The sequence below is a fragment of the Plectropomus leopardus genome, chromosome 3 (assembly GCF_008729295.1).
Source record: "Plectropomus leopardus isolate mb chromosome 3, YSFRI_Pleo_2.0, whole genome shotgun sequence".
Classification (NCBI taxonomy): domain Eukaryota; kingdom Metazoa; phylum Chordata; class Actinopteri; order Perciformes; family Serranidae; genus Plectropomus; species Plectropomus leopardus.
Genome location: NC_056465.1, coordinates 21,377,672 through 21,438,619, shown reverse-complemented (window position 1 = coordinate 21,438,619; position 60,948 = coordinate 21,377,672). Strand labels below are relative to the sequence as shown.

Sequence of the window (60,948 nt, the reverse complement as noted above, 5' to 3'; positions counted from 1 at the left end):
TTTTGTATTTGTGGTGACTGGAAATAAAAGTTCTGTTATAACTACTACTTTGACGTGGAATTGTGATGATATTACTTGTATAGTGTTCTTTATACTTAGATTTTTTAAAATTGGATTTCAGAGCAATTTCTGAAGACACATTTTAGTTTGCTTACTTTTGAACTAAACTTATTTCGTTAAAAAAAAACAAATGCTGCACTAAGTGGAATTTAAAGCAATTTATTCCCTTTCCCATTAAGACATTTGAGTTTGTTTACTTGGCTATTTTAAGATAAAATTTTAAAAACCCTTAAGGAAGTGTGTGTGAGATAGGGGGCTAAGATCAGTGGTTGGGCAGTGTGAAGGATGTGGAGTGTGATAAATGACTTGTGGGTGGGCATTTTGATGGGGCAGGGTGACCTGATACGCAGGGTGCCCAGCTCTTTATGGAGAAGAGCAATTGTAATATCATACCAACAATGATGGATTCTCAATTCAGAGGTTGGTAGAATATTTAACTTCTTTAAAACTTCTTTTTTTAAATTGCATGTCAGGTTTTATGCTTTTTATTGTTACTTATCATAATTATTCTCTGAGAATTATGTCAAGAATTGAATTTCAGGTATTCATTAAAAAACTGACATGATGATATTTGAGTTGAGTAAGATTAATGGCAAAACAGTTAAAAACTTTTACTATACACTGCCATGAAGGGTGACGTTAATGAGACGTACTTAATATCAGATTAGGGATGTTGCGATATATGGGCTGTGATGATAGCCATGACAATTAAAGTGAAATATTGATATTATGTTAATAATAAAGATCTGATAATACCCTAATAACTTAGCAGCGTTTAATTCCTTTCACTTTCTTTTTGTTCTCACTTTGTCTCCTTCCCCAACACCATCTGGCTTTCCATCAAGTGTAATTTCTCTTTTTCTACAATTTCGTGCAGTTATGGTTACAGACTTTTTCTTCACCACCCTATGCCCATATATTTAGTTTAATTCATTTTCCATTTATTTGCACGTTTTAGTATTGATTAATTTTAAGGTTTTAAATGGTCAGACGCCACTTCTCATTGGCGTATGATTTTCCTTTTACCTGCCCTTGTTTTATGACTGTTTTTTATGTGTACGTGTTCAATAGTGATTATATTTTTTTAAGCACTGCTGGGAGGGGCACTTGCAATTTCATTGTATTTTTGATACAATGACAGTAAAGGCTTCTTATCTTATCGGAGCATGAAACCTTGATAGATCCTCCTTTGTGCAGCTCTGTATGTCTATTGTTTTCTTTTGGCCTGTCTCAAAGTTTTGTGCCTGTTCAGCACTTTAGTCAACTGAAGTTGACTAAAGTGCTGAACAGGCACAAAAAGTTGAAGTTTTTAAATGTGCTCTACAAAAAAAGTTTGACTATCCTTGACTTGAGAAAAGGAGAAAAAAATACAAAATCAATAATGCTAAAGATGATAATTGATAGCATTATTATTATTTTTTATTTTAAACTGTCTATAGATATTACAGTGATACTATTATTGTAGAGTCTTTTGGCCAGGATAATCATAAAAAATCTGATATCGTGCCAGCCCTATATCAGATTTAATCTCATGTGTCTTTATTTCAACTTTGCAGGCTCCATTTGGACGATACTCGTCCTCTTCACACTGCCACACGTCACCTGTAACATGCTTTGCCCCAGCAGTTGCAGGTGTAATTTCATAGGTGCAGTCACGTGTACTGGTGACACCATCACAGATCTACCAAAACAGCTGACTGCTGACACGTACCTGCTGCAGCTTGACAGGACAAGCATGAATGTCATAAATGAGCAGAGCTTGGCAAACCAGGACCTCCTGTTGCGTTTCAGTCTGACCCGCAGCCATTTACACACGATCCATCCTAGCGCCTTCCAAGTTGCTCCACAGCTCAAGTCTGTCAAACTGTCATCCAATGATCTCTCTACCCTCCCTGCTCGGGTTTTCAGTCCACTGACCACTCTGGAACAGTTGCATTTAAATGACAATGAGTTAGAAACCATAAGCTCAGATATTTTTGAAGGACTGGGCGGGTTGCTGAATCTGGACCTGAATAAGAACAAACTGAGGAGTCTTGATTCAGAGACTTTTGATGGACTGGTCAACCTCACCTTTCTGAACCTCGGCAGAAACTTAATAAAGAGGCTTCCACCGACCATCTTTCACTCATTAACTAATCTTATTGAGCTCAATGTCTATAAAAACGAGATAGGGGTGCTAGAAGCTGGAATTTTTGATAAACTAATCAATCTTCAGGTGCTGAAAATCCATGAGAACCACATTACAAGCATTCCACCTCAGGTGTTCTGGTCCCTGAGGAACCTGAAGAACCTCACCATGTCCTCCAACCGACTTCAGGCCATCCCGGAAAAAAGCTTCTACCACATGCCACAACTGATCAAGCTTACCATTTACAAAAACCCTTTGTTATTTCTACCAGACCAGCTAATGGGTCACATGCCTTACATAACAGAATTTTTTCTGTATGCCACTAACCTCACCACTGTGCCTGGAAATTTGTTTGCCAACATGTCTGGACTCATGCAGCTTAACTTCAATGTAAACGAAAAGCTTAGAGAATTGCCCTCAGACCTCTTTTGCTGCCTTCCTGTGCTCGAGAAGCTCTCACTGAAAGCCAATGACCTCCATTATCTACATCCTCAGTTGTTTTCTAGACTAACCACACTGGGCATTCTGCATCTTAATGATAACAGGCTGCAGAGCCTACCAGAGAACATCTTTCAGGGCCTTAGAAGGGTATATTCAGTTGTTTTGAAGAATAACCACTTTAAGACTCTTCCAGGAGATATTTTCTTGTCAAATGCAGCTTTGAAGGCTGTAAGTCTGAGTGGCAACCCTTGGAACTGTACATGTAGTATCAGAGGTATTGCGAAATGGATAAGACATAATGAGGAAGTGGTTCTTGACAGACATGATGTGATGTGTCATAGTCCAACATACCAACTGCTCCGTACTGTTGGCTCCCTGCATGATGAGGAGTTCAACTTTTGCGACGCTCCAAAAGTCACGCCAAGTTATTTTTCGACAAATGAGCCCACAGAACAATTCAAAACCATTCCTACCAGTGGTCAAACATCTGTTGTTGGTTCAACAACCACACCGACCCCAAAAATATTACCCACCACTCAAGGAGCTACCCAAAAAGTCACCACCCCAACAACCATTCCAACCGCAAACCCATCTGCCTTACATACCACAATCCTACCAACAACTCTCCAAACTCCCACCGCCACCCTGCCTAACAAGAAGAATCTTCCCATTAATGAGACTCCCTCACCTCTGTTCTACGACGTACTGGTGATTGAACAGGGGCCGGAGTTTGTTCACCACCACCGTCACAGGGGCTGGGTGTCTGTGTGGTTTCTGCCCTCGGATATGACCATGGCCGGACTCCTCATGTTTTGTCACATCGTTCTTGTGGTCATAGGCTTTTTCCTTATTCTTGGTGCCATGTTTTACATGTATCGCCTCAACAAGACCATTAATGAGCTGAAGGCTGAGTGTACAGATAAGCCAGTGGAACAAAACATGTGATATTAGGCTGGTGCACAGCAGATCATAATCAACTATCCCTTTCCACGGGCTGCAGTTCACAAAAGTAATCCCTCTAGGGCAGGGGTGTCAAACATATGGCCTGTGGGCCAGAACCAGCCCACCAAAGGATCCAATACAGCCCTCTGGATGACTTTGCAAAGTGTGAAATTTTAACGAAGTCATTATTACAAAAGCCCGACCAATTTTATCACAGATTATTTGGGTTGCTGGAGGTAAAAATGAAATACATAATTCCTGACACTGAGTGGTACATTTCTGTTTAGGACATCTCTGACAATGTACAGACACAAAAATCAAGCATGTTAACTGTATAAATTTAGAAATATTCTAAATTAAAATGCCCATATTTCTTGAAATGTCCTGAAATCTGAAAATTGAGGCGTCATAAAAAAAAAAAGAAAACAAATTGCTGCATAGTTCCTGACAATAACTGAAATATTAGAGTTCAGGACATCTCAAACTACACCCATACTGAAAATCAAGCATTTTTATTGTACTAAACTTTGTCAAATTGTAAAATATATGATCAGTTTTACTGGTCTGGCCCTCTTGACATTAAATTGAGCTTTATGTGGCGGCTGAACTAAAATTAGTTTGACACCACCAAAAATGTATATAATATTGTATAATACAGAATGTATGCTTCAAAACAGCTGATGGAAGATTTTTGTACCCCTTTTTTGTTCATAATTTTATATAATCCATATAGAAGTAAGGATTGATCGATTAATCAATTAGTCAATCAAAAGAATCAACCTGCAACTATTTTGAGAATTGATCAATGGTTTAAGTGATTTTATGTCAAAAACAATTAATCGGCAAATTAATCAGTGATTGAAATAATAAACATGCCTGTGTTTGATATAATTAAATAAATGACTTATTAATAATTAGTTGCAGCTCTATATGAAATAAAACTTTCTTTTTGTAATGTTTACTTTGCTATCTCCCCGTCTTAAGGCAGTCAGCTAAAAGTGATACTAATGTCTAACAGTGTGTGTAAATTTTACATATTTTATTAATATGTGTTTACCTTTTGAGAACAAAACCTACGTAGTGGGCAGTGTTAAGTCAAGCCCATATTGTCAATGGTGATCGCAAGTTATTTGTTTCCCTGTAATGGTAAAACTTTAAACTGTGTATAGAGACATCACTCACAACTTAAAAATATTGTTTAGTAACTTATGAATAATCCGCCTAAATTAATTGTATTATGTGCAAATGTCCTTGTTTCTTCCATCATTTTGGTGAAAACAAGATGCTTATTTGTCTGTACAGGTTTTGATTTCTTGCTGATAAGAGAGGTAATAATCATTAAGCTGCAACAATAATGCTATTCCTACCTCGCCCAACCAGAATTACATTTACAGTTTGTTTTTTTTTTGGCATCTGATAATGGCCACACATTCCAGTATCAATATCATGATTAGGTGGTTAATGGGTCGCACAGTCAGGCGACTAATCTCTCACATGCACTTTTGCTAATTGGTATCTGGTAAAGGGAGCTCAGTTGTGCAGTCCATTTTGGTTGTATTTCAGAATTCACTAAAATATCAATTTCTGTAGGGAAGTTGTTTTTTTTTTGCCTCCAATTCAAATAATTAAGTTTTGAGTATGAGCCAGCCCCCAGTCCCAGATATGGTACCTCTATTTTCCTAGATAGTACAGCTGTGCAGTACAAACTTTAAACAGGCTTCTGTAAAATTATCAAAGTCAATCCAAGCCTAAGCTTGACAATATAAATGAATGATTAACTATACAATGCATTAACAAAAACCCTGCATCCATGTTGTTCCTTACTGTTTCTTATTAATGAGTCTATTTTTATTATCATTTATATATTTTTTTTTAATAAAGTATAAATACAAACTTACAAACTTCTTTTATCTTTTTGTCCTAGGTGCTGTCTCTAAGGGAATATCTCTCTTTACAAGAGTATTCTCTAGTGTTTGTCACTTCGTTGCAGCCTTGTCTGAGTTATTTTGAGTGTTTATTTTCATCATCTGCACATCTTTTGCAGGGATTTCACTTCTTAAGCCACATGACGCTTTTTGCTCATGCTTTCGATGCACTTGCAGTGACGTGTAGAGTGTGGCTGTTGTAAACTCTAGTATGTGCTATAACTGAAAGCAAAACACTCTAACACTTAGTTGACCCTGCTAGTCTTTGCAAAAATGGTGTCAGCAATAGTACTTGGAAACACTAGGTTGGGATAGAACTGAAAAGTTTCCACTTTGAGAAAGCATGTGTAACATACTCCAGCATTGCATTGTGCATTCTCGCCCATTCCTGTAACCACACAGCTGAATGTATGCACAATAAATCAATGAGTGTATTTTAAGTGTGTTGCTTCATTAACTTACTCTAAATCGCTTCTCTGAGTTTCCTGCACAAAATGACAGTGGATGCTACAAATTTCCTGAGGAGGGATTGGACTTCAAAACAAATACCAAACAAAAGAGGATGAGTTTGTGAAAAGAAACCAAGTTCATTGCTATGGCAACAGCTGATCAGGCCTTTCCTGTATGCTGAGTTCACATAACAGTGTGCATACACAGACCTAAGCAGACACACAGACACAGAAACACACACACACTTATACTGCAGGGGTCACAAGCAGTACATCAGATCTCCTAAGGGTGGGACTTCTTCTTGCTTGCTTGATCCCCTATCACAACATTTCGCAAAAAAGAGAAGAAGTACAGTTCAAGTTCTCTTTTCACTTTATAATCAGCCGTGACTGGAGGTAAGTTCAACAAAATGGCATGCATAACGGTATAACTGTAACGAAACTTGTTGAGGACAGTTAGGCAGGAAGATTGCATGGACAAAGCTAAGGATGATGATCAATAAGGTGCTGTGTTAACAGCTAGACCAAACAAGTCAACTTTTGAATTCATTAGCTTTCTACTTCTAATGATCAAATGTACCAGCCAGTATTCCTCTTCGTGTGTGCTGTAAAAAGAGAACAGACTGAGGCGAAGGTTTAAATATGAGAGAAGAAGTAGTAGTATTCATTTTATGAAATAAAGTATAATTAAAGTAACTATAAGGAGCTTTTGACTCGTTGTAAAACAGTCTCAATAAGTCAGAGGGCCCAGCACTAGGTTTTAAGTCCACACTCCTTCTAGCATGCTCACTAGTCAGCAGTTGTGTCGGTACAGCTGGAGATATGGCTGTCAGAAGAATCCAATACGCCAATACAGAAACATGATGGACGGCACACAACATCATATCCAACATGTTGTAAAAGGGGAAAGTTATTGGCAACTGAAATGCTCTATAACAACCACCACAGCCTGCACTAATGACGAATTTGATGACATGCTTGTTGGGGACCTTCAGGATGCATTAGGGTTTACACCACTAAAGATATATAAGATCTTTGAGTGTTGCCCAGATCACCTCTACACTGTGATCACACTGTGTCTTGGTGGGCATTTACACTTAGCTCTGATCATTTTAGAAAGACAGAAAGAGCCTATGTTTACATTTTCCCAGGCAAAGTGCAGTAAGTATTGCATTAGCCAGTGTGGTTGTTTCTTAAGGAGCAATGATGTGTGGAAGATGAAGAAACCTCCGCGGACACTGACTTGGTTGCATAATAATCAATTTATTACAACAAAGTTCAGCATCCACCAGGCACCATGGTCTGCCTGGGAGAGGATTCAGGACCAATGCGAATCTCTCTATTTTACAGCTCATACAAGTCTCTTATATAGGTACAGGCATCAATACATTTGTCAGTAAAGCAACTTCTCACCTGCTGTGATCAATCACAAGACCCCACAAATATGTCCTTTTATGAAAGTAGCCTCATTCCATGTTACTTTTAGCCTGGTGCCAGCATTCTGTACACTTGGCTTCCAGGCCTAACCATCCCTAGACCTTTGACCTCACGGCCTCCTTGCCTAACCGAAATAAGAACCTTAAGAAACGGAACATAATACACCACACCAGTCAAAAGGAAAAGGAGGAAATTTTTTATTTTTGTTTTTATAATTTGTGGTTATGGCTACATTCTTCTTCTCTTTTCAGATTTGAAAAGAGAAGAAGAAAATAATATACTGAAGAACAAAAAATGAATAAATAAATAAAAAATAAATAAAAAAGACAGCAAAAGAGCATGTGCAGAGAATAGAGAGTCAACCTAGGTCCATTAATTTAAGAGATAGAAAGAATTGTGGGATTCGGCAGATTTTAAGCAGATCCTAAATTGGCTCTCTTCCTCTTTGATAGGTAGCCCATGTAATATTTCAACTCTATTTATGACACCTTGTAAGATGTGGTTTTGCTGACTGGAATTTACTGTAGGTTTGTGGCTAAAAGAGAAAAAATTTAGCTTTATCATCATTATATAAGTTATTAAACTTCCGTAGCAGCAGAGCATGTGAGCGTGAGTGAGCAGGGTGCACAAGTGGGAGGATTTTGGCTTAAGAGCCTTTTATAAAAAAGAGCATCATTATTGTATTTGTTTTCTTTTTACAGTTAATGAACATGTCCAGAGGAGGAATCGTCATTCTTTTTTTGTCTTTATTGTTTGAGTCTTCATCATCTCAACAACAATGCGAAAAGGAGACAGACTGCCCCAAAGAGAACCAGAATGTTTTCAGTTCATCTACGACAGAAATCCCACGCTTCCTGAAACCAGGTGTGACAGAGCTTTTCTTTGTGGATAGCCAGATTCAAACAATCCCCAAAGAAGCCTTTGCTGAAAACCGCCAGCTTGAAAAGGTGGAGTTCATGAACACCGGCACGACATCCATCGAGCTGGGAGCTTTTGAAGGTTTGGTAAACCTCAAGTATATTGAGATCTCCAGCACTCCATTAAAGTCGATCCCAGTCGGAGTCTTTAAGGACCTCAGCAACCTCGAGAAGATTGTACTGAAGCTAAACAAGCTCCAAAGCCTGGAGAAAGGCTTGTTTGACGGCCTTGAAAAATTACAAGAGCTCCAGCTGAATTCGAATGAGATCGAAACGATTGAAGACGGGACCTTTCATGGACTTGAGAACCTTAAATACCTTCATTTGGCTAGAAACAATCTCTCTGCTTTATCTGTCGACTGGTTCTCAAAGCTAAACAAACTGCAGATACTACGGCTTTATGAGAATCAGCTGACCACCATTCCTGAAGAGATTTTTCAAAACTTGCCAAACTTGAAAGAAATTGGCTTGCATGGAAACAAGATAGCAGAATTGTCACCTAATCTATTTCCACATAAAGACAAACTATACAAGCTCTTATTGGATAGCAATCTTCTGACTAGTTTACCTGAAGGATTCTTCGTTGGCTTCACTCAGCTTAAAACACTGACCCTACACAAGAATATACTCACAAGTCTACCGCCTGTACTTTTTGGAGAAATGCCTAAACTTACACAGTTAAGCTTCAGTCAGAACAATCTCAGCACTCTTCCCAGAGGAATATTCAGCCCGCTGAAGAAAGTCAAGAAGTTAGATCTGTCTAAGAATCAGTTTGTCACTTTGAATGCTGAATACTTTGAAGGCCCTGAGAAGCTCACAGACCTGAATCTGCAGAACAACAAGATAAAGTCGCTGGACGCAGATGTGTTTGAAAAGCTACAATCACTGACCACGCTCAAGCTAGCTCACAACGACCTCCAGACACTTCCTGGGGATATTTTTGAGACTTTACCAAAACTAAAAATACTTTACCTCAATGACAACCCTTGGCACTGTGACTGTAATCTGATAGAGCTTCACCTTTGGATGAAGGCAAACTCTGACAAGATTGTGTCTCCTGCTGTCTGTGAGTATCCAGAGAATCTTAAAGGGCAAGAAATCAAATTATTAACAGAGGATCAATTAATCTGCCCCACCCTTCCCCCTACAACCACCATCACCACAACTACTCCCACAACAACCACGACTCTCCCAACTACAGAACCAACAACCACCATTCTTACTACCACAACAACACTTCCAACAACACCAACCACCACTTCACCCCCCACAACTACCACAACTCTCCCAACTACAGAACCAACAACCACCATTCTTACTACCCCGACAACAACACCCACCACTTTGGCAACCACCACTTCACCCCCCACACCCACCACACTTCCAATGGCAGAACCAACAGCCACCATTCTTACTACCACAACACCACTTTCTACAACACCAGTCATCATCAGACTGCCCACAACCACCACAACTCCACTTTCAACAGCAAACCTAACTACCATTAAAAAGGTACCAACAACCACTGGTCTGCCAATACCCACAACAACTCCTGCCACCATGACCACCGCCACAACAACTTCAACAAGTCCACTAACCACCACCACAAGTGCACCCACAACCATTCTGACCACATCTACGCCTTTGTCCATGACGGCCAGCCTCAGCATACCACCAATCACCAGCCAAACAACAACGCCTCCTTCACAAACCACTCCTGTGATTATCTGCATCGCACTGCTCGCGCTTGTGGTCATTTGCATGCTGGCACTGGCTACGCTCACTTTTTACCGACTGCTGCAGAGAAGAAAGAAGATGAACCAGAGGGTCAAACTCATCAGCATCTCTTACACGACAGAGTTCATCCTTAGGCCTCTATGAGCAGCAGATGTATAGCCTAACATAATATTTAAAGAGTTCCAACACATTTTCATGGACAAAATTTCAAAACGTTTCCATGACTTTTCAAGGGCCCACGATACATTTTTTTTTCCCCATTTCCTGGCATTTTTTAAAATATATTGAAGTCAAGCACAATTTCAGCTAGCTGACGTACATGAAGGTAGAGACGGGATGCAGGGAGAAAATGAAGAGATGTATGTGATGGTGAACAAAATGTCACATAAATGCATATCAGAGCTATGTGACATTGACAGCTACACAAAATAGAATTATATATATCTATATATATCTATAACTACAATATAAACTATACCAACTTCATTACGTAAAACAAAATTCCATGACTTTTCCAAAGCTCTCAATGATTTTCTAATCTTTCGAAGCCTCGATCGACATTAATTTTTTTTTGGGCTGCGTTGAAATGCCTTTTGTAGGTGTTTTGAGTGCTGAGCAAATTGGTTTGATTTCTTCTGAAAACATGGAAAAAAGTCAATCAGCAACTTGGAAATAAATGTCCTGAAAATTGTGAAAGAAATTTACACTAGGGGAAATGTTAAGAAAACCACATTAATAGTTAGCATAATAATCTATTTAAATTTGTGCTACAGAATTATTACTTTTTAAGCATTTTTTCAGGTCATTTCCTTGTTTGTTATTGTTTTTCTTAACTTTCTTTTTTGCTTATGGTTAGGTAGTTTTGTCTTACTTTTTTTTTATTTAGTTGCAAATTTTTGGGTAATTTCTTCGTCTAAGTTGCGTGTTTTGCCATGAATACATGAAATAAAAATATATAAAAATGTTAAAGGTAGGCAAGAGTTGTTGGTTACTGCTTGTAAACATTATCCCCAGCAAAAGTGAAAGTGAAAGCTAACCCCAGATTCACTTTCATTCATTGTATTTGTGCTGTTTCTTTAATGCTGTGTCAATAGTTATACATTCCTAGTATTATTATTTTACTAATGACTTGCTTTAGTATGTTGTATATGTACATGGGGGATTATCACATGTGGAAATTATCTTTTTGTTTTTTGATGGTAAAACATTTTGTTATAAGCTTCATGCATCATAAGATGATTAAAATTCTTCTACCTAGAAATCTGTCTTGTTATGATTGGAATCCAGGCACTTGGCCACAACAAACACCATCTTACATCAGGGGGGATCCTCGAGACTACATTCTCTGTGTCATTCAAAGAAAACAAGAAACTTTATCTATACCAGGGAGTCAAACTCGTTTTATTTTATGGGCCACATGAAGCCAAATTGATCTCAAGTGTACTGAACAAGTAAATCCATTGCATATTGACCTCTAAATATTAACACTTCCAAAATGTTCCCTTTCTTTTAGTATAAAAGTACATTCTGAAATCTTTCATCCGTTCACTAAAAAGATGATGAACAGACTATGGTGTTTTCAGAAAACTAAGTACAAACTGCAATAATATGTCAAAGTTTTTCCACATTTAGTCTACTACTCATCATTCATTAGATGCACATTTTTGCTACATTTCCACTCCTGTGTAATAACGCTGGCATCATGACACCAAACTAAAGTGGAAGCTACAACTGCAAGACAAACCGTCTACAAATCAAACGTTTTGGCAGTGCCTTAGCAATAGAGTTTTTTCTAAGAAAGAAGTCGGATACAGAAGCTGCTGATTGACAATATTTCACACAAAGTTCAATATCTTTAAATCTAACATCAAAAAGCATTTTTTAGGGCTCCCACACATTTTCACTGACAACATTTCTCAACTTTTCTGCTACCCATAATATTAATAATAATAATAATAATAATGAAAAATCTGACCCAGAATTCTCAAAACATATCACATTTAACCCCTTTGAAACATGGAGCAACATCACTTTTCTTGTGCTGCATTCAGACACCTTCACAAGCTCCTTTTTCCCATGAAAACATGGGAAAAAAGGGGCAATGAGCAACTTAGCAAGAAATGTTTCCCAAATTGTCAGATAATAGTAGATTTGGAAAATTATTTCTTAAAAAAGCAAGGAAAATGTTTAAAAAGGATTTTATAATTATAATAATAATACATTTTAAATTATTTTAAAGAATTACTATTATTTTTGAGCAGACTTTTCAGGTCTTTCACTTATTTATTTGTTTATTGTTTTTCTTCTATTTTTTTCTAATTTTCAGGTAATTTTCTTGCACTTTTTACATTTTTTGTGCCAATGTTTGTGTCATTTCTTAGCAAGTTTCTCCTTGCCTTATCACGTGTGTTGATTTGTTTCCCTCTAGTGGTGAAATCTCCAAACAGCATGAGGAGACATCAGAACTTCAAAACATTGTTTATTGTACCGTTGAGTGATCAGTCTGAATCAATCTCATAATGTCTATGTGTCTTGCACCATATTGGTGGATAGGAAATGCTTGTTTATTGTAGAGCCTGGGTCTTCAACAGGGGGGTCCACATTCATGTCATTTACATATATGCACAAACACAAATAGTATATATTTGTGAATTAAAAAGGCCTTTGTGGATCTAATTTCTTCATTTGTGGATTTGCATTTTACAAACAAAGTTTTTAGGCATATTACACACAGAGTTTTCAGCTATTTTTGAGTTACAGTTCACATTGACACACAGATTGTCAATCTCTTAACACATTATTGAGACAAATATATCTCCATAGAAATATTCAGGGAGTTATCTCAACTGCAACTCAATATTGTACAATGCAGTAGGGGCTCCCTGGCCCTGCTCTGTCTCTCTTTGAGCTAAAGGGCCCTTGGCTTGACAAATGTTAAAAACTACTACTGAGTTATGGAAAAAGCTGTTATGATAATGTTATTCCTTTCTCTCCCATCAGTAATTCCGATTGTATTTCTTTACATCTGTTATCTGTTTGCATCTAAACCAAGGTTTAGAATTAAATTTTAGCAATGAGAACCTACAGTATAAATATCAGACCCCTTATGTGTCAGAAATTTTGAATTCTGTTGGCCTTATTTCTCCCCACATGCACTTTACACACTGGTATCTGGTAAAAGGACTTCAGTATTTCATTGAAACTTGGTTGTATTTGGTATATCAGTAAAATAATAAGTTATTCAAGTGTTTTCTGAAAGCTTACTGTTATGTAGCCTGGTTGAACACTGCAGTGTGTGGGTTTAGGCCCACTCCTGTGATCTCACAGCTGAAACAATGCACCAATAAATCAATGTCTATGCATGAATCTGTCCTGTTTCGTAAACTTGTACCAGGGCACCAGCTGCTTCTGTAAATATCCCTCTTATCTGAGTTTCTTTATGGGAATGAGGGAGAAATGTACAATCCCAGAATGAATCTTATGGTGGATAACGGGAAGAATAACCACATCATCTTTGAGAAATCCTTCAAACAGGAAGCTCAGATTTAGTCATCTTCCGGATTTCACAGGTTCAGGGAGGAAAATGACTGTTGAGATGACTCCTCTGCAAAACAGTGCCCCTGTAATTTCACAAGCTTCCTCTATCAAACAAAACCGCAACAGTGAGTCCACTGTTATGATTGCCTTTTATGGAGTCTTCACATACAACATTACTTACAATATTGCCTAGAAAAGGATTAAAAAAAAACATAGTTGTCATACAAGTTTTCATAGAAACGTTTTTACTCAAGAATTTTGAAGAGAATTATAAATGATGCTCATACAGCTAAAGTTACGTTTGTTACCAGCTGTGTTGATAATTGCACTTTAAACCAATAATACTGTTTATCATTATTCTTTGAAACAACAGAGAATGGTCTACCGCTGGTCAAAAAAAGCTTTCAGAGCTTTTAAACCTGCACAAAATGACAGCAGATGCCGCAAATTCCATGAGAAGTGATTGGACTTTAAAACAAACAGCAAACAAAGGAGGATGAATTGGTGAACAGCACCCAAGTTCATTGCTATGGCAACGAGTGATTAGGCCTTTCCAGTACACTGAGCTCACACAACAGTGAGCGCGCAAACATGCACACACACACACACACACACACACACACACACACACACACACACAGTAAGAGCAGGAGAGCATGGGGAGAGGAAATCAAACTGCTGGAGTCATGACGGATTTTTCATGGTGGAAAACAAGTGGAGATTCTATTCATTGTTCCAACCTTTATTTGTCTGCAATTAACTTACTTAACCTTTTACTCAGAGGGATTTTTTTCACATTTGTAACACTGGTCTTATCAGACTTTTGGCTGCAGTGTTGAGTGATAACCTTTTACTAACAGGAAGAAGAAAGTATTCTGTCATTAAAAAGGGTATAGTTTGCCATAGAAAGCTACAACAACATCCTTGTAATGTATTTCTCTTTGGTCAGTCTTTTGTTGTTTTACATAAAAAATACATGTTTACATCTATTTACACACAGTGAGTTTTCTAAACTTAAATATTACACTTATAGGAATAATAAAGAACACAAAATGAAACTTAAAGGTCTAGTGTGTAGGATTTATCAAGATATACTGAATGGAATAGAACAAATAAAGTATATTTTCTATAGTGGATAATCATCTGACAATGAGAGTCATTGTGTTTGTCTTCCTTTAGAGTGAGCCGTTTACATCTACATAGGGAGCAGGTCCTCATTTACGGAGATTGCCATGTGTCACCATGTTTCTACTATAGCCCAGAACGGACAAACCAAGCAGTAGCTCGAGACAGGGTCACTAGTGTTTTTGTGTCGACCACTGTAGTTAGAAGCAGATCTGCAACAAGCAGCGCTAGAATTACATTCTTTTGTAACACAAAATGCTTCATACCAAGTTTTTACTGTTTTTATTTTTACTGGTTTAAATCACCAGGTTTGTTTGTTCTGGAGAGCAAGACTTCTCTGTGTATAGTTTGGCTTCTGGTGAAAACCTACTGAATGTCTGGTTATCTCAAAAAAGTGAGCACACATTAGCAAGTGGTAAAAGAGCCGCCCCCACCACCATGCCAAATGGAGTCAGAGAAACACTGATTTGTAACGTGAAACTGATTTATCCAGTGTTTCTAACAGCTTTAATCACCTGTTCCATTTGTGTTAGAGAGAAAGTTTCCTCTGTGGATAATTCAGTTCTCAATAAAAACTAACCTCCTGAACAGTCAGTAGGTTTACATGTACATGAAAAACCCATTTATGAGGCCTATCGTAGTTATGGTTATATTCAGGATATAGTGTTAACATGAGCACAGAGAAATCAGGTTATTCATATTGCATTGTACATGATAAACACTAATGTCACAGTCACTGCCGACCGTATTCTGTTTGTGCAGGCCCAATGATGTTTACAAAACAAACTGTCAGTCTGCAACAGTTTATCTGACTTTCTCACATCCTGTAACTGTTACACTTCAAATAATTTGTGGCTTAAAATGATGTTATTAATATGCATGTACACACACTGAATAAACACTGGAGTAATTGTAGCCAGGAGAAGTCGCTGGTTGCAATTTGCAATTCACTGCTGGACATCACAGAATCCCCCTAAATTTTACACACTTCACCTATAAATATTAAGTCAATGTAACTTAAAATGCTGAAGTTGAATAGGATAAAGAGTAGTTGATTTTAGTTTATTAATTTAAATTGCCACTTCGAAGCTTATTAGCATTTAAGTCAGTTTCACTTAAATAAATTTGTTTTGGTTGATACTTAATTCTTTCCTGGACAATCACTTCCCTCAAAATACTTCAGTCACTTATCCAGGTTTGCAGTGTAAACAGAGTTCTTTTGTTGTAAAACTGAGGTTTAGTCATGCCTTATTTAGCTATCTCATTATTCATCCTTAAATATTTTGTGAAAAATGTACACTTGTTATATTACTATGTACGGATACTGCTGTATCTCTTTCTAAACTCATCAATCTAGTGTCATTACTCACATCAATCTGTGAGTCTTACTCATCTAGTCGCAACACCCCTGGAGCAAATTCAATGATTTTTAACCATTGAAAAGCTCCTCAAATGCCAAGGGATGTACGCGTATGTATATGAGAAGTGTAAAAGCTCAGACATTTAACTCTCTTTCTACTTATCAAACAGGGAGAAATAAAGTATTGTATACTGCCTTATTACAACTTTCCTCAGCTGTCTGCTCACGGCTGCTCTTTTCACCTCACTCAGATGAGGACAGGGAACTTCTGCAACGCTGCAAGATGTTAAGCTGATTTCACCGACAATTTGTGTGACAATATCCAAAGTAAAGTTTGGCAATAACAATATGAACATTATGGGACAGAGGGGGAATGTCCCTCCCTCTTGCTATAGTGAATAACGTGTGCCAGCGTACTGACAAAAGGACTTCACACTGATCTCATTCAAGATCTCTGGTTGGTATAACCAGTTGCGGAAGTTATAACTTTCATACCAGCAAACCAGCATACTTCCAGTGTGTGACCAACTGACTTTCTATACGTTAACTCCACCCTCACTATCTGTTTTCTGTGGTCAGGAGCTTGTTTGTCATGTGACAGAACAGATGGATTCACTTACAGCAACTCAGGAATGTTAAAAGCAGCATAACACTCCCTGCTCGGCCATTTTTTTACCCGACTGATTTACTGAAGAACAGACCAGTTCACATTTAAGCACCAGACCTAAATCTCACTGAATTTACATGAACAGGTTGAGAAAAACCAAATACTTAAACTATTTTTTTAACAAAGAACATTTTCTTAAGCAGTTTTCTGTCATACTGCCTCACCATGTCATTTCATCCAGAATTAGACAATTCTCAATGTTCTTTACACATTTTCCCAAACCTCATTATTAATCAGCACAAGTGAAACTGAACAGATGTTTGCAGGTTGTTTGGTTGCTATTCGGATCATTTTGCAATCTATAATTCCCTAACAGTGGATTTGTGAAAGTCCAAAACTGCCGAGTGCCCAAACTATCGGCTTACAAGCGTACGGTGGACGTCATACCAAAAATATGTGCAGCTGACGTTAAAATTTGCACACCCAAACAGAGAACTATGTACAAACAAAACAATGCTACAAACAAAAAACACAAAAAAACTTCTTTGTCTTCAACCAAACCAAACCTCACCCTCCTTGACCTCTGACCGAAATACCACTTTTTCTTGGAAGGGAAATGTGTATTGACAATGTCAAAAACATAAGCCTGCCCTGAGATGAAGCTCACACATCCCCTTACATGCATTCAAACAACCACAGACACCCATACACTGTAATCACGAGAGGGTGGGGCTTCTGCCTGCTTGCTTAATCCCCCACCACCACGTTAAGCAAAAAATGTGAGCATGAGTGTGTGAGAGGAACAGAGGGGGCAGGGGGTACAGCCGGGACGCTGAGCAGTGCCACCGAAGCCTCAGAAACAGGACCTGCAGATTACATGAGCTCAGGCAAAAACTAAAATCTGGTTGGTAAGGGGAATCGAGTGATGACGAAGAGCAGGAAAATGTGATGGTGTGAGAGTTCAGACGTGCTGGAAACTTTCATCAGAGCATCTGGGAAGCTGAGGAGGAAAGGAGGACGTATATAAAAGATAACCACAGCAGCACTCTGTTCACTCAATCATCAGCTAGCACCAGAGGTAAGTTCAACAAAACGCTGGTTAACAAAGTGCTAATACTGACTTATTTATTGTAACATACTTTTTGAAGATAATGTGGAAGGAAGATAAGGATAACAGCTTGTATAATCTATGGCAATCTATGGTATTGTAAAAAGTACAACTTTTTATAAATAATTCAACCTTGATTTTGTTAAATTACGTTATGTTTTTTCCTGTGTAAAGTATAATACTGACTTTCTGACTCTAGATTGCACTGAATTTAGTTCAAGTTTTTGTTAAAAAATGTTTATTGTGGATAACTTAAGTCTTAACGCTGTTAGATAAAGTGGTGGTCAAAAACCTTTTATATAAAACAAAAACCTACTTGACTGGCTTGACTGCTGCTCTCTGGCAATACAGTGCCCCACTTTGCTAGTTCAGTCTTTTCATGACAGACAAAGTGCTGATCTTTCAACTCTGGCAAGAGAGAAAAAAAAAATCAAAGCAATTAATGGTGAACTGGAAATGCTTTAGCCATTACAGTGTGCAGCAGAACGTTCCAGGTTGTCCCAGTCAAGAGCAGACAGTGGTTTTAGTTGGACTGGGATGTTATAACATATACCACAGAGGAAACATGGTTTAGCTGTCAGGCTTTGTTGATTTTGTGTCTGGAAGCTGTGATGCTACAATGTGTCTGAAAACTACAAAAGCTGTTTAAAATCTATTGTTCCTGATAGTGTTTTCTTTTAACGAGGTAATGTTTTCACTGCAACACAGGCAATAGGAGAAATTTATAAGAAGATAACACTCAAATGATAACTAACTAGTAGTTTTCAGTTGTTTTTTTAAAATCAGAGACATATTCCTGTCTTAAATATACTGAACAAACATATATATGCAACACTTTTGTTTTTGCTCCCATTTTTCATGAGCTGAACTCAAAGATCTAAAACATTTTCTATACACAAAAGACACATTTCTCTCAAATATTGTTCACAAATCTGTCTAAATCTGTGTTAGTGAGCACTTCTCCTTTGCCGAGATAATCCATCCCACCTCACAGGTGTGGCATATCAAGATGCTGATTAGACAGCATGATTATTGCACAGGTGTGCCTTAGGCTGGCCACAATAAAAGGCCACTCTAAAATGTGCAGCGTTGCTTTACTGGGGGGGTCAGAACTGGCATGCCAACTGACATCTACTGTTTGTAAAATCCTGTCTATGGATAAATACCCCACATAACCCCACTTCAAAAAATGTGAACTTTCCCTTAAATGTTGCAGCAGTTAAAGGTGGAGCTTATTATAACTACTTTATATGCAGCTGGTAACTTATGTTATAACAGTATATCATAATTTATTAGTTGATTCATGTTATGTTAATAGTCTAAATTTGTATGTAACTAGCGACTACAGTTATCTAACAAATATGGTGCTGTAAAAGTACAATGTTTGCCTCCAAAATGTAGAGTAATATAAGTATAAAGTAAAGTTAAAGTACTTCGGCAAAGTACAAGTATGACAAACTTGTACTTATGTGCAGTATAAAGAACATGTTTTTAAAAAGCACAGTAATAACATTTTATTAACAATGAAAACATTATTTCTCCTCTCACAGGACTTATCCACCACTTATTGAATGAGAGTAAACATAGGAACAAAACAGCTCTGACGCACCTGGATGAGTTTTATGAGCCTCTATCCTCCTCAAAGAAAGAAAGAAAGAAAGAGAAAAAAAAATAAATCTGGTACCTCTGTGGCTGAGCTCATTTTAGGGACATACTGGTCTCTTTAGAAACTTACTTCCTCGGAAAGACTCTCTCTGCACCCTAATACACCTCAGCCTCTGAGAAACAACTCATGCTTGCCAACCTTAGGTTGCAGAACTTTAAATGGATTTGTACGGAGAAGCAGGTCATTATGTTGGCACAGCTTCGCCTTTGGAGCCTGCTGTGCCATCACAAACACTGAGCACAGCCTTTGCCACAGACTCAAACATGTGCAGGCAGTCCCTCATGTTTGGATGCACTGTAGACACAACAAAGAGATCATTTTTGCATGTGGCAGCAAACCAAAGACCATGCCCATATTCAGAGTATACTCTGTGGTTTTGGGAATTTACTTTTTATAGAACAATATGTGGCAAACTTTATATTTCAGTGCCTACAAATGCTGTTGAACCCAAATACTGAATGCATGGTTTTAATCCCAAAAGGCTACTAAGCATGGTGATTATACCAGCCAACCCTTTTGGCAATGTTGATGGGCAACGCTCCTAGCCACAGGCAGCAAAGTACAGCACTGGATCAATTTATGCAAATGACTCCTTTTCGGTTTAAACAAGAATGCTGAGGCTGCAACATGTAGGCACTGTTACTAATTAGAGTTGCCTTCAGCTTAACTGCCTTATTTTGGTGATTTAAAGTGCAGAGAATCCCGAGTTTGTGGCTGTTCTTTCAGTAAGAGGAGAAAAAAACAAACCAAAGTCTCTCTCTCTTACTGTCTGATCCAATCTCAGAGAGCAGTTCCCTTCATGAGCAAGAGTAGCAAGAATATCCCTAATATTGTAAAACAAGCAATTCTGTGATTTCAAATTTAAATCAGAATCACTTTTCAGAGCTCCAAATATGTTTTTTAGTTAATTTCAGTGCTTTATCTCGAATGTTTTGTGTTACTTTAATTGGACTGCATTTGGAATGCATTTCCTGTTATGCATCAAGATAGCATCTTTTACTACGCACTTCCTGCATGGTAAATGAATGTTTTTCAAACACCACACAACGATTTGTGACACAGACATTCTGTAAAATGTAAAGTAATATCATTTATGTATCTTAGACTTGACTCCAGTCCTCCAGCGCCACCGAGGGCATGAAAAATGTTCACATGCTGAGTGAAAGTACTCCCAGTGACTAGTTAACTGACTTGGACATGTAATATTGATTAAGTATTTAGCATTAAATGAAAATGACATGTTCACAAAGCCGTTTGTCATCTATGTAAATCTGATACAAGATTTATAGCCAACCTTGACTGTAACATAGCCATTTCTTTTGTTCTAGGGTAAATAATGGACCTGACCCCGACCCTTCATGTGCTCCTACTTCTCTGTTTCATCAACGCTGTTGTTCAGGCATGCCCGGATGGATGCAAATGTCATGACACCAAAATACTCTGCAGTGGTCTTTCGGACTTCCCCACAACTGTGCCGTCATCCACCACAGGCCTCTACTTCTCCAATTGCAGTATCTACTTCCTGAAACCAGAGGATCTGGCTGATTTTGCTAATGCCCTTGGCATCTTTGTGATTAAGGACACTGTTTTAAGGGAAGTGCGCACTGGCACATTTGATTCCACTCCAAACATAGGTGCCTTAGCGTTTACCACCACTGAGCTGCAGGATCTCCCCGAGGCCTTGTTCCAACATCTTAAGAGCCTTGAGTCTCTGAATCTGAAGAGCAACAAGCTCCTGGTACTCCGCCCTAACTGGTTTGCCCCATTGACACAGCTGAAACTCCTTGACCTCAGTAAGAACTTTTTCACTTCTGTACCCGTGGAAACATTTCACCCTCTTACTGAGTTGCAGTACCTTATGCTCTCTGGAAACAATATCAGTCAACTACCAAGTGAGACATTCAAAGGTCTTACTAAGGTAAAAACCTTACGGCTTAACAAAAACTCGCTAAAGGAACTTCCCCTGGGCATTTTTGATGACCTTGGAGACCTGGAGGAACTATCTCTACATGATAATCTAATCACTCATCTCCATCATAACATCTTCTCCAAGACTTCAAAACTCCAAAAGCTGTTCCTCTCTAACAACAGGCTCACATCTCTTCCACAAGGGATCTTATTAAACCTGCCCTTGCTTTCCCAGATCTCTCTGTATGAAAACCAGCTGGAGAGTCTGGGACCAGGGGTGTTTGGGCCCATGCCGTTGCACGAGTTGTGGCTGTATGACAACAAACTGAAGCATGTGGAGGATGACACATTCAGGAACCTGACACAGTTGCGTCTCCTTGTGCTCAGTCGCAACCAGATCAGCTCTGTATCCATAAGGGCCTTTGAAGGGTTGGAGCAGCTGGGAGAGGTATCACTTCACACCAATCTGCTCACAACCCTTCAAGCTGGGACTTTCCAAGGTCTGCCCAGGCTGGTCAACATTTCCCTGGAGCACAACTTCATCAGCTCCCTCCCTGTGGGTTTTCTCAAGGGACTGAGCAACCTGGGGCAGATAGACTTGCAAAATAACTCCCTTCCCAACCTGCCACAGGAGAGTCTAGATGCCCTCAGTGCAGCAAGGGAAGTTCTCTTGCAGCAGAACCCCTGGAAGTGTGACAAGGATATTCTGCCACTAAGAGACTGGCTGACAAGGCACCCATCCAAAACCAACCAAACTCTTGTGGTCTGTGAAACACCTCTCAGTCTGACTGGTGAGGTCATTGCTCTGCTGGCAGATGAGAACTTCCTGCCTCTCAGCTCAACAGAGGAGCCCATGTTGACCTCAACAGAGAAAAGGAGGAAACCCCAAACTCCCCCAACAAGACGAAGTACTCCCTCACCGGCTGTCAAGACCACCCCCACTTCAGAGCACGAGGAGGTCACTGGCAGTGGACAAGGGGAGAAGGGAACAGTTTCTAATGATACTTCAATCATCCTAATCGTCATCGCAGTAGTGGCCACTGTTATCATCAGCACTGTCATTATCAGCTGTGTGTGCTGGAAGAGGAACAAGAAAGGCAGGGGAAATATAGGCCGCAGAAATAAGAACTCTGTGCTGTAGATTAGACCACCCAATATTAGCAACCCAAGAACTTTTAAAGCCAAGGGAAAATGCTCACTGATTACTGTGGTTTACTCGGAAAATGTGGAGCCCAGGGTTGATTTTAGAGCCTCAAAGGCAACAGACAGGATCACTTCAGCTCCATTCAGATCAGCTAGAACAAACAAGTTAACCTTTGAATTTGTTAGCTTCTTTAATGATCAAATTTACCAGCCAGTATTTAAATTCATGTATGCTGTAAGAAGAGAACGGACATTGTATGTACTAACGGTAAAAGAAACACCCACGTTGCCATCTTGTGGGCAAAGTGGACATTTTGGTGAATGTAAAATCTGATGCACTGAAACAGTGTTTTTTAATTATAGAATTAAGGCTGCATTCAGTATTGGGGTTTTTTTCCTTCATTTTTCAGTATTAATAATTGCAGCTTGACAATGGCTTTTTGTGCTAACAACAATACATTTAGGAGACAGTTTTACTTTTTGTTGCAAAATGGCTATCATTACATAATCAGACATGGTATTTTGACTCAGCTGTAACACAATTCATTCAATGGTTTTTAACTTGACAATGCAAAATGCTACTGCTATATGTTGAATAAATGCACTACTCTTAGTGGGAGCAATCTTATATTGTGCTAATCATTTACTAATCTAAGTGGAATTACATGCAAGCGTACCCTTATCTACACATTATTCAGGAGGAGGTTATATGAGTTAATCCATAATTATAGATAAGGTTATAACTACAAGTCATCACTGAATGCCTCCACAAACCAGTCAAGCTGCAGTTAACATCCATGTCTGTCCAGACTCTTAAGTAGCCAGTACAGTTGACAATGCTTCAAATGTGGATGTTGCTGCAAAGAGGCTACAAAATCTAAAATGTGGATGCTTCATAGACATCTTCTCCCCAGCAGTTCAGAAGATCTATACAATCACCATCATTTCACCCAAAAGTAGTGCTACCAATTTTGTATCCAGCCACATCACTCCACCTCTGTTTTTGAGTTATGATGCTGAGCAGTGGCCAAAAAGTGTTTTGCAGATCATTATTATGTCACAGTAAAGTTGCCCTATTGGATATGAAATGCCATCACTTCAGAATTTTATTCCATAAAACACTTATGTGAAATTTTGTCAAAATAAGTGTTTCAACTCTTGAGTTATGGCAAATTACATGACACAGTGACCTCTGACTTTTCACCACAAAAATCTAATCCATTCTTGAGTCAAAGTGGATGTTTGTGCCAAATTTGAGGAATTCCCTCAAGGCCTTCTTAAAATATCACATTCATGAGAATGAGATGGATACAGGGTCACAGTGACCTTGACCTTGACCATCAAAATCAAATCAGTCTATTGTTGAGTCATTTGAAGAAATTCCCTCAAGGCAATCTTTAGATATTCCATTCACGAGATGGGACGGACAAACAGACAGGCAGGCAGGCAGACAACCCAAAAAACATAATTTCTCTGGTCATGGCTATTACTATGGTGTGGAGATAGAAAAATGTATATTGACATACTGTATCATACCTTAAAAGAAAAGGGAAAAACGACTTCAACACATCTAAAAGTAATAAGATTATGTTAGTTATACGGCATGTTATGGCCTACTTTTTGCATAATGATGATCATACTGTGATCACTGAGAGGTTATTAGCAGTATTTTAAATCACCAGTATGTTTCTGATTATGCTGATTGTGCCAATTCAACTTGTGGGATGTCCAGGAGAACAAAAGGAAGTTTAGACTAAGTAGGTGTTGGTGTTGAATTCACAGAAATCTGAATTATTGTTTTCATAAACTGAGAGTACTGGAGTGATGGTATAAATCCGAGACACTTTTTACCAGCTAATCATCTAACCAGTGTCTACTTTCCTCTCCACTAAATCCATTATATACAAACGACTGCCATCTAATGGAAGGAAGTCAGAATAATGTTCAAAACATCTGGCAAAAATCCAAATACTCCACCCACTGCTTTGCTTGCAATTACTGATACCAACCAAAACAAAATAGTTTGAAATGCTGTAAAGTATGTCTAATTGTTGCCTGACTATAATAATGTTCTTGGAAGGAAGTGAAAAGAAAACAATCAACAAACTGGAGGTAGACGCATGCAAGATAGAGGTGTCTGAATTTCCTGATATGGGAACAGTTGCAAATTTTCAAAATGATGGTTATCAATATTCCAGCTTTAATCTGTTGTTTATATAGTTTAGGTGAATACACTAATATATATAACACATTAAATGTTAGTTACTTTGAGTCAAAGGTAAAAACATAATCAAATCTAAAATTAACATTCATTTCATTTGTGTGCAGTGATGGCAGAAGGCACTGTTTTGAACACTATTTTAATCTACATATTCATAATATTGAAAATAAAAAGTTTGTAGATGCTGCTGAAATGTCACTGTTTATAGGAATTGAGATTTCTTTTTTTTTTTAAAGCAACAACTTTCCGTCTGCTCTTATCTGAAGTTGCAGAAGTGTGTTACACCACGCCTCACATGGGATGCAATACATTGGAGACCTGCTGGCTGACATTGATACAAACGATAACTAGTGAGACTGGGCTTGTTTGTGTCTCCTCACTGCTACAACAACTTCCTGAAACAGGAAATAATAAGGTAGGTTTCTGGAATTTGACCGTAAACAGAATGTAGATTTAATGGCAACTTGACATAGCAAAGCATTTTATGGTGCTATTGATACTATTTGATATTGATAATACAATTAAGAGAAAGAAAAATCGTACTGCATTCTAAGTTGTATACATTGTCCAAGTAGAATTTACTCAGTTTTATGAATTATCACTTTTTTTTTTAAGTGAATGAACATGTCCAGAGGAGGAATCGTCATTCTTATTTTGTCTTTATTGTTTGAGTCTTCATCATCTCAACAACAATGTGAAAAGGAGACAGACTGCCCCAAAGAGAACCAGAATGTTTTCAGTTCAACTACGACAGAAATCCCACGCTTCCTGAAACCAGGTGTGACAGAGGTTTTCTTTGTGGATAGCCAGATTCAAACAATCCCCAAAGAAGCCTTTGTTGAAAACCGCCAGCTTGAAAAGGTGGAGTTCATGAACACCGGCACGACATCCATCGAGCTGGGAGCTTTTGAAGGTTTGGTAAACCTCAAGTATATTGAGATCTCCAGCACTCCATTAAAGTCGATCCCAGTCGGAGTCTTTAAGGACCTCAGCAACCTCGAGAAGATTGTACTGAAGCTAAACAAGCTCCAAAGCCTGGAGAAAGGCTTGTTTGACGGCCTTGAAAAATTACAAGAGCTCCAGCTGAATTCGAATGAGATCGAAACGATTGAAGACGGGACCTTTCATGGACTTGAGAACCTTAAATACCTTCATTTGGCTAGAAACAATCTCTCTGCTTTATCTGTCGACTGGTTCTCAAAGCTAAACAAACTGCAGATACTACGGCTTTATGAGAATCAGCTGACCACCATTCCTGAAGAGATTTTTCAAAACTTGCCAAACTTGAAAGAAATTGGCTTGCATGGAAACAAGATAGCAGAATTGTCACCTAATCTATTTCCTCATAAAGACAAACTAAACAAGCTCTTATTGGATAGCAATCTTCTGACTAGTTTACCTGAAGGATTCTTCGTTGGCTTCACTCAGCTTAAAACACTGACCCTACACAAGAATACACTCACAAGTCTACCGCCTGTACTTTTTGGAGAAATGCCTAAACTTACACAGTTAAGCTTCAGTCAGAACAATCTCAGCACTCTTCCCAGAGGAATATTCAGCCCGCTGAAGAAAGTCAAGAAGTTAGATCTGTCTAAGAATCAGTTTGTCACTTTGAATGCTGAATACTTTGAAGGCCCTGAGAAGCTCACAGAGCTGAATCTGCAGAACAACAAGATAAAGTCGCTGGACGCAGATGTGTTTGGAAAGCTACAATCACTGACCACGCTCAAGCTAGCTCACAACAACCTCCAGACACTTCCTGGGGATATTTTTGAGACTTTACCAAAACTAAAAATACTTTACCTCAATGACAACCCTTGGCACTGTGACTGTAATCTGATAGAGCTTCACCTTTGGATAAAGGCAAACTCTGACAAGATTGTGTCTCCTGCTGTCTGTGAGTATCCAGAGAATCTTAAAGGGCAAGAAATCAAATTATTAACAGAGGATCAATTAATCTGCCCCACCCTTCCCCCTACAACCACCATCACCACAACTACTCCCACAACAACCACGACTCTCCCAACTACAGAACCAACAACCACCATTCTTACTACCACAACAACACTTCCAACAACACCAACCACCACTTTGCCAATCACCACTACAGTCCCAACAACCACCACACTACCAACCACAGAACCAACAACAACCACTCTTACTACAACCACAACTACTACAACACCAACCACTATTCTGCCAACCACCACACCTGTCACCACACTCCCAACCACAGAGCTAACTACCACCACACCTACAACAACCACAACTACCACAACACAAACAACCACTTTACCAACTACAGCTATAACGACCACCTCTTTGTCCACAACATTGTTAACCACAACCACCACAACAATAACAACAACTACCACAGCACTAACAACCACAATATCGACAACTGCACCCACAACCACACCCACAACCACAATAACAATAACCACACCCACAACCACAATAACAACAACCACACCAACAACCACTATGACAACAACTCCACCAACGACCACCACCACCACAACTACGCCCACAACTACTAAGACCACGACGACACCTTCAACAACTATGCCAACAACAACCACCCTCCCAACTACCCAAACAACTACGCATCCTCTACAAACCACTCCAGTGATCTTCACCTGTCCCATGAAGCCGGTCACTCAGGAGCCATCACCTTCCTTCATGCATAACTACAGAAACAAAATTCAGGGGTGCAAATCTCAGCTGATGATGTACACCGTATTGCTGGTGGTGGAAATCACCTGCACACTGGCTCTGGCTAAGTTTACCCTGTCTCTTTACCGCCTGCTGCAGCACAGGGAGAGGATGAACCAGAGGGTCAAACTCACCAGCTTCTCCTACAGGAGAGAGGTCATCCTCAGACCTCTATGAGAGGCACAGACTGAAGGACAGCACTTTAGAAGAGTTCACTCTTGTTATGCCAATGATGATAAATAAGCACATCAGCAGCCGTATGACCTGCCAAAGCCTCCCTAAGTAATATGTTGAACACCTATTTGCTCATATAAAGGCTAGCATGTAGCACTTAAAAAGACAGTTACAAGCTGCTCAGCTCTGTACTCACCGACCATATAATGTGGACTTTAAACGTATTTTCAATCTGAGAAGCATTCACTTGCAATGTGCTGTTATGTGTAGTTTTATCTTGTGTGTTTTGTATGTGGTGTGCTTTTTTATGTAGCTGTATGTTGCATTGTCTGACTTGTGTTTTCTTCTTTATATCACTTTATATCACTTTATATCGTGCTATTGTGGGTATTGCTTGTTTTATGTGGGGTTTTTTTTTTTCTTTGGTGCAACTTTATATTGTCATGTCATTGTGCAGTGTCTATGTTCAGACCTGCTCAGGAACTGCAAATGAAAATTTGCTCCAAGCTATAATCTGGTACAGTGCATCAAATTGTAACATTTATGATTTAAACTGTACATGGCCCCTTTTAAGTAAATAAGTATATTAAGAGATACATGTTTGAAAAAAGTTTGACAAAATATCAACAAAAGTAATCATGTTACTGATCACATGCTTTAGCAGGTTGTATATACCCTGTGGAAATGTCTCCATGTATCAGTGAGGAAAGATCTGGAATTTTTATTTATTTATTTACTTATTGCCAATGATTTCTGAAATATATATTTTTTGTCAGCGTTAAAAAGTGTAACACGCATAATGCATTGTACAATGATTAAAAATGTTTTGGTATAACTGATATCCAGGCACTTGGTCACAATAAATCCTCTCTTACAGCAGGGGGAGACAAAGATCCACAGGACCTCATTTTCTGTCTCATTCACAGAAAACACTGGGAGCTTTGGAAGCTTTATCTAGCACTATCTGAAATTGGTGAGCAAGGCTCTACAATTTAAATGACATCCTTGTAGATTGAATATAATGCATGAGCATGTTAAGTCTGCTCATGTTCAGATATTAAGTTTTTCTTTTATTTTAAAGAAGGAATCATATGATGTTACTTACTAAATAGTGAAATTATTTCCACAAGTTCTAAATGGATCTTTTAAACTAAAAAAAACAACATATCCCACAGGTCAATTCATAAAGTGGAAAACACTGAGCAGGGGTGTGGGACTGGGATTTCTGTTTGGTAGGGTTTTCTGCCTGATAACTGAAGGTCAAATACATTAATTAGGCCTTTTTGCAGAGAGAGAGAATGGTAGACCAAATTAATTAAGTCTGTGTCAGCATGTGTGTGGGTTTGTATAGATTTGTGTGGGAGATAATAAGCGAACTGAAAACTAAAATTCCCTTAAAACATGGTTTGGAACAGCAGTAGACAACTTGCATCACCAGGGCCGCACGATGGCTCTGAAGCCCCTCTCCAGTGGCTTTGATGAAAAAAATGTATTGAAATGTATAGCAGGTTTTCGTTTTGTTTTTTTACATTTTAATTTTCATTTATCATTGTTGTAGACCTTAAGTTAGTCTCAGTGTGTCCAATTGGAAAAATGTGTAGTCTATACACTGAATAAAGAAATGTTTAAAGATTTTCAAAACACTATGTGTGTATACATCTACATGCATCTACAGCCTGGTGCCTTAACTAAAGTCCCAGAGGAAAATAGAGAATTTAATGTGAGTGAACAGATTTGTTTGCTTTTATCACCATCTCTGCAAAGTTTAAGTACCAAATAAATCATAAATAGCCCATTGCAGAGTAGCCACCTTGTGGTAAAATATATAAATGAATTCTTGTGAGTACTGTTGAAGGGGTAATTTAGACTTTGCAGGCTGTGTTCCCTTCATTTATTTGACTTTGGCACTGAAGCGTACCTACAAGGTTAAATGTCAACCTTTATTTTACGGTTTTTACATACATGTTCAATGAACTCTGTAAAAGTGTAGTTTTTAAATTAACTGACAGGTACCAAAAGGGTAAAAAGGCCTTTGATTCCCTACAATGTTCATACCCAAGACTGAAAACTTTAACCTCCTGGTTACTGAATAAAGCCACAACAGTAAAAAACGTATCACTGTAGAGTATATCACATAATAACAGCAAACACTGCAAACTATACTTTATATTTTGTTCAACATGCCATCATTTCTGCAATTAACTTGAGCAATTAAGTTTAGTGACTTAATTTAGTGACATTATTGTTGTAGATTGTTCTTAAAAACAACAGTCCTTTCCTTCACTGTAAACTTTTATTGTACTATATTATATTTTGATTTGTGTTTTTTTAACCACACTATTTGTTCATATTGTAGCCAACTAGGGTCCCCCCTCAGAAGAAGTCTAACAGCCAAAATTGTTGTTCTTCAATGTGTTTGATTAGCCTTTCAGGTAAAAAGCATCACAGCAGATTATGTTTCCATCCCCACTTAAATAACTCAAAGTATAACCATACTGACTGAAACAACAGATGGAATGAGGAAACAATCTGAAAACTATAAAGGACAAAACATCAAAAACAATAGTATTAGTAACACTGCAGAAACCTGCAACAGATATTAATGTCCATCAATCTGTTGCTCCTGTACATGCTGCGAGGCTTCTCTCTACACCGTCTCCCCAGAACACAAAAACATTAATCATGTAATTATTCCAGAACAGATAGTGTAGATGGAAACAACACAACTCACTTAACTATACAATGGCCTGCACATTTCTGTCTATCATGGTGAGAGCATGTACAGGCAAGTATCAACATCTGCTCTCAGAGGGCACTGCATGTTTTCAACTATTCTGTTTGAATGCAAAACTTTACAGCACTAATGATATCACGTGTTTGCCTGAACCATTAATAAACAGCTGTGTTGTAATATTTTATAGAAATAGTTTCTCTGTCTTAGCTGTGCCTTTTACTCATTGTTATTGCTCCTGGAGGCATTACGTTTTTAGGTTCTACATCCATCTCATTCTCATTAACAGAATATCTCAAAAAATCTGAAGGGATTTTTTTTTTTTTTTAATTTGGCACAAATGTTCCCTGAGACTCAGGGATTAACTGCTTAGATTTTCCTGGTCAAAAGTTAAGGTGACCGTGACCTCATCTTTCTCTTTCTCATGAATGGGATCTTTCGAGAGCACCTTGAGTGAATTTCTTCAGATTTTCCAAAAACATCCACTTGGACTCAGTGATGAACGGATTAGAATTTGGTGTTCAAAGGTCAAGGTCAATATGATCACACAATGTGATTTGGGCCATAACTCAAGAAATCTTATGGTAATTATGACAAAATTTTACACAGATGTCTAATAAGATACAATGATGAAGTGATGACATTTTATATCCAAAAGGTCCCAGTCAACTTCACTGTGACATCATAATGTTCTGCATAAACACTCAAACAACTCATAACTAATGTCATAACTCAGGAACAGAAGGGGAGACATTTGGTCAGATGCTGAATTGATGACACTAATCGTGGGCGCCCACCATGAAACTGTGCTGATTGTATAGATCATCTGTGGGAAAAGTGTGTGTGAAGCATCCGTGTATTCACAGACGTAGATGTAAACCGTAAATGCAACTTGACTGGTTCCTGGAAAACCGCAAGGTAGTAATTCTAGTCGTTTCCTTGTTTTTGCAAATACGACACTCAGCAACGTGGAGATGCATAGAAAAGATATGAATATCTTCCACTTGAGGGCATTTCTGCATTGGATAAAACAGCAGCTTACATACACAGAGACTAGAAAGGATTTATGGTTTAACTTGTTAAAATGTTCCCAGTGATGTTTCTCCCCTCGCTAAAACTGTTATATTGAATAGCAGAGCAAATTCCAGCTGAAACCAAGCGGCACAGACGAGAGAGTCTGGTTTCAAGTAAAATAAAATATGTGTTCATATTTAATCAGATGGGATCCAGTCTGAGACTACTCCAGACACAGCAACTTACATAAATCCCTTTGGAGGAGTCTTCTGAGAGGGTGAAAAATGTTATGAAGTTGTGCCAGGCAGCAAGACTTGTGAATGAAGAGACTGAATGAGGGTAACACAACTTTGCTTTATCAGATTTACCTCAAGGATGTGAGTAGAAACAAACAGACTATGTTACACCAAATATGTTCTGCATATGCAGTAAGTGGAAGATGATTTAAAAAGCACTAATATCAGAAAGGACAGAATATAAAACAAACTTGAATCTATTTATTAATATGAGCTCCTTAATTACTCAACAAGTTTCGACCAGTCACTGAATGTAGAAAACCAGATGTCTGATACTGACACCGACATGCTGCATAACTCATAAGAGTTGCATCGCTAAATATTTCATCCCGCTCTGAATTGCAGCTAAGTGTCATGCACAGTTAGCAATTGTTAAGTCCTCTCCTGCGATGTTGCATCACAAAGCTATTCTTGTCTCCCAATGAAGTAAGCGGTCTGATGCCTTTATTATTTATCTCGATTTGAGTGACTGGTGTATTTTAGTCCGCTCTACACTTGCTTTCCTATGTCTCTGTGATTACAGATGAAGTAGCTGCAGTTAAGGGAATTTGTGATTTTCCGAAAGGGCAAAAAAAGGAGACACAGCTGAAATGATCTAGTTCATGACACTTGAATTGTGCCAAAACCTTCAAGTTTTAATTTAAATATGAGAATCAGCTCATGAATACCCACCTTGTCTATGTGTTTAGTTGTAAACTTCAAACAGAGAATAAAACTAGAATAACCACTGCACAGTTGTATGCACCAGTCTGGATGGATGTATGGACTTACAGATGGACAACTCCAAAATATAATGCCTTTGGCCACAGCTATTGCTGGCGCGTGGGCATAAAAAAAAAAAGAAAAAGTAAGAGGATCTGACCTCAGTGTGTCCTTAATGGCATCTTTGACTCTTCCGCGCACTGCAATGTAGAAGCACCTCAGCATATAAGTGTATGAAATGAATGTTTTTTGTAAATATTTCTATAATGTGGGTCCAAAATTAATATTTTAATCCATGCACTCTAAACACAGCAATATGCAAGCAGTTTAGCTTTTCACACATTCAATTTAGCATTAGTTATTATAGAGAAGAAAGACTCACTTTGGTAAATGAACTACAAGCGAAAGGCTACAAGGCTACCCTTCACAACCCCTGGAACCACCATATCTGACCAATCGTCTTTCTGCCTGTGTTCTTTGAGCCAATCACTCTCAGGAACCTAATCTTTCTGACCTGCTTTTGCACCAACCATCACCTCCCCAACACCACCATGACCTCCAGGATGTTCAAAAAGATTTAACTTAGAGTTTCCATCAACCACCTGCTGGCTTCACTCAGCCACCATCAGCATCTTGACTTCAGGGGATCGCCTATCTTCATATGGGCCTCAGCTTAAGTCTAAATGCCAAAGTCTCTCTCTGACCTCAAAAAACATCATTACACCCTTCAAATTAATCTCTTCTGTCTTAGGCATTCTGGCAGCTCCAGTTGTGTGTTTAAAAATATTTATCTGTACTATTCCAGTGTGTCCATCGAAATGTCCTGTTTTACTTCTAGGAACTTCAAAACAACCATTTATATCCTCGGGTGAAACAACATCCTGGTCCACCAAACCCCGGGGACAAAGGCTTAAACTCTCTGCACTTTAAAAACATGTTAAAAAAAATTACTACTGGCAATTTTGTGTTTGATGTTAGGTTTACAATTTTGTTCTTTCTCAATAAAAACAAAAATCCCATAACAGATGATACAAAGTAAGACTTACAGTGCAGAGGTCCAAGTGTTCCTGATACAAAACAATTTATTTGCAGACAGTGACTGACATCAAAAGGTCAGCTCCATCTAACAAGCTAACAGGTGACCTTGCCATGAGGCAGTGGGACCATAATGACGGGATGAGGCTCTGTATTTGCTGAGTATGGAGTTTAATGCCCTGCTCTGAAGGTTATCTCGGTTTAAATGTTTTCAAAGAACGGCAATTGAGCCTCTACTACATGGGCTTACACCTGACAATAAGTAGCTGACCCTCTTTTATCCACAGAAACATAGAATGAGATAGAGGGCATCTTGCACTTTCTAAAAGCCTCCCTGATAGGAGTTTGTCCAGGTGATTTAAAATAAGCATGGAAGAATCTGCAGCAGAAATCCTTTCTGCTACTAAAACAGTGTCAGTAGCCTGAGTGATGAAAGTATGACTTGATATGATAACTTCAAACATGAATTTATCTTCCCTCAGTGATCCTATCTATCATAAGAAAACACACTCAGTTCAGCTCACTTTAATTTCTCACTTTGAAAATAAATGGCTTTACAGTTCTGTAGTTTTAGCTGAGCAAAACGATGGTCTTCCACACACAGAAGAACTTGTCATATCCCTCAAAGCCTCTGCTTTTAGGGCGGGATAAGCCTGCAAGTCCTGCTAATGAGCCTGAAATGGAGCTGAGGAGGTAATTGCGTGTGAAAAGGGCAATGTGCTGAAGAACATAAGAGGCCATAAAATGAGGAGGAGCCCATTACAGCCAAACTAAGACATTTCAACTGGAAAATAGCTTGAAGTAAGACGGCGGATTTTCAGCTGGGGTGGAACACCTGATTACCTGGGGTTAATGACCAACAGAGGCCCATGATGGAGAATATGTGGAACATACGACAGAGATGTGGCTGACTGATTTCCAGCACTCTACCTCCCATAATTCAGAGTATTTTTTTGCTTTATTAAGTCGTAAGAGAAGCTGAGAGAAAGCTTTTGGGGGAGATTCGGTTCTTGATCAACTGTGGCTACAAAATAGAAATCTTTAGGCAGAAGTCAGTTTGGAAAAAAAAGCACACAATGTCTGCTGATGTACAGTTCTGCAACAAGTTCACATCCCCTTTTGTGACTCTTGACAAAAGTCATTCTGGGAAATTGCCAAGTACAAGTGGATGTAGCGGGCTGAGGAAAATTGCATAAAGTAATGACAGTTCTGCTTCAATCACGCTGACCACCACTATTTCATGATAAACATTGGGCATTTGTTACTTTAAAAAAACCCATTTAATAATAATTTCAAGGCTCTATTAAACTGTCATTCATTTTTATTAGTATGAGTAGTGGGATCCCACGTGACCGCAACATTTTCTGTTAGCACAGATTAGAAAGATTTTTGATTTCCGAGTTCTTGTCCTTTCTAGAGACATTACAAATTACGATGCAGCTATCAGAGATTAGTAGTACTTGAATCAAAATCTGATGAGAGCTGTTTGGTTAAGCTGTCAATCACAATGGATTAAACTACACCCACACAGTCCTGGTGTAGCAGATTAGTTAAGTTTTTTATTGTTAACCCTTTAAAATCTGGACTGAACTGATCACTTTTCTTGTGCTTCTGTCGGATGCCTTTCAAAAGTATTTCAACTTTGAACTCAGAGCAATTTGGTGTGATTCCTTTCAATAACATGGAAAAAATGGTGGAAAACAACAAGATTTAAACACACCGCGAGACAGCTAGATTAAGTATGTAATTATACAAAAGCAAATCACTGTCAAATATGGGAAACACAACACATCGACAGGGGGAACAGACTTTGAGAAAGCAGAAAGCGAGAGAGCAAATTTCTCAAAGAGGGAGAAGGAGTAGAACTTCTACAAGCTCAGTTTTTTTTACTATTATGTGGTAAATTTCAAACATTTTTCAGGGGCATTAATATTGCCCCTGAAATATTGAGAGTCTAATTACCCCCTGCAATGTGACAGGATCGCCAGTGCTGCAGAATAAACACTAAACTACAGCCATGTGCTGCTTTCAGACCGTGGTTTTGGTTGACATGGCTGTCAGGTTGACTACCTACAGCTCTCAGCATATAAAACCAAAGGCTGTCACTCTGAACAAACAAGCTCAGACAAACTGACAATATGTTATAGCATGAAGACAAGGTCAATGATTGGCTACTGAATAACATGAAACATCTAGCAGACCCAGACATTATTTGCCAGAATAGGCCAGAGATAAAAAAAGCAAGTGAATACTGGACTTACATTTGAAAGGTTGTGACTGTCGCTGTACGGGTCTTGTCATGGCTCTGCTGTCATGAGGCTGTCTTGGCATCTTTCAATCGCATAATAGTCAAATGCAGCTTTAATGGCCACATCACCTGTGGACATAAAGGAAATACTATAGTGACTTAAGAGCTGTAAAACCCCCTTTCTTTAATTTCCCATGCTTTCACAATACATACTGTCTATATTCTGCATTCAGACTTTCTAAGTACATATCTTACAAATAATGGTAATAATTCATGCCTTGAGCTTTGAATGACTGTGTTGATCATCATGTCTTACACATGGACAGACAGATGTCTTATCTTGGCTCAGTGGACTCAGTCCTACAGCTGCCCTCCAGCCTCCACAAGCCTCCTTATAAATAGCCTGAAAGCACAGATGAGATACAGTAAAGAAAATACCAAAGCTCAGGACAATTATTTGAGCCACAAATGATAAATGTTCCCTCAAAATCTCCCTTAAGTACCAGGTAAAAGCTCCCTGGGACTTCTTTCGTTCCTGTGCACAATGGTAAAAAGACAGCCTGGAACAAACTGTCCAATCATTAAGTTCGTTAGATATCTTAGATAACTACCTCCCAGATATTAGACGCAGGGTCTGCAAGGGCTTCATTTGCATATCAACACAAAGTTTACTCTGTGCCATATTTCATAAAGACACAGAACACCTGCCACCCCAAAATCATCTTCTGATGTCTTGCTTCGACTTTTAATCCTCTGTTTTTATCTGTCATCAGGAAGCTGTATATTATCCCTTTGAAACCTTGGCAAATTGGCTTGAATTCTCTTCAAAACATGGAAAGAAGGCAATGAACAATGAAAGAGGAAAGGATCAAAACATGAGCAAGAAATTAATTAAGAGTAGAAGAAAATTACCTACAAATTAGTTGCACCCACACACACAAAAAAAACATAAAAAACAATTAATATATGACCTTTAAAAGAGTGCTTAAAAATTATAATAATTTTGTAACATGATTTGGAAAATGTAATTATGATAATTATAAATATAGTTTTTCCCAAGCTTCTTTTCTTTTTCCCTACATGTTTCTCACAAGCTTTTTGGGGATCATTTTTACTTTTTACTTTTCTACTTATTTCTACTTATTTCTTGCAATATGTGGAACATTTCCTACAAATTTGCTCATTGCCTTTTTTCCATGTTTTTGAAAAACAAAAAAAAAGTTATACCAATTTGCTCAGAATTTAAAGTTTTTAATAAAATTTATGTCACTCCAGGTTTCAACGGGCTAAACAAAATGAAAATTATCATGATTCAGGCTTTAAATCAGCAAGGACCAGCACATTGTTACCACATTCAAAGCAGCTTCCTCAGTCTTGTATTGTTTTGAAGCAATGGTCTTCATAAGTACAGAGAAATGAGAGCACATATGCACACAAGCAGCCTAACACACGCAGACAGCACTGAGGGGCAGTCCTGGCCTCTGGCGCTGGAAAACACAGCCACCTTGGCACTGGTGTCTCACGCAACCCCCCCCTACCCAACCTCCCACCCGAGGAGTCTCCAGCAGTGCCAGCTGAGTCCAATCTCTGCCTGCCAGCTGCACCCCCCCGGGCGGGCTGCAGCAACATGGAGCTGGGGTCACCATGACACCTTCTTACTCGCTGCTAAAAATGGAATCTGTCAGGTACTGATACTCGTCATGGTGGCACAGTGGACACAGGGAATACTAAATAGTTTTAATACCACATATTTGCATAAAACAATTTGCTCAAGACAAATCTATGAAAGTGATTATGTCCCTCAGTGAATAAATAGATTGGTAAACTGTCTCCATGGATTTCAATGTAACTTAAGTAACCTGTGCAAATCGGCTTGGTTTCTTTCAAAACATGCAAAGGAGGCAATAAACAATGACAAAAGAAATGATGCGAAAATTTGCAAGAAATAAGTAAAAAGTACCCAAAATTACCCAAAATTAAAAAATAAAATAAAAATAAATAACTAAATCACGATGTGCTTAAAAATTAAAATAATTCTGCAACATAATTTAAATAAGTAATTATGATCATTTTAAATATGTTTTTTTCCTAGCTTTTGTTTCCCTAATGCAGTTTTCCCTAGCTCTTTAAAACGAATTTTCTAAATCTATTAATTTCTTGCAATTTGTAAAAAACTTCTTACCAATTTGCTCATTGCCTTATTCCCTTATGTTTTGGAATGAAGTCACCCCGAATTGCTCAAATTTCAAAGGTTAAAATACTTTTGAAAGGCGTCTGAAAGCAGCACAAGAAAAGTGATGTTGCTCCAGGTTTCAAAGGGTTAATGCAAAATATAAATCAACTTATTAAATATTATGTAAAATTATAGATTAGGCAACCCAGCAGTTTCTTAAGCAATAAATTGAGCTCCACCTTACGAACTGCAACATTAAAGTGATGAAGACATTAATGCATCAATAATTACAATCCTATCATATAAAATGCATTATTCTTTAACGGACCATTCTGCATACAGAACACTTTCACTTCTCTTACTTTAAAAATATTTGAGTGCTAGGTTGCAACAGTCGGAGATTTTCATGGTACAAAAACCTTTTCAGAAAATATTGTGGTTTCATGGTATTACAGACTTTTATTATCCTCAGATTATTTGAGAACTTTGCCCACCACTTTACTGCCACTGTGTTAGAAGCACATGATTGTTAATGATATGGTAGTTGGGATGATTACTGTGTTCGCAACCATGGCTGAACAAAAAAAGTCAAACAGTGGCCCCCGCAGAAACTTTATCAACTGCAAAACAACAACAAATCTGAGGAAAATCATCACACTTCTTTCCACAGTTTTGCTGCGTAGTGGGAAAATATCACATAATGGCTGTACATGACAAACATCAACAAAGCCCACTCTAAGGATCTAACAAATACCTCAGACAAAAATAAATGTTTTCTTGCATGTGGCCCACTGATGCTGACATTAAATGTAAAAATAAAACACCACTTTTTAGACTTTTTTTTTTTAGGCCTACAGAGGGAGTTTTCCTTATTTTTGCATGTAAAGACCAATTTTCACCCAGAGGCACCCCCTGGGAAAATGTTTAAGATACCAACATAAAATGATCAATACACAGTGAGATGTGTCTGTGCACTGAGAAAATGTTAAAGGTGAGAATACAAACACAGCTGATGTGACATGTATGGTCATGTTTGAAAAATGTATGCAAACTTATGCAATCTATAACAACCTATAACTACAGTAATCGCAGCATTTGTAACTACAGAATATAAACAGTCCCTGAGGTAAATCTTGGAAAAAGAGGAAGTGAAAAATGTTCAAGCGCCTGAGCTGATGAGAAGATGAATCTTGGATGATACTTTGAATAACGATGCCAACGACCCAGCTGCCAAAACAAGAAGAAATAATGGCTTCAAATAATGACTTGTCAGGATTTGTATGAGGAAATGAGACCAAAATAGCTCTACTTGAAAAAAAAGAAAAGACATGCCTATTTTTACTCTGTCCTCTTCAGCTTTGTCTAATTTTAGTTAAGAATTACTCTTGCTGGCTGCCCAGGCGGAGGTCTCATCCATCTGCACAAGGGTGTTTAAAAAAAAATTACAGGAACAACTCCATCATCCACATTTTAACACCTGGAGTCACACAGAATGCTTAGTTTTCAAAGTCGCATTGTTTTGTTTATTTAGAGGTCAGTTTGAGTCACTAGATTAGAGGGAAGTTTAAGATATTTTGGGATATATGATGTCACTCTAAAACAAACCAGTGATAATGGCGTCATTGACTTAATGAGCTGTTTCACCTTTGCTGTACCCCACGTAGGCCTGGATGGTGTGGCATTAGCCCAGTGTACAGGACACCAGAGACCACTTTGCCATTCAACTTCCTGATTCACGGGCGAAACATTTGGCTCTTAATTGGCCATTTGCAATTAGAGCGACTCTGTCTCCTCTATTCTCCTACCCCACAGGACTGCTCTGTGGGTCAACTCTGAGTAAAGGTTTGGGGTTTAATTAGAAAGAAGTCAGCTATATGGCAGTTTTCAACATGACCTATAGATAATTCTATATCAAACTGTGCAGACTGTCAGTATATTTCTATGCTGTGTTGCTTACAGTCACTCACTTTCATAAAAGGCGCAACTTAAAGTTTAAAAGAGCAATTAAGGGCTTGGCAACAACATTTTTAACTGGGGGATTTATATACAAGATTCAAGATTCAAAATTCACAAAACATTATTGTCTATCACATAGTGATAACATTGCCTTTGGTTTGGGGCTCAAACAACTTGAGAAAAAAAAGCATTCACACCTATGAGGCTCACACAAAATCACACAACAGTTCAAAAACATGGCTACATTAAAAAAAGTAGTGACTATTTTGCCTTCTTTAAAAAGTGTATTGCTATGGGAATAAAAAAAGGTTCTTGTAAGTTCTCCTTTTGTGTTCTGATCGGTGGTTTCTTCACACTATGTTATATGCATACACTGTAAAATAATAGATGTAGCCACCATGATGTCACGCATTGGTTTGTGGACTCTAAGCCTCTAGTTTGGCATTGTGGCTGTCACTATCTTGAATTTTTGGAGCCACTGATGACCACATTTGCACGAGAGGAGCTGAGGAGGAGCAAGGGCTGGGTATGACTGAAAACCTGAGGACACCATCAGCAGTCAGCCTGTCCCGAAAAACGGCCACGCCCTTAATAATGCGTACTTAGAGCCTTAAAAACATTTAAATGGGTGAATTATATAAAACTTCAGCCCCTGTACAGTTGTCATCAATGTTGAATTTAGCTATAGAGACCAAAACCATTTCCTGCACCAGACTGTAAACATGTTTATTTCTGCTGTACAGTTGAGATTAAGGACAAAAATGAAAGACTCAATTAGTGCTAAGAGAAGTATCCTGAGTGAACATTAATATTTAAAGTGATAAATAAACTGCTAGAAGAGTAACAGTATTAAAATCAGAGATTAAAGTCAATATACATCTTAATTTACCTACTGTATATATATTAAGATTGTTTCTGAAGGAAAATTTGTTCAGAACAACTGCCAAAATAAATCAGTGTAACATATCTTTAAACTACACACATTAAACCTTTATTAACCAGTATTTTGATTTTTAACATTCAATAAAATGGCCTTTAAATCTGAAAGAAGCTTTTAATGAGCAATTTCCACCGAACTCTGCAGCCCTACAGCAATATAAACCTCATTTAGCGTGTTTGTTTTGGGTTTATGGCTCAAATATTTGTTATTTGGTTATATCTGGGGTGTTTTTTTTAGTTTTCTTTAAAGCAGCTTTTACAAGCTCAGTGTCTGCTACATTCTTAGTTAGCAATTAGCTTGTGGAGAAAGTCAAACATCTTCAAGCTGAATATGTAGATATTTGTCTCAGGAGTTCGTGGTGAGCAAACCAGTACAAAGAAAAGTGAATTTTGGGGGAAAAACTGTCAGGTGGACAGAAACACATCATTGCTAATGTCTGCTGGAGGTGCAACTGTGAATATTTTATACCTGACATAAACTGATAATGAGGTGGTAGCTGTAGTTTGATATTTTTTGCCCCCTAGTGGCCAAATTATGGTAATTATTATGGATACAGTATTTTTATAAGTATGTGGCAGTTTAATGCAACCAATTTCTCACTTAATTTCTGACAATCAAACACTTATGCAAAGTAAAAGTTAGAACTGTTTATCTTTAAAAATAGGAACCTACATTGCACACAATATACGTATATACATCACCTACAGACATCCATTCACACAGCCACATTTTAATAATAAAAAAACAGAACATACGAAACAATAGAAACCCTAGATTAAAACAATAAAAACCCTAATGGGCTGTTACATTTGCATTTTACACACAAAACACACACTTTGACACAAAATAAGAGAAAATAATAACTTTTAAAGTGATTTATATGCATTCTCTGTCCTTAGTTGCACTTCCTCATGTTCAAAATGAAAGCTGGACATTTTTAGATAAGAATATCACCATTCTGTCAAATTAGAATCAAACGTTATGAGACGGGCAATGAAATCCTCCAAACAATCCAACAACAAAGACTCATCAGTCAAACTGCCTCGAATAGGACGGCCAGTGCAGATGATTTTATCACACTGCACAACGAACATACATGCACGCACACACACACACACACACACACACACACACACATACAATCTCACATCTGGTCCATAATAATGTGCAGTTGAATCTTTCATAACAGGATGTTTGTTTATAATGTATATCAGAATTTGAGATTCTTATTTCATTAACATCTCTGAAGAGTTGAAATAGGTTCATTACAGAAAGAGGGCACAAATGCCTTCTTTGGAGGTGTGCTTGTAAATTGTTTCAAAATATATCAGAAATAAAAATATATATTGAAAAATAAAAATTGCTTTGTGCATCCACCAGTCTTTAAGGTGTTCAGGCTCATTCACAAGAGAATCAGCAAATCCTCACATCTAAGAAACCAGAACCTGACAGTGATATTTAAGCTCACCACTATTATTTGATTATCAAAATAGTTGCTTATTAGTTTTAAAGCGTGCTACCTGAAAATGCAAGATGTATTTTCTATAATCTGTTTTCTTGTTCTCATTTGTTGTTTATTAAATGTATCCGTCTTTAGGCTTTTATCCGTCACCCAGGTATCTTGGATAAACAAGCAACTCTATCGAGAGGGTGCCTTTAAGGTTATACAGCTCAGGCCTGATGACGCAGCAGCCTGGATCACAACATCCTCACTGTAAATGCATTTGTGTAGATGTGGTGAGGTGTCACCTCAGCTAGAAATCAATCGTACTGTGCCTCCACTGTAGTCTCCCAGGAGCTGCTGTTCCTCCACCCTGCAGTGCCACACCGCTCGCCCAGCACCAAGGATGAGCGCTGCTGTATCTGGACTATCTGGTAAACTGTTGTATTGATGGTGCACAGAATAAAAAAAAGTATAGAATCTCGTATCAAGTGTAAAAGTGTTGTATCTCTTTTGCACAAACATTTGTAATGATGAAGACATCCAGTTTGTTGCGTGCGTTGTTCTCAGTGCCTCTCAGTCAGTGTGGAGTGAGAGTGCAGGGTGGATGGAACAGCAGGTGATTTGGAGCCCAGCGGGTGGCCGTCATCAGACAGATTTACAGTTTGGACAATATCAGCATCCACATGATTTGTCTCTGCACGCAATATTCTCTGCCAAAGTCCAGATAAAATTAGTGTGATTGTCAGATTATCTGTTTGAGGAGAACAGGTTTCATTTCAGATGTCTTCTTAAAACCTCAGCTTGAGGAATATTCTAAATCAGCCAACTTCTGAGTTAATTCAATGAATAACACTGCCTGAAGTAAATTTAGTTCAGATTTAATTGCAGTGCCATTTGAGTCAACCTGGCTGCCAGAAGAATATGTTGAAATTGTATATTTCTGCAAACAGACATGTTACATATGTACGTTTGATACACAATAAATTAATATTTCCAAAGTGACTTCTCTTAGTTTTTATTAGCTGACTTTTGTCAGCTGGAGGTGGAAGGGATGGTGGATGTCTTGCAGCCTAGGTGAGACACCTGCCAAGCTGTAGACCACTAATCAAGACCAACAAACAGCAAAACCAATTCATTTCTGTGTTTTCATTTACTTTTTCATTAAAAAAAAGGTTTTTTTTAAAAAAAATGAAACATTGCTACGTTTCCTGCTTCACCTGCCTTGATTGTGCCACCAAAGCCATGTCTCTTTTTTCTTTTTTTTTCTAAACCAAATGTTTTTGTGCCTTAATCCAACCACAAGTTAACCACAGCACTGTTGAAATGTAAGGAAATGTTAAGCTTTACATAATCACTACTTGACAATGTAAAAATGTAACATATCCTTGGTTTCTAGAAACAGACAATGCCAAAAGTTATTCTGACAATTGGGTTGTGTGCATGGTATGTCAATCTTGATTTTCGAACATCTTTCAATTCAGCATTTTAAAAGATTCAGATTTTTTTTATACGGGAGCCCAGTCTATCAAAAAAGGAAGGCCTGTGCCATGTTTTACATACTACATAGAAGCACTGATGTAATACTATGCATGTGTTATACATTAAAAGAAATAATGGTTTTGAATCTATGACCTTCTCTTGCCCTTCTCTGCTGAATTTTCTGATTTAAATTATTTTTTTTAACAAAAGTTTTTAAAGCTGAATTATTTTTGTTATGATGCTCATATTGAATAAATGTATTTCTATTAACAATGTTATGTGAAAGGGTTTATTTGGATAACGCATTTACTCTTGTTTATCACATGAAAAGGGCAACATTAGTTCAAATCCCAAAGAAACTAGCAAAACAGACAAATGTTTGATTGCTCAGTGAACTCCGGTGCCAAATGTCAGCTCCTCAGGAAACTGTGAGGAAGTCTGATAATAAGTGTCAACGCTGACATGATGTACTTTTACACAAAAGCTCTGATAATCTGTTATCCTGGTCTTGAAACCTGGAAACAAACTGAAAAGAGCCTCACAGAGAGTCTGTTAAGCTTTTGGCTACTGATCCTGTAAATACAATAAGATCAAATTTGAATCTTAACTACATATAATCCAGTTTATATATCATCTATGTACTGAAAAAGCAGCCATATATTTTACTCCTACGGTTGTAAACATCGTTGATGTACATAGACTTTTGCCAGCATAAAGATACAGTAAAACTCTGATTGATAGTACATCCCAACATGTTTAAGGAGACGCTTTCGTTTTCTTATTTGGATGACAATTTTTTTTCTTTTAAAGAATCACATACAAGTATTTGTGGTAATAGGATAACTTCAGGCTGTTTGTTTATGTTGCTATCATATCAGTTCCATCCTCCAACAAGCAACACTAATGCCAATAAAATTGCATGCATGCATTTCATACCTTACTCTAAGACAACATCCAGTCTCTCTCATTTGCTATCTTTGAACACACACATGCACGCACACGTACACACACACACACACACACACACACACACACACACACACACACAAGCAAACACACGCACACACACTCTACCTAAGCCTCCCTTCTCAATGACATTCAGACGACCCATGAGGAGTCGTCTCGGCACACATATCAGCAGTGTCGGCCCAGCGAGGGGCCTGTCTGCTGTGTCAGGGTGCACCCAGAGTTAACCTTAGCGTGAGCATTAAGTAGCAATATAAATGGAGATTAGGCCCTCCAATGTTGAAAAGATAGAGTGCAAGGAAACAATACACGTCTCCAGATCAGTAACAATGATAAAAATGCCACGGAAATGACTGTCTGGATTATGTGCTTGTTGAGTGGATATAATCCTCAGAGTGGATGCCTCTTTTGAGAAATGTGCAGTAATTTCTTGATGTCTATGGTTAAAAAAAAAAAAACTAACGGCACGCCCTGAAGAAATGCTATCTAATTTGGAGGTGAAATGATAAAATGATTTCACAGAGAAGCACACAGAAAGGTCTACAAAATGTATTTGAAGGATATATCAAGGATGTCCACCTCACTCAGCAGCAAAAACAGGTTAAAAAGATAAAGTTAGAAGCTAAAACGTGCAGATCACAGTGTAACCACCACATCACCACCAAAAATTAAATTTAAGATAAACTGCACAGATATTCAATCAGCTGTGTGTGGCCATTTGTCATCGCAGTTTGTGCAGATAAACAGTGTTTGGCTTACCCCCTTGCCGCCATCAGCGCCTGGTCCTCCACCAGACCCCCCAAGTCCATCAGCTGGACAGGACTGTGATGGCACCAAGCTGGGTGAATATCCGCAAAGTTTCTCTGAATCTTTCCACTGTTCCTGTAGAGCAAGGTAGGACTTTACTCACTGTTATAATCATTAAAAAACAAAAGCAGCATGTGTTTACATTCATGATAGCATGATTTTCTAGGATGACTTCCTCTGGAAATGAGACACCAGTCAGTACAGAGACAAGATAGAAAGGTGCAAGTTGCTGTCTGACACAGCACACAGAGAAAGAAGTGGTATTTGTACTTCTTGCTGTTGACACGTGCGACGTCTATCAGTTTCCAACACGTCAGGTGTGAGAGTTCAGAGATTTGCTTCGAGGATGTCTTGTCAGACTTGCTGGCACCGTTCCAGCATGAGAATACAAAAACATGGCACCTTCTGTCCCTTAAATATTGTTACCATATGTCCAAACACAGCTTACAGAAACAAAGAACTTACTGTAGGTAGATACATATTTATAAAAACGTAAGAAAAATCATACTTACAGTTCACCAGCTAAGTCAGCTAGCTAGCTAGTTAACCCTACACCTTTAAGGGTTTGGTTTTGGTTGTGGGGCAGGGAAGAAACATTTATCTCCTTCCAACCTCATGGGGTAACAAGTATAATTATTACATGTAACCCAGTCACAATGTTCAGCTCGAAATCCACAGAACCAGCCCGAAAAAGAAGAAATTCTGACAAAATGACATTAGCATATGGAGCACAGCCGTGAAGCTGTCGCATCCCTGTTGGTGCACTATGATTGGCCAATCTGCCCTGAAGGGCGGGACTCAGCAAAGGGTCAATTAGATATAAATAAATTGGAGTACCTCAAAATTGTACTAAAGTACAGTATATGAGTAAATGCACTTTGTTATTGTACATCACTGCATTCTGTTCATATGAAACACGAACATTCATCATCATTAATAAACTGCACTGTAATAAAGAGTATGATTCTATGATTTATGATAATATGTGACTCCTGGGTGTAAGTTAAACAGCTGAAACTTGCCTCTCAGCCAGTGTGTGCTGGGAAATGCTCCAGCCCTCTGTGACCCTGCACAGAATAAGCAGGTACAGAAAATGGATGGATGTTTGCTGTTGTTTGTGTGGAGAGGGAGCATGACTCAGTGGTCAACCCCTGGGATCAGCAGGTTAGAGGGGAACCGTCTGTTTACAGAGCGCTCAAACGTCATATAACAATCTCACATCTCAGCCTGCCTGAACCTGCCACATTTCATTTGATGTTTGTTTATCAGACTGAGGTCGCACACCTCCTCCTCCTCCTCCTCAATCATAAAAACAAGACTTTTTCAAGACAAGGTACTCTGAACAATACATAGTTTCAACAAATTTGTTTTTGGTTCAAAACAAAGGGAATCATGCAAATGCTGCTTGCAGATGTATGCAAATCAATTATCACAGCAAGACCCAGTAACAAAAAGAAAACAACATGCATACAAATGAAACGAAAGTGCTGATAGACTGAGAAAGATTTAGATAAGAATAAAATAATAAGTGTCAAACAAGTATGGATCATATGACTTTAAGTAAACTAAATCAAGTGTGCATGTAAATATACATCAATAAATATAAAAACATATTTTGCTGGAATGTGGAGGGCAGCTCTGGAGATGGACCACAGTCAGCGGATGTAACGCCCAAGACACACTGCCTGTGTGAGCAGCAAGTGAACATTGTGGAACCTGTTGTTGTTTTTTTCAGTGCCCATTGTAACACGTTAAAGCAGCCACACTGCCAGCATCAGCAGCGCTGGTCAGGTGCGTTTCAGCTGCAGCTGACATCTGACATCTAGGGAAGTGAGTGAAGTTTTTTTTCTCGTGATGCGCACGGTTGACACAGAAATGCACAGCGTGAATGGTGTATTGATAATTATAGTGACATTATACCACCTTTTACAGAAGTTTGTGCATTGGCAAAGAGAAGGAGAGACTCTGCACTGTTAGGCTCTGAGATAACATTATCTTCTCTCTTCTGCTTAGAAGTGGTGAATTTACAGCTCACAGCAACTTAATATGACACAGTCTCTGCATTTGTTTGATATCTAGTGTCAGAAAAAAATGTTGTTGCACACTGCCAGTCTTTCAATAGCGGCGTTATATTGTTTAGTATATTACACACATGCCACTGTCACACTGAGCGTCCCACTAAACCAAGCTCAAACTTCAAAACCTTACATGGAAAAACACGAACCATCAAATATCCGTAATGAACTGTCAAATCTGCTTTGACTGATATGATTCTGAGTCGGGTACAGCCATAAAATTAACATACCGAACCTTTAAAGGCCCTGACATACCGGACAATGGTGGGCTGCTGGTGGGCCGCTGGTCAATGTTGGGCCGTGTCCATTGCCCTAGTTGTCAGAATGTGTCCCACACTCTTGTGCATTAGTCAGCTTTTTTTTCCTCCCTGTTGGTTAACTGACAGTTCAGCTTTGCGCAAGAGGTGAGAAACGAAAGTGAGGAATGTAAACAAACAGCTAAAGTCAAGAGGCACTAAGACTACAATAAAACTTGTGGAGGTAAGATTTTTTTAGCCATTAAGCTCTTGAACAGAATTTTTTCCTGATGGTTTGTGTTGTTGTTCACTGGTGCAACATAAATGTGCTTTTTTCTTTAAATATTTCATTGTGTTGTTGATGTGCTAACTGGCTAACAAGCAGATTTCCCTTTTTTAATGACGAGTACAGACTACCGGCATCTGCTGGTATGGAGGGGTGTTTTTCTGTCATGCAGGCACGTTGGGCGTTGGTTGTAGTCTTTGCAGTGTGCTCATGTGCAACTTTTTGGCTGAGACACAAGTGATGTGAGGCAACACAGCAGGCGGCTTTTGTCACTGCCAGTTAACTGATGTCAGTTTGGTGTGTCTGGGCCTTAAGAGACAATGAATCTCCACCTGCTTACGCCAAATGCGATAATGACTTAAGAGTAGTACATAAATCATGCAGTGGTCCATTAGACGCATTCAAATTTACAAGTCAATGCACTGTATTCTCTCGTGTGCATCTCATGTGGACAGAACAGTTTTGTTAGTTGTTGATGTGCTTACGCAACTAATACATCTCTACTACAGTGGCAGATTTTAATTCTGTCTCGCTCCATTTGAATCAACATCCGTGGGTAAACCTCTCTGCTGCCACCAGACTTCTGTCACTCCTCTCACTGCTCTCACTGATACACAGACTAATACTGCACGAGTGTAGAGGACTTTGTATTAACCTGATAACCCTTTTAATTTCAAAAGAAGATGAAAACTTCAGCACTCTTTCTTGCTCACTGCTGGTATATTTATTCATTTCCGATGCTTAAAAATGTGTAAATTAATAAATATACCAGCGACGAGATGCTGTGTGGGAGTGTTTTTATTCAAGCTTTGCTTTCTCCGACATACGTCACATATTCAGGTGAGAAAAGATCAAATAAAATTTTAAACTAAAGTGAAGAACCTTTTTTGAGAATTACACATTTAGTCATGAGCTGCCCAGGATCTGAATTATTTTTTCTTTTGTTTTCCTAAAAAGAATTGTTTATCAGGCTACTTTTAAGCTGTAGATACATCAGTTGTTCACTCACTATAGTAGAAATCTAACTCAATCATTCCCTTCACATTTAGTTTGGATTTTCGTCATGACAATCCCCCAGTGAGAGAGACTAATTACCCGCGATGATTAGTGAAGAAATACGGGCTGTTGTCAGCTCACAGACTGAGGAGTTGCACAGAGTGACAGTAATGTGGCAGAGAAGTTTTAATGGATGAAGAGTATTTAAAAGCTGATGCACTTTGATGCAGAACTACAGGCTAAACAGCCTGATTGTGTTAAAATTCAGTTTGAACTCCTCAAATATTAAACCCTACCATCAACCTGCAGCTCAGTCACTGTGATCCATGCCCAAGATAGGCATGATTACACTTCAAATTCACGTACTGATCTCTTTTTCAGTTGCAGCAATCAGAGTTTCTGATTGAGACACTTGCGTCACAACTTAAACCAGTGGTCAAGGTTTCTTCAGCGTTTGGTGGTTGCAGTCATCTCAACAAGAAAGAAAATGCAAATGAAGTGCAACAACATCTTGAGGCCTTTCAGGCAAGTGGCTGCAAGGTCACATTACTGGTGGTAAGTGGACTACTTGAATTTTCATGAAGTGAACACATTACTGATGTGAGGTCAGGAGCTTTCTCAACGGCTTTGAGTGTATGCCACGGGGATAGCCTTTTAAAACACAGTATGTTTGTTGTTTTATTTAGTATATAATCTCTATTAACAGATTCTGCATATCCCTGCTGTCTCTCTCTGTCTCTGCCGTCCGCTGAGCAGTGGCTCTCACTTGTTTGTTGAATGTAGCCTCTGTATAATACATCATGTTTCTGTTAACATGCAATTAATGGTAACACAGGAAACAGAAAAGAAAAGTTATGGTAATCTTTTAAAAGTACAGACTGCTCTTTGTAAATTGCACTACTACGACTGCTTGTTGACTGTTACAGCAAGACATCACCTCAGTGAATTTGTGACTTATCGCAAATCACTTTGCTTATACAGAAGTTAGCCGGCTACAACGGTTGCTATGGCAACAGTACCCATAAAAATGGTTGCTGCTTTTTTCATAGTGGCCAAACAGTGGAATTACAACCCCCAAATCTGTCACTTTATGCCATTGTGCCCCACAACACTTTGTAAACTTATGTCAATCATTTTTTTGAGTGCTATAACTTCATGAAATGACTTGTTTCACTATCAGGGTCTGATCCATTCAGTCTGATGACATCTGCAAAGTCTGGAAGAGCCACACAATGAAATCCTTTTATCCTCATTTAAGTTATCAGAGTGTTGAACTGGAAGTAGCCAGCTTGGACAGGGGAAGTCTCTTGTGTACTTGCTCTATGGGCCCAACGATGCAGAAGCAGCGCCGACCATTCAGGTAATTCTACACACAACATTTTAACAATTTTGCCCTCATAAGCCACGAAGCAACTTTCATAGAAATGAAGGGGTCCCGCCCCTTAACATGTTGAACAGCAGGTAAACAGTCCATGTGGAGAGACAGAATAGTCTCTAAGACTAAGACACATTAGTTGAAGTTCAAATTCAGGACCATCGTTGGCGGAGCCATCGTTGGTCCTACCATCGTTAACAGTCCATGTGGAGAGACAGAATAGTCTCTAAGACTAAGACACATTAGTTGAAGTTCAAATTCAGCCCATCAGCTATAGTCTGACAATGATTATATATATATATATATATATATACATTATCTGATATCTGATGAGCTCTATTATCTTAAAAAATACAATACCCTCCATCCTTAGACCTTTGATTCAAATCAGGAAAAATTCTCAGAAAGAGCAACAGATAAGGGATCCCTTTCCCAGGATGACAGAGTCGATTGGTTTTGAGATTGTGTCCTGTGGCTAATACTCAAAATCAGTAAGGTTTGCAACCACAATGCAAGGTGCTTCATCACTTTTCTTTTCTAACTATTAACCGGCTTTTGTTATTTTATCCCCATTAAAAATAAATATGCATATGTACACACACACCAGAAACAGGAGCAAGCTGTTCCCATATAAACCATTTCTATCTGCATAGAATAGCTATGTGTGTATATGTGGATATTTGTTGTTGCTCACACACAGGAGACTTGTTCAGAATGAAGAGAGAACTGTGAATTCCCTTAGAGGCAATACAGCGGACTTGCCAGTGTTACGTAAGGCAGTGATTGCTCCTTTTAAAGACACTGGCTCCTCTGTGCTTTCCTCAACTCCTGGCTCACATTTCTACATTGGCAAAGATTGGATCTATTACATGCTGAGATGTCAGTCGCTTGGCTCTAATTGGAAACAATGGAATGAATGGACCAGATTTATCACAGATTTTTCTCAGTTCTTAAGGGAAAAAGGACACTCGCCTTTAATCTGTAAGAGGCTGTACCCCTCCTACTGTGAGAGGAAGTAATGTTTATAATCCTTACAGACACAAGTTTATCAAAGTTGCGGTGTTAGTGATGGAGCATCCTCACAGCACTGTCCTTCATCAGAATCAGTTCAGACTAGTTGGAAAGAAAACCCACCCTCAGATGACATGTAGTTTACTTATGATACATAAGCGATCGTCTATACAGAAAATACTAGTGATGTTTTTTGGGATACATACTTTCTCTTGATTTGTGTCAGCTACTTGAAGTTGTTCTTGATCGGTCTGAATTCGTAGTATTTTCCAGCGTTAATTCATGCTTTCTTATGGATTCTACTGTTGTGAGCAAAGTCCAACATCTCTCCAAGATTAATATCAGAACCAAAACTAAAACAAACCCACAAACATATTTAACCATAATTTTAAAAATTATTATCCTCAACTTAAATCTTGATCCAGGTCACAGCTCAGGTGGGCATAGGAATACAGAAGCTATATGGTTGAGAAATACAGCACCAAAAAAAGGGGCTGTGTGACTGCAAGATCATATGGTGAAAATACTCTCAATAAAGCATGAACTTAGTCTGATATAGTTTTCTTTATGTAGGCCTTTTTATGATGTGGCTAAAATATGTATTGATATCGACTCTCCTATACTGCAGTTTTCCCAGGACATTATACCCTATCCATCCATCCAAAAAAATCCACACTTTCAAGTGGCTTAGAAAAAAAAAAACAATTATCTTGTTTGTAAAAGCATTACAGCAAAGATGGCATCTATTGAATAAAACATTGATGTCACTTTCACTGTGTAAAAAAATGTGTGTTTTCAATACTGAGCAGCATTTTTCACTTTAGTTGTGTGGTATTTTCTCCCCTTAGGGATTCCCATCCATATTCCAATACACTGTGCTGATCGAGCTCAGTATTGGCTTTTAGTCACCTTATTAAAAAAACTTAAACTTGACTCAGCTTGGCAGAGGCACTGAATGTTGGGGCTGTTTCAGTGTGTGCTGCTGTTTGAACAATTTATTCAGGAGCAGCACACACTGAGATCTTCTCATGTGTCAGCTATAGACTAGTTTTTACATTTCATTAGCTCAAGCCATTTGTCTTTTTTATAAAGTAGAATCTTTAAGAAACAGACAAAGGATAATCTATTATGCTGACATTGGTTATAAGTAATACATTAGGATAAATGAACTGAATTAATAGTCAAGTAGCCAACACATACTTCATATTCATGCCCTGCCCTCCACAGGCCCCAAGCATGAACTACACTGACATGAGACCCAGAGGTGAAGTACATGCACAATAAGGTTTCTTTTCTGGTGCAGTTTCAGTTTTCTGTACAGCATTGCCTGTATCTTTGCCAGACTGTCATGCAACACAGCAATTCCAAGTCAAAGAAGCAAAACCAGTTCATCACGATTTGTTCCTCTAACAGCAAAAGGACATGAATATAGAAGAAAAGAGCAATAATAGTGCCATTCATTAAACATCTGATTCTCCACACTGGCTCAACACAAAGATGACTGTAAAGTATTAAGCTGAATCCTCAGTTCGGAGAATGTGAACACAGTTACAAAAAACAGAAAGTAGATTTTCATTTGTGATGACTCATTTTACTCACTGAAGCTGCACAAGGACAGAGGATTAAGTAATGTAACCGTGAGACTTTCACACAATCTCCTAAAGCCCTCACTTCACTGCATGAGATCGCTGTGATGTCACGTTCACAGGTCACTAAAGGTCACCAGTAATTGGTCACTGATGACTTAGGTGCTTCAGACGGCTAGAGAGACAGCTAATCAGCATGTGATCCGTGTGCGTTCACTCAAGAAAACAAGATAATTTTCTGACTGTGCAATCCTGGAGTAAGATGTTCTTTTCCCGACTTCGGTGGCATATAAATTAGCACCTGCAATGCTGAGTCACCTGGTGTGCAGACAATACAATGTACAATGACTAGACTAATTTACATATTGTCATGCTATTTTTAACTCTCACTCTTTTTAATTAAAAGCACAAAATGCACAAATTGCAGAGAGTGGAAAAATGTGTCAGCAGTCTCACCAGTAAATAACATGGCAAAAATTGTTCAAAAATAAAGGAAAACGTGTGTGTGAATGTGTGATGGGGGGGGGGGGGGGGGGGGGGGGGGGGGTCTTACATGCTTGTGTTTGTGTAAGTGATGAAAAAGTACAGGAGGTAAACATGACTACAAAAGACTGGAAGGAAACACACTCTGTCCCTTTCCCTCTAGACTGATACCTCATATGTTTCCTAAAAGGAGAGAGCACAACAAATACATTATGCTTTTCCTCCTGCTCAGCTGTCACAATGGTGACAAGACTGGGCTCCAAAAAGAAAAGGGACAGACAGGCAGGCAGAGAGAGAGAGAGAGTAATAGAGGGAGGTTCTTTGCTTCATTGCTGGGCTTGCGCCCCATCATTTCTCCATCTCATTTAATTTATCAGATATAGCCTGGCAGGATCACCCGACCTTGGCAGTGATTATGCTCACCTTGTCAGTAATTCTCTTGGGATGTGTCTGTTGAGTCACGAGAGTTGCAGCAATGCCAAGAAAAGTCATTATAAACAAATGGAGCTACATAAAGTATTTGTCAGATAGCTCTCTATAGCGTGGGTTTATTTGGTAATGTTATGTTTCAATAGAGATGCGTCACACAGTATGAGATTAAATATTTTCTCTAAAATTAAAAATAGTGGTTGTATTGCAAGCATTTACATTTTGTATGTTTTTCTAGACTCTAACACACAAGAATAACTGAAAATGTGTTGATTTTAACAGACTGTTATAGCCGTTCTATTATTTGCCTTACCCATTTAGTCATTATATCCACATTACTGATAATTATTTATTAAAAATCCCATTGTGTAAACATTTTGTGAAAGCACAAATAATCAACTGTATCATCACAACATGAATATCGAGGTATTTGGTCCAGCCATACTCAAGACGAGGTTAAATGCAAAAATTCGAGTGGTCTACTGAAATAAAATTCAAAACAGCACCTAAAACTGCAGCCTTCAATATGACCATAAAGTTGAACTAGAGACCATCTTGCAATGGGATCACTCCTGCAATCTGCAACTTGAAACAAATGTGGGCCAGGGGCACAATGTGGAGGGGCCTCTGGCATCCTCCCTAATTCCTACTCCCCCTACTGCTAGCCCACTTGCTCAGACTATGTCTTCTTCAAACTCGGCCTGATGATCTAAACTACACACCTAAATTTTATGACTGCATTTTGCATGGTAGTGACATCCTTGCGATGACAAAATCAACAAACACTGCAGACCATAGACTGTAAAAAACTTCTTTTTTTTTTTCTACTTATGGTGCAGACAAACAGACACACTGAAACTCAGGGCAAAAGACACAAAACCTCTGCTATGGTAGTTCCTGCTACAAATTCCTGTTTTGTCAGGACCACAATTTTTGCATCACACACACACACACACACACAGACTCACAGAGTGAAAACAATATCAGCCAGCTGGTAATTAACACCTCTCTAAAACAGTTTCAACAAAAACTGAACATTATAAGTCATGATTGTAGGATATATTACAACACGGTTGAAATAAACTGCATTAGTTTTAGCTGGGTATGTACCTAAATAACTGGTGTTTATACTGTACATCATGCTGCACAGAATTGTTCCAAAAATATGATACAGTGAGCACAAATTCCCTCCACAACTGACGCAGCATTTAACTGTTGAGACACCATATGGTGACGTGATTAACACATGCTTACTTGCATGTTAAAGTCCCTAGTGTCAATTTATCAGAACAGCAGCCATCTGCTGTGGTGTAAGGGGTCAGCACAGGATTGTCTTGACTCCATATGACACCACACAGCTGCCAGAGTGGGTGACATGATGACACAGTTGGGATGTAGTTTCCATCAGTGGCTGTTATGCCAAGATGCCCTTGAGAAAATGTGAATTTCCCAGCAGGCCTGTTTACTGTTAAGAGCGACTGCAGATGGATGAGAGTCCTATGCAGCTCCCAGATGAGAATATAGATGTAGCAGTGATTTTAAGAGTAAGAGGGCCACCGATGAAAGGAAACAGAATGAAGCCTTCAACCTCTGGCAGCCAAAGCAGGGGTTATCTCTCTACAGCTGAGAACATAAAGACTCAACCTGCTTTGCCTGGGCTGAGAGGGTTAGGCAGGGGCGTGTCGAGGGAGCGATTGGCCACCCCAGGTTAGACTCTATTACCATCTGTCCAATCAGTTTGAACTGTTTGACAAATAAACTGCATTTTCGTTTATAGGTGCAATTGAGTCTTAAACAAGATGACAAATAAACTGATGCAAGTGTTAAAAAGTTTGTTCAAAAGAGCTTATTTATTTAAATTCTTTGGCATGTTAAATTTATTGCAACTTTATACTTGCTATTGTACTATGTACTTTTGGAGACACATTTTCATCAGTAAAGTATGGAAGGGTTATTTTGTATTTGTGTCACTCTGTTGTGTTGAGATCAGTAGGTCTATTCATCTTTTAAACTAAACAATAAACAGGAATGTAAAACACTGAGACTGAAATGATAAATTAAAGCTATGCCGACCCATGTGCCCTCTGCAGCGCTGGTATTTCATGCCACCCCTGCATAAGTCAGTGCCCTACTTGGTCTACCCCAGTAAAAAAAAAGTCTGGACATGCCACTGAGGTCAGGGCCAGTTGCAAACATTTAAAATTAATATATAAATAATTAGCTCAGGCATCTGTCTGGGGTTCTGGTGGTTTGACCCATGGCACTATTTAAATTTAAAAGGTCTATTTTGATGCTTTTTTTGCACACTTTTGTTTTCATTCAAAATACAAAAAAACAAAAGACTAAATATTTACTCTAAAACCACATAATAATGGGAGTAATGAATACAAATCTGATATGAATTAATACTAGGATCATGAAAGATGAGTTCCTATGTGCATTAAACAACAAAATATGACAGATGTGCAATGTTGCCATAATGAAAGAAATGCTGTCCTGAGGAGAAACCCTTGACACTGTCTCCACATCATTAGTCCTGTCTCTGAACACTTGTTCCTTCAGTCTAATATTGACAAATGATGAGTAATAATGTTTTGGGTCTATTGAGTTTTGTCCTTAAAGGTCTCGTGTGAAGGATTTTGGGGGATATATTGGCAGAAATTGAATATGATATAATGTTTCATTTGGTGTATGAACATCTGAACATAAGAACTGTTGTGTTTTCATAACCTTAGCATGAGCCTTTTATATCTACAAAGGGAGCAGGCACTTGTTTATTTTTTTGCACAAAATGGATAAACCAAACCAAACGGACAAACAAACACTAGCTCTAAATAGAGCCAGTCATGTTCTCATGTCGGCCACCATAGTTAGCGGTCCCTCTGCAATGTGTTTTTATCGCTTTTTACCACTGTTTGTTTTGGAGAGGAAGAGACCTTTGCTGATAATTTGGCTCCCAGTTAAAACCTCCTGAATGATGAATATTGAAGGAATCCTGATGGTAGAAGATTCAGCTGGTTGCAATTTGCAGTCCTCACCACTAGATGCCACTGAATCCAACAAACTTCCTCTAACTGTTAGAGGGCTCCGGAGAACCGTCCACTGCGGCCTGAACTGAGCCACGGTTATAAGACTTGTGTGAATTTTATTCTGGGAGGTCGGACTAGGTTATTTACATTGACTGGATGGTCAGTATGAGCAGCAGTGGCTGAAGAGACAATAATTAAAGAGCACCATCTACACTTCTGCCCACTCCCTCTGACTGGTGATCTGTGACTTGCTGTGAATAAAAAACTCAAGACTTGACCTATCAAGCATGATGGGAGGTAGAGGAATTTCATGAAGCAGCTTTAAAACATGAAAACAAAAAAACAGTTTTTCCTAGCTTGTAAGTTGCATTTGGTTTCACTTCACTCACTCATTCTGGAGCTGACCCGAACAAAAATAAAGATTGTTTTTTTTTAATCGTGTAATCTAGAATTATAAATTAGTGTTAGGCTTTAACCTAACCCAGGATGAGCAAAAACACCTCCTGCCAATAAGGAGTGCTTGACTTTAAGCAATACCAGTCGACTGAGAGACGGATTATTCAAATCTCCGACTTTCAAGCAGAACCCCTAAATAGGATATCAATGTTTTTCTCTGCAACTATCATGTTTTTTTCCAAATGATGCACAGATTTTTAGGCATTCTATTATTAAATGGCTTGAAAGTAGTGCATGTAGCTGCTGTACATGGGAAAAAAACATGAGGAAGAATGGTACCGGACCCCCTCCCCCCCAGATGTGGGCTGAACCCCAAATGTTTATAACACCAAGCTCCGCCCTTGAGTTGTACATGAACCCACACAAACTGCTCAGCTCACAAATCATCTCCCCAAAGCAATCCATCTTTAAAAGTAGTCCAATTGATCGAGGAGCACAAGAGCAGTCTTTAATAATCTGAACAGCTGAGAGAGGGTGGGGGATGTGACCCTATTTCTGGGTTTTAATGTGTGTGTGAGGAATGAGGAAATTAATGAGGCTTACTAGGGGCGCATATATGCTGTATGGGATGGTTAGAGCCAACATTGTGTGTGCATGCATGTATGTGTGTGTGTGTGTGTGTGTGTGCGTGTGTGTGTGTGTGTGTGTGTGTGTGTGTGCCTGCCTCTATTGCACCATACTACAACACTAGCAGTGCCCTCTGACAAGGTGACACTGCCTGACACTTGACAAGGCGTAAGATAGAATTTGCAATGTCTCAACATTGTGTGTTTTACAGTTAAGTAAAAGCTGGGTGATGTTTGCCGCTGAGGACAGAGCAATGACACCATTAAGTGCTGAAAGGTATTTAAATCAATTTAGGGGATTATTTAGCATCTGTCTCTCCCTAAAAAAGCTGAATTATATGTTGCTCTTAGAGGACATAAATACTGTCATATTAGTCGTTATGTTGCTAATCCATTCAAATCAATTAGAACTGAGGCTGAATTCTGAGATAGATATTTTTCAAACAAACTAAAGAGCACACTGATGGCTTCACCACTTGCCTTATTGTAAATATGTTGTTAACCATTCCTCCTTGACAGCCTGAAGACTGTCTCTGAGCTGCAGCATTCATTCTAAGACAAACCGAAACCGACAAATATACATTTAATACTCCTAATTTGTGCTTCACTCCAATCCTGCAGATTTTCATCACATCTCATCAAATACCACCATATGAAACATACCAACAGCATATGTAAACAAAAACTTTTTAGTTTTATTTCCTTAAGTTAAAGCAACAGTCCACGGTTAGGTTAAGAAAAAAACATGGCTTATTTTACAATCAGTATAATTGCTACTAACGTCATGCAAAGTCACGTGATATACGTAACGCGACATATATCGCTACCGCAGCATGCTACACATACTAGCACGCTATGCTGTTATTAAAATAGCTTAATTGAGTTGTGCTTTCACACAGGAAACAAACAGCTGGGTTGGCTCTTGCTGTGAAAGGTGCCTCGGTGTTTGATGCTGTCACCATTGACAAAGTGTTGGTATATAACAACTTGGGTTTGAGAACGGGCTTCCCAATCCCATCCACCATCACTCTCGCTCAACCACACAGTTGCAAATACAAGCTACATGAGCCATGCTACTTACATGCTTTTACAACCATGTAATATACAAACATGTGGACTGCACTTCAACTTGGCCTTGGTCATTTTCACACGCAGCATTTTACAAATAGTTTTCTTCATGTACGCTCATGTCACATGGCGCGTAGGACAATATGTGTGTGGGTGAAGCCATGGGTCCATGTGAGTCTGACAATCCTGTTGTTGAAACATTTTTAAAATCTCAGCTTTTACAATCTTTCAGAAAATTGTGTTCCACCACATCGCACTGTCTGTTTGAATACGATTAATCCTTTATCCCTGATGTTAACCACATAAAACCTCACATGCAGTCTGACTTTTACTGTATGTTAGTCATCTTTGCCACATACCTGCTCTTTTGTTGCATTTCAACAACCTTGGAAACTTGTTATCACGACTCTCCCAGCAGGAAACACAGTCTGGAGCGGGCTTGCACGTCGATATTTCAGGTGACGTCTCTTAGCTCCTGTTTGAAAAGAAGAATGAAACCAATGTCAGTCAAAATGGCTGAAATGAAGCTGTCCGCAGGTAACAATGCAAGAGTCAGAAATTTGTTACATAATACATGAATACAGTCCAGCTTCAGAGTTAGAGCAGCTGACAGTATGATCTCACCTAAAGTTTTCAACAAACTCATTGTCTTCATTAGCAGAATGAGTTGTCATGGATACAAAGATGTTTCTGAGCACTTTGAGGACTTCTCATTCATAGTGGCACAAAGGTTGATACTGACATTGATCAAAAGATTTTAACCCTGTGTTCAGACGCCTTTCACAACCTGTTTGACCCTTTGAAACCTGAGCTATTTGGTTTGATCAATTTGGCAAGCAATATCCCACAAAATTGCAAGTAAATAGTAAAAGATGACAAGAAAATTACCTAAAAAATATTTTTAAGAAAGAGGGGAGGATTTTTTAAAATTATCCCAAAAAAGGGAAAGATGTCAAGAAAACGATATTATAAGTATAATAATTTCAAACTTAAAATTATATTACAGAAAAAATATAAACGCTTTAAGATAAATACAATTTCTTTTTTTCTGCACTTCTCTCCAGTCATTTTCTTGTTTGTTTTTGCTTTTTACTTCTTTTTTCTGCTTATTTTAAGGTAATTTTCATACTTTTTTTTTTTGGCTAATTTTAGGGCCATGTCTTGGTAATTACTTTGTTGTCCATCCCCAAATGTTTCTGAATGAAATCAAACCAATTTAGTCAGGTTTGAAAGGGTTTTGTTGAGAAAACCAACATTTTCTCAAAAGAGGTAATCCATCATCAACATGAAAAATCAACATTTTGAGGTTCTCATATTACGCCTGTATGTGTGTTTATCACTGTGACTCTATCCACCTAATTATCCCATGGTGCTCTAACATGTTGGGAGGTCACAGAAGGGTTATTGGCTGTCACCACTAACAGGCGGCACTGAGAGATGATCGCACCATCTCTGTCAGCCCCAAAGCCTGAGTATACTGCATCCAGTCAAAACACACACCAGGCGTGCAGCCAACTCTGATGGGATTTACACAAGAGTAGAAAAAAACCCCACTGATGTCAAATCCTTCGTGAGCCAAATGTAATCATTTTTTGTCATGCAGGTTAAATATGAAAATATCTGTCACACCTGGCACAAATGTTACATGTTTTTTGTTCAGAACTAAATCCAGCTCAAAACGCTAAATGTGGGCTTATGTAATGTTGTCATATTAATACAGAATTTGATAAAGTGACTGTAGATTTTAATCCTGGTCACAAATTCCTGACACTCTCATAATGTACTCTGTCCTATCTTTACCGCCACATCTTAACTTAAACAAGTCCCCAGTTTGAATGCAGCAAATGTTTAATTCCCAAAGAAAAATGCTGGTTTGCAAGCACTTCGCATGTGAATCAGTACAGCTGGCACTAATGGACCCAGAACGGTGGATAATTGAATATAATGAGGTGTTGTGTCTC

General features: G+C 38.5%; 2 protein-coding genes across 2 annotated transcripts; both read left to right on the top strand.

The window, feature by feature from the left end:
* Positions 1 to 398: 398 nt before the first annotated feature.
* LOC121966403 (platelet glycoprotein V) lies at positions 399 to 5,914 on the top strand. The gene is made up of 2 exons (XM_042516505.1): positions 399 to 480; positions 1,617 to 5,914. The coding sequence occupies exons 1-2, from the start codon at positions 426 to 428 to the stop codon at positions 3,572 to 3,574; spliced, it is 2,013 nt and encodes a 670-aa protein (XP_042372439.1). The 5' UTR covers positions 399 to 425; the 3' UTR covers positions 3,575 to 5,914.
* Positions 5,915 to 6,211: 297 nt separating this feature from the next.
* On the top strand, positions 6,212 to 27,800 carry LOC121963568. The gene is made up of 4 exons (XM_042513853.1): positions 6,212 to 6,341; positions 8,084 to 10,178; positions 20,774 to 22,485; positions 25,330 to 27,800. The coding sequence occupies exons 2-4, from the start codon at positions 8,087 to 8,089 to the stop codon at positions 27,601 to 27,603; spliced, it is 6,078 nt and encodes a 2,025-aa protein (XP_042369787.1). The 5' UTR covers positions 6,212 to 6,341; positions 8,084 to 8,086; the 3' UTR covers positions 27,604 to 27,800.
* The last annotated feature ends 33,148 nt before the right edge of the window (positions 27,801 to 60,948 follow it).

What these genes read in the sequence shown, in the direction of transcription:
- LOC121966403 (XM_042516505.1), top strand. Translation starts at nt 426, where the DNA reads ATGGAGAAGAGCAATTGTAATATCATACCAACAATGATGGATTCTCAA. An exon ending in GATGGATTCTCAATTCAGAG is followed by an intron (nt 481 to 1,616) that starts GTTGGTAGAATA and finishes TCAACTTTGCAG; the next exon opens with GCTCCATTTGGACGATACTC.
- LOC121963568 (XM_042513853.1), top strand. Translation starts at nt 8,087, where the DNA reads ATGAACATGTCCAGAGGAGGAATCGTCATTCTTTTTTTGTCTTTATTG. An exon ending in GTTCATCCTTAGGCCTCTAT is followed by an intron (nt 10,179 to 20,773) that starts GAGCAGCAGATG and finishes TTCTAGGGTAAA; the next exon opens with TAATGGACCTGACCCCGACC. An exon ending in GAAATAAGAACTCTGTGCTG is followed by an intron (nt 22,486 to 25,329) that starts TAGATTAGACCA and finishes TTTTTTAAGTGA; the next exon opens with ATGAACATGTCCAGAGGAGG.